We start from the raw sequence: 55011 nt of genomic DNA, 5'->3' as shown, positions 1-55011 counted from the left end.
GATCTCTGTTAAACATTTCTTGTGTCTTCTCAATCCATACCTCTATTCTATTTCCACGATTCTGGATCATCTTTACTATCATTACTCTGAATTCTTTTTCAGGTAGATTGCCTATTTCCTCTTCATTTATTTGGCCTTGTAAGTTTTTACCTTGCTCCTTCATCTGTGACATATTTTTTTGCTGTCACTTTTTTTTTTTTTTAATGAGTGGGATTTTGTTCCTCTGTTATTGATTGTTTGGCCTGAGGCTTCCAACACTGGAGTTTGTAAGCTGTTGGGTAGAGCTGGGTCTTGGTGCTGAGGTGAGGACCTCTGTGAGACTGCACTCTGATGAATATTCCACGGGGTCTGAGCTTCTCTGTTAGTCCAGTGGTTTGTACTCAGAGCTCCCACTGCAGGAGCTTCGGCCTGACCCCCGGCTCGTGAACAAAGATCCCACCTTTGTGGTTCTTTTGTGAATAAGGACACTCCAAACCTAAAAGGTCATTATTTTCTGCTGGGTTCTGCCTCCACTGGGTTCCACCTCTGCTGGGTTCTGCTGGAGCAAACTATCTTTTAATAGTTTTGGTGAATTTAGCATATGACTTCAATTTTGGTGAATTTAGCATATGACTTCAATTCCTCTCCATTCCCCAAACACAGACTCACTCCCTCTGCTCATCTCTAGAGAAGTCTGCAGACCTTTTGTGCTGCCCATCAGGTCTGGCCCCACCCCCTGTCCCTTTGGACTCACCACACCACACATGGGCCCATGCTCCAGGAACCTAGGGTGGCCTGCTCTCTGCTCCTTTTGTTTTAATTTGCATCAGATGTCAGAGGATGGTGCTTTTGGTTGCCCTACAACTCTCTTGGGGGGTGCTTCCTTGTCTAATTTCATTTAATCTTTACAATAAGCCCACAAGTTTAGAAATCACTTGATTGCAAGTGACCACAATCTCATGCACACTATCTGAAGCCAAAAGCAGAGGGGTTTCCTAGGAGACAAAGTGACAGAGATAGCCTCCCCATGCTTGGAGTAGCAGAATGATGTCTCAGACCTAAAGGTACCCTCTCTGTACCTTCAGAGCTGCCTGAAGCACCATCTCTACTGCTCAGAGCAGCTGTCACATCCTCCTGGTTCCACGTGTTCCCTTTACTTGCTCATGACCCCAGCAGGACAGTCCCTAAAATGCAGCCTTCACTCCAGGAGTTCCCTAACCTTCTGGTTCTGACCATCTCGGTCCTGGTATCTCTGGTTCTTGATTTTGGTGTCTCTAATGTGTTCAGCCTAAATAAGGTCACACTTCCTCTGAATACATGTGCCCTGATCAAGTCGTCTGTGTCTGGAGTAGAGGGAGAAGTGTTTCATGTTAAGAATAGGGAATGTGTTAGTGACAGCTGAATTTTCTAAGGAATGAGAAGCACCAAGATGTAAGTGTGTAGGAGGAAAATATAAGTTCTGTTCAGCCAGTGAGGTAGATAGTGCATTTATTCTTAGTTTATAGGTACAGAAACAGACTTAGAAGGTTCAGTAGCCAACCCAAAGCCACTACACAATGGCTTAGCCTTCATAGAGACCAAGAATGTATGTGTATACGTGTGATTTAGGGAAATGGAGATTTAGGTGTGTTTAGTGTACAATACATATATATGATATATATCTATATATGTATTCTATCTCTAAGGCTTTCTTTGGTCTACCTGGATATGCAGATAGGCAGAAGGGCTCAGGGGCTGCAGAGAACTGAGTGCTCCATGCAAGTACAGGGAGAGAATTTCATGGATATGTTTCTTCTTGAAGGGAAAGTATGTTCAATGCATTTGACATTGGCAGATTGCACGTGGTTCTAGAAAGGAAAACAGGCTGGACAGCATAGTGAGTATGAGCCTGGGTTGGAAGCCTGATACTGCCCTGGGCCAGCTCTGTGACTTCAGAAAATAATACCTAATGTCTGTGTGCATCTATTGCCTCAAGTGAGCATGAGTAACATAATGCCTAGACCACAAAGATTGTTAATGCAGACTAAACAAAGTAATATTTGCAAGGTACTTAGAACCTTGCCCAGCACATAGTAAGCATCATAAGTGTATGCTGAAGAAAACCAGAGCAAAAGATATCTTTCCTTCTCTCTTTGTCTCAGGAGAGATTCATCTTCTCTTTCTGTCTCATTTAATGTTTGAAGTTCATCCTACAATCTTACAAATAACTTTTTAACCTGAATCTCTCTTCCTAGTCACAATAACCCTTTGATTTAACATTCTTACTGGGAACTATAATAGAAAACGTTTTTGCATTGGGATAGGTATATTATTTTTCGTGTACTACCTCTTTATTACATTTTGTTTCTATTATTCAGAAGTCAACATGAGTAGACTGAGAAAGAAAGTTCTTGTCTACTATCCAAAAGTAGCTTAGAACTGAATTGTGTTCCATGTCTAGTTAACATCTCAATAACTCAATAAACTTATTAAGCCACTCTTTTGTTTTTTTTGTTTTGTTTTGTTTTTAAACATCTTTATTGGAGTATAATTGTTTTCATTGTTGTGTTAGTTGCTGTTGTATAACAAAATGAATCAGCTATACTTATACATATATCCCCATATATCCTCCCTCTTGTGTCTCCCTCCCACCCTCCCTATCCCACCCGTCTATGTGGTCACAAAGCACGGAGCTGATCTCCCTGTGCTATGCAGCTGCTTCCCACTAGCTATCTATTTTACGTTTCGTAGTGTATATAAGTCCATGCCACTCTCTCATTTCGTCCCAGCTTACCCTTCCCACTCCCCGTGTCCTCAAGTCCATTCTCTACATCTGCGTCTTTATTCCTGTCCTGCTCCTAGGTTGTTCAGAACCATTTTTTTTTAAATTAGATTCCATATATATGTGTTAGCATACGGTATTTGTTTTTCTCCTTCTGACTTACTTCACTCTGTATGACAGACTCTAGGTCCATACACCTCACTATAAATAACTCAATTTCATTTCTTTTTATGGTTGAGTAATATTCCATTGTATATATGTGCCACATCTTCTTTATCCATTCATCTGTCGATGGACACTTAGGATGCTTCCATGTCCTGGCTATTGTAAATAGAGCTGCAGTGAACACTGTGGTACATGAATCTTTTTGAATTATGGTTTTCTCAGGGTTTATGCCCAGCAGTGGGATTGCTGAGTCGTATGGTAGTTCTACTTTTAGTTTTGTTTTTTTTTTAACATCTTTATCGGCGTATAATTGCTTTACAATGGTGTGTTAGTTTCTGCTTTATAACAAAGTGAATCAGTTATACATAAACATATGTTCCCATATCTCTTCCCTCTTGCATCTCCCTCCCTCCCACCCTCCCTATCCCACCCCTCTAGATGGTCACAAACCACCTAGCTGATCTCCCTGTGCTATGCGGCTACTTCCCACTAGCTATCTATTTTACGTTTGGTAGTGTATATATGTCCATGCCACTCTCTCACTTTGTCACAGCTTACCCTTCCCCCTCCCCATATCCTCATGTCCATGCTCTAGTAGGTCTGTGTCTTTACTCCCATCTTACCCCTAGGTTCTTCAAGACCTTTTTTTTTTTTCTCTTAGATTCCATATATATATGTTAGCATACGGTATTTGTTTTTCTCTTTCTGACTTACTTCACTCTGTATGACAGACTCTAGGTCCATCCACCTCACCACAAATAACTCAGTTATGTTTCTTTTTATGGCTGAATAATATTCCATTGTGTATATGTGCCACATCTTCTTTATCCATTCATCTGTTGATGGACACTTAGGTTGCTTCCATGTCCTGGCTATTGTAAATAGAGCTGCAATGAACATTTTGGTACATGACCCTTTTTGAATTGTGGTTTTCTCAGGGTATATGCCCAGTAGTGGGATTGCTGGGTCGTATGGTAGTTCTATTTGTAGTTTTTAAGGAACCTCCATACTGTTCTCCATAGTGGCTGTATCAATTTATATTCCCACCAACAGTGCAAGAGGGTTCCCTTTTCTCCACACCCCCTCCAGCATTTATTGTTTCTAGATTTTTTGATGATGGCCATTCTGACTGGTGTGAAATGATATCTCATTGTAGTTTTGATATGCATTTCTCTAATGATTAATGATGTTGAGCATTCTTTCATGTGTCTGTTGGCAATCTGTATATCTTCTTTGGAGAAATGTCTATTTAGGTCTTCTGCCCATTTTTGGATTGGGTTGTTTGTTTTTTTGTTATTGAGCTGCATGAGCTCTTTGTAAATTTTGGAGATTAATCCTTTGTCAGTTGCTTCATTTGCAAATATTTTCTCCCATTCTGAGGGTTGTCTTTTGGTCTTGTTTATGGTTTCCTTTGCTGTGCAAAAGCTTTTAAGTTTCATTAGGTCCCATTTGTTTATTTGTGTTTTTATTTCCATTTCTCTAGGGGCTGGGTCAAAAAGGATCTTGTTGTCGTTTATGTCATAGAGTGTTCTGCCTATGTTTTCCTCTAAGAGTTTGATAGTGTCTGGCCTTACATTTAGGTCTTTAATCCATTTTGAGTTTATTTTTGTGTATGGTGCTAGGGAGTGTTGGAATTTCATACTTTTACATGTACCTGTCCAGTTTTCCCAGCACCACTTATTGAAGAGGCTGTCTTTTCTCCACTGTATATGCTTGCCTCCTTTATCAAAGATAAGGTGACCATATGTGCGTGGGTTTATCTCTGGGCTTTCTATCCTGTGCCATTGATCTATGTTTCTGTTCTTGTGCCAGTACCATACTGTCTTGATTACTGTAGCTTTGTAGTATAGTCTGAAGTCAGGGAGCCTGATTCCTCCAGCTCCGTTTTTCGTTCTCAAGATTGCTTTGGCTATTCGGGGTCTTTTGTGTTTCCATACAAATTGTGAAATTTTTTGTTCTAGTTCTGTGAAAAATGCCAGTGGTAGTTTGATAGGGATTGCATTGAATCTGTAGATTGCTTTGGGTAGTAGAGTCATTTTCACAATGTTGATTCTTCCAATCCAAGAACATGGTATATCTCTCCATCTATTTGTATCATCTTTAATTTCTTTCAGCAGTGTCTTCTAATTTTCTGCATACAGGTCTTTTGTCTCCTTCGGTAGGTTTATTCCTAGATACTTTATTCTTTTTGTTGCAATGGTAAATGGGAGTGTTTTCTTAATTTCACTTTCAGATTTTTCATCACTAGTGTGTAAGAATGCCAGAGATTTCTGTGCATTAATTTTGTATCCTGCTACTTTACCAAATTCATTGATTAGCTCTTGTAGTTTTCTGGTAGCATCTTTAGGATTCTCTCTGTATAGTATCATGTCATCTGCAAGCAGGGACAGGTTTACTTCTTCTTTTCTGATTCGGATTTCTTTTTCTTCTCTGATTGCTGTGGCTAAAACTTCCAAAGCTATGTTGAATAATAGTGGTGAGAGTGGGCAAACTTGTCTTGTTCCTGATCTTAGTGGAAATGGTTTCAGTTTTTCACCATTGAGGACGATGTTGGCTGTGGGTTTGTCATATATGGCCTTTATTATGTTGAGAAAAGTTCCCTCTATGGCTACTTTCTGCAGGGTTTTTATCATAAATGGGTGTTGAATTTTGTCAAAAGCTTTCTCTGCATCTATTGAGATGATCATATGGTTTTTCTCCTTCAATTTTTTAGTATGGTGTATCACGGTGATTGATTTGTGTATATTGAGGAATCCTTGCATTCCTGAAATAAACCCCACTTGATCATGGTGTATGATCCTTTTAAAGTGCTGTTGGATTCTGTTTGCTAGTATTTTGCTGAGGATTTTGCATCTATGTTCATCACTGATATTGGCCTGTAGTTTTCTTTCTTTGTGACATCTTTGTCTGGTTTTGGTATGAGGGTGATGGTGGCCTCATAGAATGAGTTTGGGAGTGTTCCTCCCTATGTTATATTTTGGAAGAATTTGAGAAGGATAGGCGTTAACTCTTCTCTAAATGTCTGATAAAATTTGCCTGTGAAGCCATCTGGTCCTGGGCTTTTGTTTGTTGGAAGATTTTTAATCACAGTCTCAATTTCAGTGCCTGAGATTGGTCTGTTCATATTTTCTATTTCTTCCTGGTTCAGTCTCGGCAGGTTGTGCATTTCTAAGAATTTGTCCATTTCTTCCAGGTTGTCCATTTTATTGGCATAGAGTTGCTTGTAGTAATCTCTCATGATCCTTTGTATTTCTGCAGTGTCAGTGGTTACTTCTCCTTTTTCATTTCTAATTCTATTGATTTGAGTCTTCTCCCTTTTTCTCTTGATGCGTCTGGCTAATGGTTTATCAATTTTGTTTATCTTCTCAAAGAACCAGCTTTTTGTTTTCTTGATCTTTGCTATCATTTCCTTCATTTCTTTTTCATTTATTTCTGATCTGATCTTTATGATTTCTTTCCTTCTGCTAACTTGGGGTTTTTTTTTTTGTTCTTCTTTCTCTAATTGCTTTAGGTGCAAGGTTAGGTTGTTCATTTGAGATGTTTCCTGTTTCTTAAGGCAGGATTGTACTGCTGTAAACTTCCCATTAGAACTGCTTTTGCTGCATCCCATAGGTTTTGGGTCGTCGTGTCTCCATTGTCATTTGTTTCTAGGTATTTTTTGATTTCCTCTTTGATTTCTTCAGTGATCACTTCGTTATTAAGTAGTGTATTGTTTATCCTGCATTTGTTTGTATTTTTTACAGATATTTTCCTGTAATTGATATCTAGTCTCATAGCGTTGTGGTCAGAAAAGATACTTGATACGATTTCAATTTTCTTAAATTTACCAAGGTTTGATTCGTGACCCAAGATATGATCTATCCTGGAGAATGTTCCATGAGCACTTGAGAAAAATGTGTATTTTGTTGTTTTTGGATGGAATGTCCTATAAATATCAATTAAGTCCATCTTGTTTAATGTATGATTTAAAGCTTGTGTTTCCTTATTTATTTTCATTTTAGATGACCTTTCCATTGGTGAAAGTGGGGTGTTAAAGTCCCCTACTATGATTTTGTTACTGTCGATTTCCCGTTTTATGGCTGTTAGTATTTGCCTTATGTATTGAGGTGCTCCTATGTTGGGTGCATAAATATTTACAATTATTATATCTTCTTCTTGGATCAATCCCTTGATCATTATGTAGTGTCCTTCTTTGTCTCTTGTAATAATCTTTATTTTAACGTTTATTTTGTCTGATATGAGTATTGCTACTCCAGCTTTCTTCTGATTTCCATTTGCATGGAATATCTTTTTGCATCCCCTGACTTTCAGTCCGTATGTGTCCCTAGGTCTGAAGTGGGTCTCTTGTAGACAGCATATATACGGGTTTTGTTTTTGTATCCATTCAGCCAGTCTGTGTCTTTTGGTGGGAGCATTTAATCCATTTACATTTAAGGTAATTATCGATATGTATGTTCCTATTCCCATTTTCTTAATTGTTTTGGGTTTGTTATTGTAGGTGTTTTCCTTCTCTTGTGTTTCTTGCCTAGAGAAGTTCCTTTAGCATTTGTTGTAAAGCTGGTTTGGTGGTGCTGAACTCTCTCAGCTTTTGCTTGTCTGTAAAGGTTTTAATTTCTCCATCAAATCTGAATGAGATACTTGCTGGGTAATCTTGGTTGTAGGTTTTTCTCCTTCATCACTTTAAATATGTCCTGCCACTCCCTTCCGGCTTGCAGAGTTTCTGCTGAAAAATCAGCTGTTAACCTTATGGGGATTCCCTTGTGTGTTACTTGTTGTTTTTCCCTTGCTGCTTTTAATATGTTTTCTTTGTATTTAATTTTTGATAGTTTGATTAATATGTGTCTTGGCGTGTTTCTCCTTGGATTTATCCTGTTTGGGACTCTCTGTGCTTCCTGGACGTGATTAACTATTTCCTTTCCCATATTAGGGAAGTTTTCAACTATAATCTCTTCAAATATTTTCTCAGTGCCTTTCTTTTTCTCTTCTTCTTCTGGGACCCCTGTAATTCGAACGTTGGTGCGTTTAATGTTGTCCCAGAGGTCTCTGAGACTGTCCTCAGTTCTTTTCATTCTTTTTTCTTTATTCTGCTCTGCAGTAGCTATTTCCACTATTTTATCTTCCAGGTCACTTATTTGTTCTTCTGCCTCAGCTATTCTGCTATTGATCCCTTCTAGAGTATTTTTAATTTCATTTATTGTGTTGTTCATCATTGGTTGTTTCCTCTTTAGTCCTTCTAGGTCCTTGTTAAATGTTTCTTACATTTTCTGTATTCTATTTCCAAGATTTTGGATCATCTTTACTATCATTATTCTGAATTCTTTTTCAGGTAGCCTGCCTATGTCCTCTTCATTTGTTAGGTCTGGTGTGTTTTTACCTTGCTCCTTCATCTGCTGTGTGTTTTTCTGTCTTTTCATTTTGCTGATCTTACTGTGTTTGGGGTCTCCTTTTCACAGGTTGCAGGTTCCTAGTTCCCGTTGTTTTTGGTGTCTGTCCCCAGTGGCTAAGGTTGATTCAGTGGGTTGTGTAGGTTTCCTGGTGGAGGGGAGTAGTGCCTGTGTTCTGGTGGATGAGGCTGGATCTTGTCTTTCTGGTGGGCAGGTCCACATCTGGTGGTGTTTTGGGGTGTCTGTGGCCTTATTATGGTTTTAGACAGCCTCTCTGCTAATGGATGGGGCTGTGTTCCTGTCTTGCTAGTATTTTGGCATAGGGTGTCCAGCACTGTAGCTTGCTGGTCGTTGAGTGAAGCTGGGTCTTGGTGTTGAGATGGAGATCTCTGGGAGATTTTCGTCGTTTGTTATTACGTGGAGCTGGAAGGTCTCTTGTGGATCAGTGTCCTGAAGTTGGCTTTCCCACCTCAGTGGCACAGCCCTGACGCCTGGCTGGAGCACCAAGAGCCTGTCCTCCACACGGCTCAGAATAAAAGGGAGAAAAAATAGAAAGAAAGAAAGAAAGAGGGTAAAATAAAATAAAGTAAGATAAAATAAAATAAAGTTATTAAAATAAAAAAATATTATTAAAAAATTTTTTTAAAAGTAAAAAAAAAAAAACAACCAAAAAAACCCCCAAAAAACGGATGGACAGAACCCTAGGACAAATGGTTAAAGCAAAGCTATACAGACAAAATCTAACACGGAAGCATACACATACACACTCACAAAAAGAGGAAAAGGGGAGAAAATAATCTATCTTGCTCCCAAAGTCCACCACCTCAATTTGGGATGATTTGTTGTCTATTCAGGTATTCCACAGATGCAGGGTACATCAAGTTGACTGTGGAGATTTCATCCGCTTCTCCTGAGGCTGCTGGGAGAAATTTCCCTTTCTCTTCTTTGTTCGCACAGCTCCTGGGATTCAGCTTTGGATTTGGACCCGCCTCTGTGTGTAGTTCGCCTGAGGACGTCTGTTCTTTGCTCAGACCGGACAGGGTTAAAGGAGCAGCTGATTTGGTGGCTCTGGCTCACTCAGGCCCGGGGGGAGGGAGGGGTACAGATGCGGGCGAACCTGCAGCGGCAGAGGCCGGCGTGACGTTGCTCCAGCCTGAGGCGCGCCGTGCGTTCTCCCGGGGAAGTTGTCGCTGGATCACGGGACCCTGGCAGTGGCGGGCTGCACAGGCTCCTGGGAGGGGAGGTGGGGATAGTGACCTGTGCTCACACACAGGCTTCTTGGTGGCGGCAGCAGCAGCCTTAGCGTCTCATGCCCGTCTCTGGGGTCCGCGCTGATAGCTGCGGCTCGCGCCCGTCTCTGGAGCTCCTTTAAGCAGCGCTCTTAATCCCCTCTCCTCGCGCACCAGGAAACAAAGGGGCAAGTAAAAGTCTCTTGTCTCTTCGGCAGCTCCAGACTTTTCCCGGACTCCCTCCCGGCTAGCTGTGGTGCGCTAACCCCTTCAGGCTGTGTTCACGCTGCCAACCCCAGTCCTCTCCCTGGGATCCGACCGAAGCCCGAGCCTCAGCTCCCAGCCCCCGCCCGCCCCGGCGGGTGAGCAGACAAGCCTCTTGGGCTGGTGAGTGCTGGTCGGCACCGATCCTCTGTGCGGGAATCTCTCCGCTTTGCCCTCCGCACCCCTGTTGCTGTGCTCTCCTCCGTGGCTCTGAAGCTTCCCCCCTCCGCCACCCGCAGTCTCCGCCCGTGAAGGGGCTTCTAGTGTGTGGAAACCTTTCCTCCTTCACAGCTCCTTCCCACTGGTGCAGGTCCCGTCCCTATTCTTTTGTCTCTGTTTTTTCTTTTTTTCTTTTGCCCTACCCAGGTATGTGGGGAGTTTCTTGCCTTTGGGGAGGTCTGAGGTCTTCTGCCAGCGTTCAGTGGGTGTTCTATAGGAGCACTTCCACGTGTAGATGTATTTCTGATGTATCTGTGGGGAGGAAGGTGATCTCCGCATCTTACTCTTCCGCCATCTTCTCAAAAATCTCCAGTCTTTTGTTGATGGGCACTTGAGTTGCTTCTATGTCTTGGTTATTGTAAATAGTGCTGCTATGAACATTGGGGTGCATGTGTCTTTTTGAATTAGAATTTTCATTTTTTCTGGATATATACCTAGGAGTTGAATTGCTGGATCGTTTGTAGTTCTATTTTTAGTTTTTAAGGAAACTCCATATTCTTTTCTATAGTGGCTGCACCAATTTACATTCCCATCTACAGTGTACAATTCCCTTTTCTCCCCATCCTCTCTAGCATTTATTATTTATAGACTTTTTGATGATATCCATTATCTTTGGCCACTTCTTAAAAAGGCATCAGGTAATATATCCTTATGCTTCTTGGAGTAATGAGATTTCTCAGCCAATTTCCTGCACATAGGTGGTTGGGGCACAAGGATTGTTTTATGTCTCAAAATAAATGCTTTTTTATTTTTTTTTAGCGCAGGTTGATGACCTCTTTTAATAATATGACTCTGACAAAAATCTTACTCAATTTAACTTTCTTTCCAACTTGATTCCAGTCAGCTCCATGTGTCAACAGACATACCCGTGGTAACTAGAAATAAATTTCCTCCCATACACTTACCTTTCTCTCATCTTATGTCATTCAGAATATAATCAGGAGACAAAACCACACCATTAATTTAAACATATATATATATGTTGTTATGTAAGAAAAAGAGAGTTAAATACTGAAAGGGTAAAAGAGTGCTAGAGCAAGGAGTGTGGTGCACAAAAATAGGACTGTGCTGTAGTGATCAGATGGTGTCCTCCCCAGAGCATCTTACTTTCAATGAACTTATTCAGACAAATAATTGGTTATGGTTGCAGTGATTTCTTTTTGTGTTGGCTGAGGTAAACTGGCCAGATCATGCCCACACAAGTTATATTTAAAGGATGGAAATTAATTGGAATTGCGTACAGAAGACTTTAATTATTCCAGGAAGTAAAAAGCACTGTATTTGGGTATGTAAACATATTCACTCTTGATAGTTTTTTGTTTTGTTTATTGGAAAGAAATATTGGTGATATTTCTAGAATAATGGCATGTGGAGCTTATCAAATCCTCTTCCTGAAAAGCAATGATAAAACTGGACAAAATTATCAAAAGCAACAATTCCAGGACTCTAAAAACTGACTATGGTATCAGTAAATTGAGAAGTGCTTATTGAAGTAAAACAAAAATAACAAAAAAAACCCTACTAAACCTTGAGCAATAACAGTGGGAGTCTGTGGCATTATTGCCTGTGTCAGTTCTTACCAACACCCCCTTCCCTGGTTCCATGAGCAACAGTAGTTCTGCCTGGGTGGGGCAAGCTGTGAAAATCAGAAGTTTACTGCTGAAGAGGTCTGACTTGATTTGGAACAGAACTCTAGATACCCAATACCTTTGGTCATTGTCAGAAAGCAATTTTGGTGGAAACCAATGAGGAATGGCAACATTGCAGGTAGTATGAAGTCATGATGTTAGTTGAGGTTAACAGCAGACTGGCAGACTAACCAAAAATTTAACAGAAAAATCCCCAAAATGAGACCACTAGAGTGGGCCATAATAAACTCCCAAATGTCCTTGGTGGTCTGGATGTGTGAACACATGTGTAAGGTTGCATACGTGCTGGGAAAAAATTGGAGACAACCGTAGCTATCTACACATTCCTGGCTGAATGTAAGCTTATGTGCAGGCATGGGGGAGATAGGGTGGTGTCCAATAGAAAATAAAAGCTAGAAAGACTAGCAAAAGCTAGCAAACTTGAATTCTGAATACATTCTGCAACCCACATACAGATACATTGGGAAAGGATGGAAACCTTACTGATGGAAAGTGTTTTAGTGTAAACGTTTTCAATTGACTGCTAAGCTATGCTGACACAGGGTTAACGCCTAAAAAGATAGGGTTACCTAAAAATAAGAATTTTAAAAATTAAAAATCTGAACAGAGACATCAGCAGGGAGACAGATATCATATAATTAATTTAGGTATATTTTTGAAAAGAAGAAACAGCCACAAATCTGAGAGGTAGGAGGAGGCATATCAGAATACAGAATTGCTGTAATATTTTTTCTAAAATGCTTAATTTTCAACAAAAAACATTAGGAGACAAGAAATTGAAACCCATAAAATAGAAACTGCATGGGCTCTAGATAATGGATTTAGCAGACTAAAACTTGAAAACATCTATTATAAATATGTCTAAAAAAAAAGGGAAGGGAACCATGTTTAAAAAATTTAAGAAAAGTATGATGGTAATGACCCACTGAATAGAAAATATTAATAAAAGGATAGCAATTATTTTAAAAAAGAACCAAGTAGAAAGTCTGTAGTTGAAGGCTTCAAAAATGAAAATTTTTAAATTCACTAATTTCAACAGAAGATTCAAGATGACAGAAGGAAGAAGAAATGAACTTGAAGATAGATTAATAGGAATTATCCAATCTGAAAAATAGAAAGAGAAATAAATGAAGAAAAATGAACAGACTCTCAGAGAGTCATCAGACATATTAATATATGCATAATGGGAATCCCAGAAGGAAAGCAGAGGAAGAAATGGGTAAAAAAAATTTTAAGAAACAATAGCCAAAATTTTTTCAAATTTGATGAAAAATAATAATATAATAAAACCACAATGAGGCATCACCTCACACTGGTCAGAATGGCCATCATCAAAAAATCTACAAACAATAAATGCTGGAGAGGGTGTGGAGAAAAGGGAACCCTCTTGCACTGTGGGTGGGAATGTAAATTGATACAGCCACTATGGAGAACAGTATGGAGATTCCTTAAAAAACTAAAAATAGAACTACCACATGACCCAGCAATCCCACTACTGGGCACATACCCTAAGAAAACTGTAATTCAAAAAGAGACATGTACCACAATGTTCATTGTAGCACTATTTACAATAGCCAGGACATGGAAGCAACCTAATTGTCCATCGACAGGTGAATGCATAAAGAAGATGTGGCACATATACACAATGGAATATTACTCAGCTATAAAAAAGAAATGAAATTGAGTTATTTCTGAGAGGTGAATGGACCTAGAGTCTGTCATACAGAGTGAAGTAAGTCAGAAAGAGAAAAAAAATATTGTATGCTAACACATATATATGGAATCCAAAAAAAAAAATGGTTCTGATGAACTTACGAGCAGGACAGGAATAATGACACAGACATAGAGAATGGACTTGAGGACACGGGGTGGGAAGGGTACGCTGGGATGAAGTGAGAGAGTAGCACGGACATATATACACTACCAAATGTAAAATAGATAGCTAGTGGGAAGCAGCTGCATAGCACAGGGAGATCAGCTAGGTGTTTTGTGACCACCTAGAGGGGTGAAATAGGGAGAGTGAGAAGGAGGCACAAGAGGGAGGGGATATGGGGATATATGTATACATATAGCTGATTCAATTTTTTATATAGCAGAAACTAACAAAACATTGTAAAGCAATTATACTCCAATAAAGATGTTAAAAAAATTAATCTAAAATTCAAGAGACCCAACATACACCAAGTAGGATCAAAGAAATCTGTATCTGGACATATCAAATCAAAGATAAAGACCAGGAGAGAATCTTGAAAGCAGCAGGAGAAAAAAGACTTATCTTACATAAAGGAACAACATTCCAATTAATAGCTGGCTTCTCATTAGAAAAAAAAAAAAAATGGAGGACAGTGAGATAAAATGCTCAAAGTGCTAAAAGGAAAAATCTGTCAACCAAGAATTCCATACCCAGTCAAACTATCCTTCAGAATGAAGTTGAAATAAGGGTATTTTCAGATTAACAAAGACTGAGATAATTCATTGCTAGCAATCTTGCCTTATAAGAAATACTAAAGAAAGTCTTTCCATATGAAAGAAAAGGATATAGGATGTTAAATCAAATTTACAGGAGGAAATAAAGAGCAAGGAAATGGTAAATATAAGGGTAACTGTAAAAGACTGCATAAATATATTTCCCTATCCTCTACTAACTGAATTAAAAAGGTTAAAGAATGTGTAAAGTGTAAATTAAAATATTGTATTGATGATATAGCATAGAGATGTAATAAAAATGACAATAACAGCACAAAGGAGGGAAAGTTAATGGAACTATATTGGATGAGTTTCTCTATTACCAAACTTAATAATCTAAAGTAGATTCGGGTAAATTAAGATGCACAGTGTAATGATTATAGCAACTATGATGGTTAATCTTCATATCAATTTTACTGCACTACAGGGTGCCCAGATTAAACATTATTTCTGGGTGTGTCTGTGAGGGTGTTTCTGGATGAAATCAGCATTTGAATCGGTGGACTCAGTAGACTGCCCTCCCCAGGGTGGGTGAGCATCATCCAACCTGTTGAGGGCCTGAATAGAACAAAAGGCAGAAGAAGGAAGAATTTGCCTTTTTTTCTTTCTTATTTGCCTGGTTGAGTTGGGACATTGGTCTTCTTCTGCCCCTAGACTGGGATTTACACCATTGCCTCCCCTGGTTCTTAGACCTTCAGACTCAGGCTGAAATTATACCACCGGTTTTCCTGGGTCTCCAGCTTGCAGATGGCAGATCATGGGACTTCTCAGTCTCCATAATCATGTGAGTCAACCCCTCATAATAAAAATCAATCTCTCTCTCTCCCTCTTCTCTCCCTCTCTCCTGATTCCTATTGGTTCGGTTTCTCTGGAGAACCCCAACTAATACAGCAACCACTACGTAAGTAACTAAAAATACAGCTACCAAATCAACAAAGGAATTAGTAGGGCACAATAAAAAAATGTATATAGTGGAAAAGAAAGAAGTAGAGAAGTGAAAGTGTTACCGACCAGGGTTCTTGCCCTCCTTAATCAATAGAAAATGATAAGAGGCCAGACAAGAAATTCAAGCAAGGCTTTATTGGAGCCCCTGCTGCAGCAAGGGGGGAGCCAGAACAAACAACAGTTTCCCTTGTTAACCTGCTCCCTGAGGGGGGGGCGAGCTGGTTCCTTATATGGGGGTGAGGGTAAGGGTGTGTCCAGGGGTTGGGCCAGAGGGGTGGCTTAGGTGGTTTGCCCACCCCTTTGTGATGTTGTGTGCAGGGGGCAGGCACAGTACCCTGTTTTTGCTCCCAACCCCCTGTTTTTTCTCCTGGCTCTTCAGAAGTGGCATTTGGGCTTTTTTGGGCTTTTTGTATTTTTTGTCCATAATTTGTCCCAACTGAGCATGCACGCAGTTATTTTTAGTCCCTTATAGTTTCTTTGTATTTTTTGGCTTGAGGAAATGTTTGTCCAGATGCAAACACTGCAGCACTGCTGCAAAGGGTCCCAGGTCCCAGCCTGTCTCATTTCCCCCTGAGAGACTCTACACCCTTATTCTTAAGGGGTGAGGGGCCAAAGGTCTCTTCTTTTGAAACTTCTTCCTGCTGGACAGGGTCTGCAGACCCTAGCCTACCCTAGAGGTATAGAAATCCCTTGCTGACTGTTCCAACGACCTGTAGGGAGCTGGGCCACTCTCCACTGGAATGGGCTGAATTCCTTGAGCCCTCATGAGTCTTACTTCAAACTGTTAGAGCCTAGAAGACACAAACTTAACCAAAAAGTTAAACAGACAAGGGCTAGAAAGAACAACAATAGCCACTAAAGGGTCTGGAAAGGGAAGGAACCAGGTTAAGTTTGGGAGGGCTTCTTTCTTTCTTCTTCTTCTTTTTTAACTGTTGACCAGACAGTGGAGGCAATATCGCCCCTGTTGAAATTGTGAAGCCGCTCTGCCTGGGTGTATATTTCCTTAATATTAACTGTTACCTGTCCTGTCACATTGATCCATGTGTAACAGGAAGTATTAGTTAACCAAGTGCAGCAGGAAGTATTAGTTATCACACAAGCTCCATCTTGTTCTGCAAGACAAAAGCCAGACAATTGTCAAGAACCGCATCAGCCAAGGAAAAAAGAGAGGTTCCAAGTCTTGTTAAGGCTTCAAATAGGAGTCCAACCCACTACACCATTTTACTTACCTGTCGATGGTGCCTATCTTTTGAATAGGTATCTCAGATTTTCCACTGACTCAGAGGTGTATTGTTCTTCGGTTGTGACCTGTGGGGTTTCTGGAGGTAAAACTTTAGTCTGGACAAATATACGCAACTAGGTATATATCCCTTGAAGTTTGACAGCAGTAGGGGTGGCTAAAATTACTTTATAAGGGCCCTTTCATCTTGGCAATTGTTGGTCTTTGGGGCATCCCCCTTTCCATGTTTTAAGAAGACCTTAGTCCCCAGGGTTTATTTGTGAAGGAACTGCTCCTTCCTCTATTTCTTTAGTGGGAGCTGACAGTGCCTTGTGAGCATAATCCTGGATTGCCTTCTGAACTTGTTCTAGATTAATAATATATCTCAGGGTCTGGTTCACTTCCTCATCTGATAGAACATCAGTAGTAAGAAAAGGCCTCCCATAGGTCATTTCAAATGGGCTAAGCCTCAGACCACTCCTGGGGGCTACACAGACCCTGAAGAGTACAATAGGAAGCAAGTTGGTCCAGGGTTCATGAGTTTCTTGGCAGACCTTTGCTAAGGTTTTCTTTATTTTTTAAAAAATATTTATTTATTTACTTATTTGTTTATTTATTTATTTGGCCGTGCTGGGTCTTAGTTGCTGCCTATGGGATCTTTGCTGTGGCATGCAGGATCTTTAGTTTTGCGGCATGCGGGAATCTCTTAGATGTGGCATGCGGGATCTAGTTCCCCAACCAGGGATTGAACCCAGGCCTGCTGCATTGGGAGCAAGGAGTCTCAACCACTGGACCACCAGGGAAATGCCACTAAAGTTTTCTTTAAAGTATTGTTCATTTTCTCTACCTTCCCTGAAGACTGAGGGTGCCAAGAAGTGGCTTGTAGTTTATCCCTAGGGCCGTTGTGAGCCCCTGTGTGATTTTGGCTATAAAAGAGGGCCCGTTATCACTCTGGAGGGACTTTGGAAATCCAAACTGAGGAATTATTTCTTTTAAAAGGGACTTACACACTTCCATGGCCTTTTCAGATCGGGTGGGGAGGGCTTCAACCCATCCTGTGAAAGTATCAACAGACACCAGAAGGTATTTATATCCTGATCGTGAGGGCATTTGCGTGAAATCTAACTGCCAGTCTTCCCTCAGGCATGTCCCCCGGCATTGAATTGGCCTGAGTAACGAAGTGGGGAGTAGATAGGTCTGTGGGTTATTAGGGGCACATAAATTCCAGGCAAGCATTACTTGTTTTATTGTTCTTTTAAGCTCCTTCCTTGAAAAAGCCTTTTGCATCAAGTCCCATAGTGCACCCCTCCCATAGTGGGTGGCATCATGTAAGCTCTTAGTGAGTTTCCATTGTTGGGCCTCAGGGATTAGCACCCTATCCTCCTTTCTATACCAGCCTGTGCTTCCTTGCTCATAGCTCCATTTCTCAGAATTTTCTTGTTCCTGTGGGGAATAGTTGGGGAGCTAGGGAGTTCAGGGGGCCAATCACTAGGGCCATAACTTGTTCAGGTTCCTGCAATCGAGGTGTCTGTTTTGCAATTTGATCAGCCTTGCTGTTCCCTTGGCTAACAAAAGGCCCCTCCCTGTGATGGCCCCTACAGTGGACTACTGCTACCTAGGTCGGGAGCTGCACTGTTTCTAAAAGAGTCAAAATCAAATCTTTATGTTTTAGGGGGGAACTTCTAGCGATTACCATTCCTCTTTCTTTCCAAATGGCAGCATAAGCATGGAACACATGGAACCCATACTTAAAGTCAGTAAAAATATTTAATTTCTTATCCTTCCCTAATTGCAAACTCTCGTTAAGGCAATTGGTTCAGCCTTTTGGGCTGATGTCTGGGGTGGCAGGGCCTTGGCTTCTATGACTTCATCTAGGCTAACTATGGCATACACCACCTTTCAGTTTACCATTTCTACAAAACTGCTCCCATCAGTAAACCATTCGACCTCAGGGCTGTCTAGAGGCTCATCTAGAAGATCAGACCTACTGGAGTAAGTTTGTTCTATGGTCTCTATACACTGATGCAATAAGTCTCCACTCTTGACCACTGGAAGCAGAGTTTATGGGTTTGGGGTTTGGCACACCTTTAAGGTAATGTTGGGGGTGTCCATTAGGAGGGCCTGTTATTTTGTTAACCTTCCTCCAGTCAACCAATGTCCTTTGACTTCCAGCACAGATTGTACCTGATGAGAGGTTAACACATCTAAATGTTGTCCCAGGGTGAGCTTGGAAGACCCATTAACTAACAGGGCTGTGGCTGCTACTGCCCGCAGGCAGCTTGGCCATCCCAGGGCGACTGAGTCCAGTTGTTTTGAAAAGTAAGCCCCTGTTCTCTGATCTGGTCCCAGCTTTTGGGTCAGGACTCCTAGTGCTATCCCTGACTTCTCGTGAATGTATAGGGTAAAGGGTTGGTCCAAATTTGGAAGCTCCAGTGCTGGTGCTCTACTTAATTCAGTCCTTAGAGTCTCAAAGGCCCACTGGTGGTCCTTATTCCATTGAAGGGGTTCTCTTACTTCTCCCTTTAGAGCCTCATATAGGGGTTTTGCTATAAGGCCATAATTTGGAATCCGGACACAACAGAACACAGCCATCCTGAGAAAGCCTCGAAGTTGCCTCTTTGCGGTTGGAGATGGTAATGCACTAATTGCTGTATTTTGATCTATGGCCAGGGCTTGTGCCCCTGGGGTCAAAACAAATCCTAAATATTGAACCCACTGCTGTGAGATCTGAGCCTTTGTTGGAGAGACTTTATATCCCCTTTCTGCCAGAAAATTTAGGACCCTAATGGTATTTTGATCTGAATCTTGTTCGGTCTCACTACTTATCAATAAACCATCAACATATTGTAGCAGAGTTCCCCTCTCAAGGCTCAGTTCCCTCAGTTCCCTTGCTAACGTGTTTCCAAAAGATGGGGGCTGTCCCAAATCGCTGAGGAAGCACTGTTCACGTATATTGGGTAGCCTCCAGGGTGTCAGGGTCCCTCCATTCAAAGGCAAAAAGGTATTGAGACTCAGGATGTAGAGGAATACAGAAAAGTGCATCTTTGAGGTCCAAAACAGAGAAATACTGGGTGCTCCCTGGCACTTGGGTGAGGAAGGTGTATGTGTTTGGCACCAATGGGTGAATAGGGATGAGTGCCTCATTCACTGCTTGTAAGCCTTGCACAAACCAAAACTCCCCATTAGGCTTCTGAATGGGGAGGATCGGGGTGTTGCAAGGGGATTGGCAGGGCCTAATGAGTCTGTGTTTTAGGAACTTGCTGAGCAGCAGTTGGATTCCCCTCAGGGCCTCAGGCTTTAAAAGATCTTTTCCAGGGGTATTTTTCCCCAGGCTTTAACTTTATGTTTATTGGGGGAACAGGTTTTGCCCTTCCTGGCACTGAGGTATCCCAAACTGCAGGATCTACTTGTTCCCTAATTTCTTGGGGAATATTTTGATGACCAGCAGGTGGGTCATCTGGGGCTACTAACAGATGCATTCTCTGCTTGAATTCTCTACCTCCTAAGAATATACTAGCTCTTAACTTATTTAGCAAATCTCTTCTGAGGAGGAGGACAGGGCATTCTGGCATATACAAAAAGGAGTGAATAATAATAATGGGCCTGACTCTGTGGGCAAGGGGAGATGTAAATCACCTTACCTTTGGCTGTCTATCAACTCCTGTCACAGTACAGTCTCTGTTGGAGAGGGGGGCAGCTGGCCAAGTCAGAACAGAGCAGGTGGCTCCAGTGTCTACAAGACATTCAGTTCTCCTACCTGCCACATCGAGGTTGACCTGAGGCTCTGCTGGAGTGATGAGGATGGATCGAGTGGGATCTGGAGCTGGGAAGGCACTCAGGCCCCATCAGTTGGTGTGCAGGAATCTCTCATTGGAGAGAATTGTAAGGACCTGGGGCCAGTCAAGTTTGCCCCTTGGGTGTCTCACAGGAAAGCGCTCAGGACATTCCCCCTTCCAGTGCCCCGCCTTCCAACAAAAGGCATACTTGTTCGAGCCCAGGCAGCTTCTTGGCAGTCTGTCCAGGCTTCTTGGCCCTCCAGCGTCCCTTCGAGATGGTGGGTGGATCAGAGCAGCCAAAAGTTGTGTTTTCTGTTTTAGCCTCTTATCCTTATTGGACTCCTCCATTAAGTCGCGGTTGTTATAGACCTTGAAAGCCTCCTCTACCAAGGTTGACAGTGGGGTTTGGGGCCCACACTCAAGCTTTTGTAATTTTCTCCTGATAATCAGGAGTAGCCTGGGTGATAAAATTCATGGCCAATAGTGTCCTCCCTTCTGCGGACTCAGGGTCTGTACTGGTGTACTTCCTGAATGCCTCTGTCACTCGGCTCAGGAAGACTGTTGGGTTTTCATCTTTTTCCTTTGCAACTTCTCGGACCTTATCATAATTTACAGGCTTCACCATACACCTTTTCAGTCCTTCTGATAGACAAGTAATGTAATGTCTCATCCTAGCCTGGCCTACATGATCTTCATAGTCCCAGTGTGGGTCATGTTCTGGGACTGGATCCCCACCCACCTGAAAAATTTGGCGGTGTGGATTGGTGGCCAATAGGCCATCTGAGTGTTACCTGGCCTTTCTCAGTATACACTCCCTTGCACCTGGGGTGCAACAGTAGGCCAGAATAACCATGATGTCCTGCCAGGTGAGAGAGAATGTCAACCCCAGCCTGATAAATTCGTCCCTAATCTTGTCAGGGTTCTCTGAGAACCTGTCAAAACTCTCCTTACAAATTCCTAAGTCTCTCATTGAGAAGGGGACATGCACTCCAGCAGTGCTTCAGTTTCCATCAGCTGATTCCTGAAGGGGTAAAGGCCTTGTGGGGCAGAGGTGGGGACTAACTTTGAACCTGATCCTGGGCGACAGGAAGTTCCACTAGGAGTTACCCTGGAGGGACTAGTCTCTCCCTCCTGGGGCGACGGAGGATATAAAGGGACATAAGGAGGCAGAGATTGGGATTGGTCAGAGGGACCCGGAGAAGTAGGTGGCTCCGGAGGAGTAGGTGGCTCCGGGGAAGCAGGTGAAGCTTGGTTTCCCCCCTGAGAGTCGGAGAAAGTTAGAAGGGGATCATTTAAAATGTCGGGAGTGTTTCTGATTCCCCAGGCTTTTGATTACAGGAGACCCATAGAGCGGGGTTTTGGTAAAGGACCATGAAGGTTTATTTTGGGGGGTGGGGGCAGCCCCATGTGGTTTGTGGGATTTTAGTTCCCCGACCGGGGATCGAACACATGCCCTCAGCAGTGACAGCTCAGAATTTTAACCACTGGACCGCCAGGGAATTCCCAGGACCATGAAGGCTTGAACATAGGGAGCCTCAGTCCATTTTCCTGTCCTGCAACAGCAGAGATCCAATTGCAACACGGTATTATAGAGACCCATTTTCAGACCATTTTTCTCCATTCCCCGACTTATACAAGGGCCAGGCAATGTTACAATAGAGTTTAAATGTTTCCCTTTTCAGCCCGTCTATTTTGAAAGTTTCCAATTTTTAAGGATACTCTCCAGAGGTGTTTCTTCTGGCTTAGAAGAGGATCATCCCATGTTGAATAACATGCAACCGAGAAAAAGTGCTCCTAGAAATGAAGTCCAGTGTCCCAGAGACATTTACCAGGAGGCTTTTGTCCTATAACGTTTCCCTATGCCGGGGGTATTCCTCGAGTTTGAGCATCTATAAAACCTAGGATGTGGGCTGCTTGGAAGTGGCCACCCAATAGGTGATCTGTAACAAGGTATGGGCTGCCAAGGCCTTGAGTGAAAGGGGTCCTAGAGGTGCAAAAAAGGAACTCCTGGAGGAATTGGAGCTGGGTGCAATGGAAAATGCCATTGGGGTCAGGACCTAAGGGCCTACGTTGGGAGTATTCCCACAGGGGATTTTTTTTGGACATAGAATAAGGTGAGAGACTAGACAGCAGAAAAACCTAAAACCCTTTCCCCTCTCTGTTTGACAGCTATGATAAAACTGGGGAGAGCCTGGTGATTCCATCTGACACAGGCAACAATGAGTTTAGACAATGTTTCCCATGTAATTTAACACACCAAATGAACCCAATTAGTTTAGGATCTCTCTTTGGGAGGCTCCAGGGGCCCCATGAAGCATCCCAAAGTTAACTGGAAGTCAAAAGAATTTCAATTAGAATTTGATATTTGGGAAATCTGTCAAAAATTTCCAAAAGTTTTAAAACATCCAGTCAAATAGAATCATAAGCTGCTGTGAAACAATTATTCCTTGAGCTAAGGTGAAAAAAAAAAAAAAAAAAGGATTCCAAAAGTAAATGCAGATCACTTAAAGGCACAGAAACTCACACAATCTGTTATCAAAAGGAGCATTCGAGGAAATCTTTGTTCTCTTATGAGAGAAAGAAACCAAATCCAGTCTTATATCAGCCTACCCTTGATAAAATCCGGTTACCTAATTAAATTTAATCCAGCCTTAGAAAATTCCAACCACATAAAACATTCTCTTCTCAGTGTTCCTTTTCTGCAAATCTTCTGTAACTTTCTGTAGCCATATTTTGTCCCTTCTTTTTTCCATTCAGAAATAACCAGCTGTAGGACAAAATCACATTTTTCCATTTAACGAAATACATTTCCATTCCACATACCTTCTTTTCTGAAAGCACACATCCTACCTTCCTTATGTCACAACGAAATGTCTTTTACATTAGCATTCCCTGATTGGAATATCCCATAAACTCTTGGGAAGATCCCATGTATCTTCCCAAAGCACAATTTCTTTCCTTAATGTGATGTAAGATATGTGTCTAATAAACCCAAACATCCTTACTTTCCCTCTCACAAGAAAACAAAAGTAGGTAAATTTAGACCTGTTTAGCAATTGATGTTCCAATATTTCATCTTATTTGAAATGGCCTGGATACTCAATGGATTCCTATCCTTTAACTTAATTTAGTTTCAAGTTACCAAAATTTGGAGGGACTGTTCTAGATGGACATTTTGAAAACATGATTATTCCCAGTGAGTTTACTAAAAAGCTCTTATCCAGTCATATTTACTTAAAAGTTTAATCATATCAGGTTATTTTCCTTGCTAACAGATTTTATCACAGAAACAATACGCACTTATTGACTTCCAGTAACCCTAGGTACGATAGAAGTATTATACTTAATGTTGATAATACAGACAGGTCTGTATTAATTTAACCCACAAGCTTAAGCCACACAAGTTAATTTTTACAAAATCAGAGATCTCTTAGTTTTCCTGCTTGAATTTAAAAAGGTCTCTTTTTTTCCCCCTCAGTCTGGGGGACTACGGATGGATCAGGGAGTCCCTGAGAGTCCAGGCAGAATAGTTACATTGCAAAGGCAGAGGAGAGAGGTGCAAGCCCCTCTCTTCATTTTTTCTTCTTTAAAATCTCACTAAGTAACCCAAGGCTGGAGTCGAGTCTCAGACAATGTGGGATCCGTTTGTATTTCAGGGTTTAAGAGCTTCACCATGCCCACAATGTTAGCAGAGACTTGTAGGAGCAGTTGGAGAGACAAAACTCATAAAACAAAGATACCAATGACAAAAACTTAGACACAAACAAGAAGTTTTCAGGATAAAGGGGATGGGAGTGCAGGTATAAGGACCAAGGCAGAGGTAAAGGGAGGAGGGACAGAAAAGACTGTAAAAGAGAAAGAGAAAGAGAGAGATTGCCATTTCAACCTGACCCTGCAGCTGTCTCTTCAGGCACCAACCTGCAAGCTTTCAGAAAGGGCCACTGAAGGAGGGTGCCCCCCGTCCACTGCCCATCAGGGTGATCGAGCCTGGAAACCAGACAGTTGTATTTCATCTGTAGGAACCTAACCCACAGGTGGGACTCTCACCCATGCATACACCAGTTTATAGAAATCTGCTGTAGCACTGCAGCAAAGGGTCCCAGGTCCCAGCCTGTCTCAAAAGTGGGGGGAAAGATAAGAGACATACAGAAAACAAATACCAAAGTGGAAAATGTAATTCCAACCATATCAATAATCACATTGAATGTGAACAGATGAAACAAAGTTAAAGACAAAGATTGATAGACCATATTTGAAAAGCAAGGTCCTTAAAATATAGTCTCTAAGACGTGGAGGAAAGAAAGGTGGGAAGGAAGGAAGGAAGGAAAGAAGGGAAAAAGAAAAAAAAGAAGGTAGGAGAGAAAGAAGAAATTAAAGGCATCCAACTTTAAATGGCAGAATTAGAACTTTTATTACAGAGGACATGATCCTATGTGTTAGAAAACACCAATGATCCCACGAAAACAAAATACAACAAAACAAAACAGACTAGAATGAATAAACAAGTTTAAGAAGGTCACAGGAAACATTTCTTATAAAAATAAATTTCATTTCTATATACTAAGTACAAAAATATGAAAAGGAAATTAACAAAATGATTTCATTCACAGTAGCATGGAAAAGAATAAAATACTTAGAAATAAATTTAATAAAGAGCCGCAAGATCTGTACACTGAAAACTACAAAACATTGCTGAGAGAAATTAAAGATCTATATAAACAGAAACATTTCTTGTTCATAGATCAGGAGACTTCATATTATCACGAAAGCAATTCTCGGACTTCCCTGGTGGTGCAGTGGTTAAGAATCCTCCTGCCAATGCAGGGGACACAGGTTCGAGCTCTGGTCCAGGAAGATCCCACATGTCGCGGAGCAACTAAGCCCATGAGGCACAACTACAAGCCAGCGCTCTAAAGACGGTGAGCCACAGCTACTGAGCCGTGTGCCACAACTACTAAAGCCCACGTGCCTAGAGCCCACGCTCCACAACAAGAGAAGCCACCACAATGAGAAGCCTGCACGTTGCAACCAAGAGTAGCCCCCACTCACCACAACTAGAGAAAGCCCACACGCAGCAACGAAGACACAAAGCAACCAAAAATGGATAAATAAATAAATAAATAAATTTTTAAGTAAAAAAAAGAAAGCAATTCTCCTCAAATTGATCTATAAAAATTCAATGCAGTCCCTGTGAATATTCTAGCAGGCTCTTTTTGTGTAGAATTTGACAGCTGATCCTAAAATTCATATGGAAATGCAAAAGATGCAGAATAGCCTAAACAGTTTGGCAAAAGAATAAAGCTGGAGAACTTTCACCACCTGACGTCAAATTCTACTATAATACGTATTAATCTAGACAGTGGGTTTCAGGCACAAGGAAAGGAATACAGTTCAATGGCACAGAATTAAGAGTCCAGAAATAAAACAATTTTTATTATGAATTGATTTTCAACAGAGGTCCCAAGACAATTCAATACAAGAAAGACTAACCTTTCTTTTTTTAACCAAGGAAAGGTGCAGGGATAAATGGATATCCACAGGAAAAACCCAAAGCAAAGAAACAGAAACTTACATCACACTAGACAAAAATGAACTAAAACTTGATCACAGATCCACATGTAAGAAACAACCCCTAAAATTTCTCAAAGAAAACATAGAAGAAACTCTTCATGATCTATTAGATATAACATCAAAAACATGATCCATACAAGAAAAGATTAGTAAATCAAACTTCATCAAAATTAAAAACTTTTGCTCTTTGAGCACCACTGTTGAAAGAATGAGTAAACAAGCTACAGACTTGGAGAAAATCTTGCAAATCACATATCTGATAGAGAACGGGATCTTGCCGTTTGCAACAACATGGATGGACCGTGAGGGTATTATGTTAAGTGAAGTAAGTCAGACAAAGGCAAGTACTGTATGATTACACTTATATATGCAATCTAAAAAATAAAACAAATGAAGAAACCTAACAAAACAGAGACAGAGTTATAGATACAGAGAACAAACAGGTGCTTGCCAGACGGGAGAGTGTTGGGGGAAAGAAAGCAATAGGTGAGGGAGATGAAGAGGTACAAAATTTCAGTTGCAAAATAAATGAGTATGAAATGTACACTGTGGGGAATATAGTCAATAATTATGTGATATATTTGTATGGTGACATATCATAACTATACTTATCATTTTGAAATGTACAGAAATAACCAATCACTATGTTGTGTAACAGGAACTAACATAGCATTTCATTGTACATCAATTATACTTCAAAAACAAACAAATTCATAGGAAAGGAGATCGGATTTGTGGTTACCAGAGGCCGGAGACTGGGGGAGGGAGAACTGGTTAGCTGCAGTCAAAGGTACAAACTCCCAGTTATGCAATAAATAAGTACTAGGGATGTAATGGACAACATGATAAATATAATTAACACTGCTGTATGTTATACATGACAGTTGATAGAGTAAATCCTAAGAGTTCTCATCACAAGGAAAAAAATTTTTTTCCATTTCTTTAATTTTGTGTCTATGTGGGATGATGGATGTTCACTAAATTTATTCTGATGATCATTTCATGATGCATGGAAGTCGAATCATTATGCTATACACCTTAAGCTTAAAAAAATTTAAAAAAAGAAAGAATGGACCTCAGTTAATATTAATGTCTCAATATTGGCTCACTAGTTGTGATAAATGTGCCATAGTAATATAAGATCTTAATATTAGGGGAAAGTGGGTGAGGGGGACCTTGGAACTCCTTGTACTGTCTTTGCAACTTTTTCATAAATCTAAAACAAAAAGTTTATTTAAATATAAATAAACAAATAAATTTTAAAAAATGTACAGAAAATCATTGAATTGTCCCTTGTATAATAATAAGTGAACTTCATGGTATATAAATTATATCTTAGTAGAGTTGTTTAAAAGGTTATGAAGAAGGTCAGGGTGGAATGAGGGCTGGGCTGAGGCGGGGTCAGGGCAAGGTCAGGCAGGGCCAGGGTGGGGTCAGGCGGGAGTCAGCAACCCTGGCAATGGGCACGGAGGCGTGGATCGCCCAAGGCCGAGGCCAGCCTGTGGCCCTTCTCTGGCTGCTGCTGCTGCCCGTGGCCACCCTGGAGCTGCGAGGGTCCCCGGCCACGGCCACGGCCACGGCCGCCCCCGGCTGGGCTCCAGGTGCGGGCGGAGCGGTGGAGGGCAGCGCTCCGACTCCGGAAGCGCAGCGGTTGGCCCCGGGAGCCACAGGTGCGTTGGGGCCTCTGTTGAGGGCTGAAACGGCCTAAACTGCAGGGCCTGAGGGGGCCGGCTGTGACCAGGGCCTGGGTGCCCTGAGTCACTGAATTTCATCTTTTCTCTGCCCTGGCCAGCAACCAGGCAGCCCAGAGACCCCCTCAACACAGGTGGGTCACCGACTCCCCACTGTGGAGCCTCTGGGTGGGAAGTGCCTCTGTGGGACTGTGGGACCTCTGTGGGACTGTGGAAGTGGGGACATAGCAGGGTCTGACCCTGAGGCTGGGTGGCTGGGTGGAGGAAAGCACCAGGACTGATGAACGAGTGGCCCTGAGTCCAGGGCCGCGGGTCTCATTCCCCTCCGTGAGGCCCTGGGAGCGCAGGCCCTAGACCAAGATGCCCGCTCTCAGGGGGCCTGGGCACACCCCCTGCCCTCCCAGGTGTGAGTCCTAGAGCCAGGGCTGTCTTCATTAGCCCACTCCCTCTTCTTTTAGAAATGTAGAATCCTGAGTCAGAGAGGGGGAATGACTTTCCCCAGCTCACACAGCACCACAGACTGCAAATCTCCCTCCCTAAGACACCGGGGTGACATGGAGGAGGCACAGGCCCTTAGAAGCCATGATCTTGAGCAAGTAATGTTGGCAACTTCCGAGACCTTTAGTTCTTTGATCTACAAGAGTAGGCATTGAGGTGTGCTAGTTGAGGGAAATAAGGTGTGTGACGTGCCCAGCCCTTGGCAGCCTCACTCGGGGATGTCCTTCTCCCTGGAGATGCTGCTGTGAGCTGCTGTGGCTACCTTAGGTCCCCCCTTGCCCCATCCCACCAGACCTCTGGGTCCTCATCCCCACAGGGCTTGCTCTGTCCAATTCTCAGGGGCAGCCAGTGAAAGTAGAGTCCAGGTAGCGCTGTCATTTTGGCTAGGCCACTGGACGCTTGGCCTTGGTTTTCCCATCTATGAAGTGGACAGGGCCTTCCTGGTAGTGGCATTTGGGGTACTACTAGTGTCTCTATCGTAGGTGGCAGGGGAGTCTCCACAGTGTGCGGGAAACCCAAGGTGATGGGGAAGATCTACGGTGGCCAGGACGTGGTGGCTGGCCAGTGGCCATGGCAGGCCAGCTTGCAGTACCAGGGCTCACACGTCTGTGGAGCTGTCCTCATTAACTCTCACTGGGTCGTTTCCACTGCCCACTGCTTTCTGAAGTAAGTCCTCCTTCCAGGGTGCCAGCACAGGCACTGGCAGGGGAGGGGGATATGGGGGAAGAGGAGAAGAGGGGTGATGGGCATCCCACGTCAGCTCCTCTGGGCTTTTCTCTGGGGCAGTCTGTGGCCTTCAGATGCATGTCATTCCTGCCTTTGGCCTGTGTACCCTCCACCTGGACTGTCCTCCTTGCTCACCTGCTCAGATCCGCCTCATGCTCTGCCATCAGCCCCTGTGCCTGTCCTTCAACACAGATGTGCCTCAGGAGAGTGGCAGTGTCCGTCCTGGCTGCCATGCAGTGTGGACCAATCTCAGATCACAGCTTCTTCTTAACGTCCCCACATTTCCAGGTGTCAGATTCTAGGCAGGGACCTGGGACCGCATGTCTGGCCAGCAGCTGGGCAATTCTTCTTATTACTCCTGCACAGCTGTGTGCCCAGGAGTAGTCATGGCCGCTGGCGTGCGTTGTGGGGAGCCATGGTGCCAGGCTGCATAGGTGGGAATTGGGGCTCCCTGGGAGAGTGACATGGCTGCTCAGGAGTCTAATTCCCCTGGCCGTCCTGGGCCTGGCTCAGTGCCTGGGTCTGAACAGATGAGGAGGGGTCCCCAGGGAGCTGGGGCATCACAGCCCAGGTCTGGGAGCTGGAACTTTCGGAACTTAGAGTCCTATTGGCGCCTACTCCATACGATGATCCACGCAAGCCCCTCTGTGACATCAGGGGTGGCAAGTCCCCACCTCACCCTGTCTCCATCCTGTCACAAGAGAAGGCCCAACATGGGTGAGAAGGGCAGATGCATGGGCTGGGGGTTCCGGAGAAGGGCTATGCTGAGCGAGGGGCTTGCTGGAGGGGAAGGGTTTGGGCAAGGGGAGCATGAGTGGGTCTCCAGGTGGATGAGCCGTGCAAACAGTCAGGGAGGTGGGAAGTTTCAGCACCTGTGTTCAGGGAACAAGGCAAGGTTCTGTTTCCTGCACTCATTTGCTCATTTATTGAACAAATCTTTTGTGAGTCCTTATAACTAAGTGGAGAAGCAGCCCTTGGGCAGGAAGGTGTTTAAAGAAAGGAGAGGTCAGGAAGAGTGTGGGGCCAGAAGGTGGACTGTAGGGAGTCTTGGGAAGGGTAAAGTTAGAGCTGGGATTGAGCCAGAACTCCTCCTGTGTACAATCAAAGACCTTCATTTGATACGCCACCAAGGATCTTTCCAGCACAAGGATTCAATGCTCCTCTGATTCTAGTGTGTGATGGAGAAGCCGTGTGTCTGAGGTTGTAAGTAGGATAGCAATTAGCCCCAAGAAAGAAGGACTCCTGAACGCTAGAAATGGGGAGATAAAAGCTGTCTAGCATCATGTGGGGTAGAGGCCTGTGGGCAGTTAGATGAGGATGCAGGGAAAGAGCTAGCCCACACGCAGAGATGATGGTGACAATGTGCCCTTCTTCCTCCAGAAAATCTCACGCCCCGGAGAACTACCGGGTTCTGTTAGGAAGCACCCAGCTGCACCAGCACACCCAGCACACCCGAGAGATGTCACTGAGCCGGATTATCATGCACCCAGACTTTGAGAAGTTACATCCCTTCGGGAGTGACATAGCCATGTTGCAGCTGCTCTTTCCTGTGAATTTCACCTCCTACATCATCCCTGCCTGCCTCCCAGTCCCTGGCATGCAGCTACCCAGTAACTCATCCTGCTGGATAACTGGCTGGGGGATGCTCAACGAGGAAAGTGAGAGGGTGTAGGAGAGTCGGGTTGGCGGCAGATGAGGGTGGGGAGGAGGAAGGGGAGAAGGACAAAGGAGGGAAGAAGGGAGGTGTGGCTCCTCCTGAGGGGTCCCCAAGCAAAGAAGCACTGGACCTTGGCCCACTAAGCGTCATTTCTAGAGGAGTGGACCATTCTAGTTCTAGTTCTGAAAGTGTGTGATTGTAAAGCTTCAGTGTTCCCTAAGTGCAAAGGTTTACACTGAAAGTCTGGGAATCTTTGACTTTTGGAATCAAGATTCTGGGTTCTTGAAGTCTTTCTGGTTCTGGATTCCAAGCTTTTAATCAACCATGGATCTGAGATGACTTGATTCAACTCAAAGGTCATGCTTGGGGCCTGGTCCATTGCAGGCCACTGACAAACAAACACCCTGATTTCCCATTGCCACAAGAGGAGCTTGGGAAAAGTGGAAGGAAAACACACGTACGACTTCTGACCTCTGAGCCTGCCTGATGAAGTTAGAATGATTATGACTTAAGACTGTTTCACTCTCTGAACCTCACTTTGCTCTTCTCCCAACGCAGCTCAGCTATCTACTTTGGAAGCTTGTTAGGTGCACTGCATAACGCAGGAAAAAAATTATGTTTTTTAAGATTGAAAGAGGAGAAATGTAGGCAAAGACTTATGAGCCAGAGTCTTTATTAAAGAAAGGAGTATTTATGGTTGGGGGAAATGCTTGTGGTGCAAAATTAAGGGGAAAAAGAATATATATTTTAATTATTTGTAGGGTCATAATTTGGTACCGTGTTTCTCAACAGAGGTGCTACAGGCATTTTGAACAGACCCTGTCTTCATTGGGTGGGATGTGCCAGCATCCCTGGTCCTTGCCTACTAGTATGTCATGAACACTCCCTAATCATAGGACAAACAACCAGGTTCCCAGCATTCTCACACCACATACACAACACATACACACCACACATACACCACATTTCTCACACACACACACACACACACACACACACAGACTGTCCCTCCTTGAGGACAGAAACCCTGTCTTTCTTGTTTTAATATCCCAGCCTGTGGCCCGGGCAGGGCCAGGCACCTGGTAGGTACCCCACTGCTGCCACCCTGGTCCTATAGACCATAATTGCTTCCCTGTACCTCCAGACTGGTCTCTGAGATCCCACCCTGTGTGCTATACTTTAGTCTCCACATAGCTGTCTGAGTGTTTTCTTTAAAGCAGGAGTCATGCCAGTTCCCTGCTCATTACCCTCAGTGCCTTCTCATTTATACCTAGAAAAAAGTCATAACTCCCTTCCTTGGCTCTCAGGCCCTGTGTAATGTTGGCCCCAATTCCTCTCTGCTCATCTCCTACTACATCCCTCACCCACACCATCCCAGCCAGCAGGCCTCCTTCCTGCTTGAAAACGCCAAGGCCTTCGCCACCTCAGGGCCTTCACCTTGGCTGCCTCCCTGGCCTCACTTGCTCTCCCTGCTAACCTTGGCATGACTCACTTCTTTACATGTACAACTCAGCTGCTCCTCTGAGGAGTTTTACTTGATCATATGAGCTAAAACAGGCAACCTCTAATAGCATATGTCCCTGTTTTATTTCCTTTACACCACTTATTAGATCTAAAACAATTCTACTTATTTACTTCATTTACCCTGTTGATACAAAAAGCTCAGCTTCCCTGTACACCAGTGCTAAATAGAATCTTGGAGACAGAGTTTTGGGTGAAGTAGAAAAGGATAGCTTTATTACTTTGCCAGGCAAACGGGGACACAGTGGGCTCCTGCCTCGAAAAACTGTGTCTCTACTTGGAGAGGATAGTGAGAAGTTTCATAGTAATGGTTCAAAGAGGGCATGATCAGCTCTTGGACGTCCTGCTGATGAGGTGGGGGTGAGGTAAGTAAGAGTCAGCATCATCAACCTTCAGGTTCCAACTGGTCTGGGCTCTACATGCTTGTGGGCAGCATACCATTGTTAATCATTAACTTCTCCCACCTGGAGGGGGTTTCAGTATCTGCAAAACAGCTCAAAGAAATTGTTTTGTATATCCATTGTTGGGGAGCCAGGACCTTGCCCCAAGCCTGCACTGTGTTTCTCTTGACTGTTTCTCACTGGTCTCGCATCCCCTCCCTTCCCTGATTAACACCTGCTTGAATCTGCCCGTTGGAACTCAGAGAAGGTCATGGAGGCTGAATGAAGTCTATTTCCTGTAATCAAAGAAATGGGGGACACAGAAAGCCTTTGTGCCCAGGAGCCCCTCAGGGCCCTGCTCGGTATCCCTGTCTCCCCCAACTAAGAATGTTCCTGTGTATCATTAGTGTCTAAAAGATACTGAACACAAGGACAGAGGAGTAAATGAGTGATTGGATGAGAGGGTGGATGGGTGAAGGGTAGGTGGGAGGATGAGTGGGTGGAAGGAAAGATGGGTGGGTGGGTGAAAGGATGGTAGGCAGAGATAGTTGGAGTGAGTGGAGATGGATCAAAAGATGGGTAAATGGGCAAATGGATGGAAGTGTGAGGGGATGATTGGGACATGAGGAAAGAGGAAAGATAGGTAGATGGACAGAGGAATTGGTGGATGGATGGAAAGGTTAATGATAGACAAATGGAGAGCGGATGGGATGGTCTGTGAAAGGGTAGGTAGGTTGGTGAATGGTTGCTAAGCACCACTGAGTGGCATGTGTTGGTGGATTTGCCTTTTTCCTTTGTAGAATAGGAGAGGTGTGGTCTATTGCTATGAGGGAGGTGGAGGGAATAGGATGAGTTTGGAAAAGTTTGAGAAAAGGGGGAGGGCTTACTAGGCATAGGTAGAAGACTGAAACAGTGCTGAAGGCTCAACTGTGCTGAGAAAAGTCCATGTTGAAGTGGTGAACAGTAAGGCAGAGTAGCCTGTAGCTAAGCCACAGCACCCTTCACTGATTTCCTCCTTATCCTCACAGCGCCTCTGCCCGAACCCTTCCATCTCCAGGAGGGTAAGGTGGGCTTCATTGAGAACAAGTTTTGTAATATATTTTACGGACTTAGAAAAGGCAAGAACTTCTCCGTGCATGAGGACATGCTGTGTGCTGGGGACTTCTCGACAGGAAAGGCCATCTGCCAAGTGAGTAAGGTCATTTCTGTTCTTCCCTTGCCTGTTCTCGGGGCCTCAGTTTCCCTAGGGGAGGGGCTGTGTTGCCTCTACTGTCTTTGTGGAGACCCCTGGGACTTCCCATTTCCTCCCTCCACATGCCTTCCTGGGCTCAATTCCTTGGCAGTGTCCCCCAGGATAGCCCCTTCCTAAGCCCCTTGCACATAAGGGCATCTACTGGCAGCACCCTCAAACAGCATCTTTTTATGAGGCATACCTTAAAGTTTTTATTTAAGTATAACATACATACAAAAGAATCTATTCATGCTGTTTTCATAAGTTGGATGAACTTTCACATAGTTACGCAACAGATGACCAATACCCCAGAGGTCCCACTCACACCTCCTTCCTATCACCAACACCCAACAGAAACCGCCATCTTCACTTTTGACAACTTAGATTAGATTCTGAATGTTCCATAAATAGAATTTATTTCCAGTTGTCGATCTTTCGTGTCTTTATATTTGTGAGATTCATCCAAACTGTTAAATGTAGTTATAGTTTGTTGAGTCTCATTGCTCTACAGGACTCTATTGTGTGAATTGAATTCTATGATCAGTTCTACTCTTGATGGGTATTTTAGAGGTTTCCAAGTTTTTCATTTCATTTCACTTCCAAATATTTTATCTTCTATTTCACAGAAACCCTTGAGTAGAATTGTTGAATTAAAAGGTATGTGTATATTCAGCTTTGGCAGATATTTCCTAACAACATCTCCAAAGTGGTTGCACCATTTCCACTCATTCCAGCAGTGGATGCGAGTTTAATATTTATTTATTTTATTTATTTATTTTCCTTATTTTTTTTGGCTGTGTCGTGTCTTAGTTGCACCACAAGGGATCTTTGCTGAGATATGCGGGATCTTTCGTTACGGTGCGCGGTCTCCTCCGGTTTCTCTCTGGTTGTGGTTCTCAGGCTTCTCTCTAGTTGTCGTGTGTGGGTTTTCTCTCTCTAGCTGTTGTGCGTGGGGCTCCGGAGTGCATGGGCTCTGTAGTTGTGGCATGCAGGTTCTCTTGAGGCGCACGAGCTCATTAGTTGCGGCACGCTGGCTTAGTTGCCCCCGCAGCATTTGGGATCTTAGTTCCTCAACCAGGGATTGAACCCGCGTCCCCTGCATTGGAAGGCAGATTTTTTACCACTGGATCACCAGGGAAGTCCTGGATGAGAGTTTATATCCTCGCCAACACTTTGCACTTTCCATCTTTTCTCATTTTGATAGCTTATGGTGGTTTGCATGTCCCTGATGACAAGTTAAATGTACTTTCATATGTTTATTGTCATTGGATGTCTTCTCTAAAGTTTCCCTTCCAGATTTTCCCCCCTCTCACTTTTCTGTTGGGTTGTCTTCTTTTCCTTTAGGGGCTCTTTGTGTATTTTTACATATTACAGGTATGAGTCCACTGTTGGATATTTGAATTGTAAACATTTCTTTCCTCTCTCTGTAATGCCCAATTTTAGAGGTGGGCAAACAGGTCCGGAGAGGGAAAGTCGCTACCCTAAAATAAGGCAGCACAACCTGGTCCCCCGTATTCTGACTCCAAGCCTAACCTGACCTCCACCATATCCGCCTCAGGGCCCAGCCTCCCAAGCTGGCATCATGTGCGGAGCTCTTACATAGATGGCATTGTGGAGTGGAGGGGAGAGTATTAGGGTTCTGGAGTTAGAGACACTGCTCTGCCCTGAAGGTCTTTTCACTTTCTGAGCCCATGTCCTCATTTATACTGTAGGATTCTGAGGCCTCCTTCATGGGATTGTCGAAAGGATGGTGTAGTGGGTTGGATAGTGTCCCCTACATTTGTAACCACCTGGAGTCTCAGAAAGTGACCTGATTTGGAAATAGGTCTTTGCAGATGTGATTAGCTAAGAATCTCGAGATGAAACCATTTTGAGTTTAGAGTGGGCTGAGGGATAGACACAGAGGTACTTGATTTCAGACTTCTGGTTTCCAGAACTGTGAGAAGAGAAATTTCTGTTGTTTTTATAGTGACCCAGTTTGTGGTAATATGCTTTGGCACCCCAGGAAATGCACACAGGAGGGATGGGATGCGCCTGGTCCTTGAGAATGCCTCACGGACAGCCGTTTTCACGTCAGCCCAGGGGAGCTGCTGAGCCAGAGGGAAGAAGCTCGGCCACCTGCCCTCCTGGTAGGAGGTAGACCCAGCTTTCTTGGTTCCCAGTGCACAACCCATGGCTGGCTGGCTTGGGCCATTGTTCTCACAGAGTCAGCTGCACCTGCAGGTGAAATAAAGGGCTGAGTCCCCCGAGTCCCCATCTGGCTGTCACCGTAGACCTCCCTTCCAGCCTGCAGAGGTCATGGCCATGGAGTTCAGGGCCGGAGCCCTTTGCCTGCTTGCCTGCTGGACATCCATTCTGCCTCTTGACCCCACCCCCTCTCGTTTCTCCCCAGGCTGAGGACACCATTGAGCTGGACACCCAGGAGCCCCAGCACATGGCCCCTCCTGCCCCCCTTAGCCTTTCAGTCACCACAGCCTGTCTGAGAGGTTCCATCTAGATTCATCTTCTGTCACATGCCTGCTCTGGTCCCCAACCTCCAACCGGGGCTCTCTGCTCTCACTGAAGTGCCCTCCCCCAGCACAGGACACCCAGAAACAAGTCTGAGGAGAGACAGACCCCAGGAGCACTCAGTGCTCAGACTGTGGGGCAGGACAGACCTGGGTCCAGTCTTCAGTCTGTAATGTAGTGATTATGACCTTAGATAACCCGTGAAATGGGGTTGCTAACGGCCTCCACTTAATAAGGTCCTTATAGAAGATTCAGTACTGTGCCTGGCATTCAGTAGGTGCTTAACACCTGCTGGCTTTCAATCTCCTGGCCTGGTCTGCCTCCCTCTATCTGGATTGTACCTGTTCTTCTGGGCCTGTCTTAGACCTGTCCTCTCACCCAAGGTAGAATTCATTGCTCTGGCCCTGCCCAACACACACACACACACACACACACATACTGTTTGCTGCGTGTCTTCAGTAGTGCAAAGTGCAGCTCACTTTGCATGGGATACATTAGTGTTGGGCCTTCCTCTGCCTTCTGAGAACTCCCCAGGGGCTAGGAGGCTATTGGAGCCCTTCCCATCTCCCTCGGACTGGCCCAGAATCCATCATAATATAGACAACCACATGGCTCATCTGCATGAATCCCTGAGGCCTGGAGTGGACAGGGACCAGGCCTTCCCCTGGCCTTGAACAGCTTGGGGTGGGTACACTGTGGGGAGGGCCAAGGGCACCCCAGCTAGGGAGCACAGAGGGGAAGAGCTGAGGTGATGATGGCACATTCCCAATCTCCAAGAAGACCCCGTGTATGACTCTCTTGGGTCTGCGGTGACAAATCACCTCAAAGTGGGTGGCTAAAACAACAGAACTTTATTCTCTTACATTTCTGGAGGTCAAAAGTCTAAAGTCAAGGTGTTGGCCAGGCTGGTTCCTTCTGGAGACTCTAGGGGAGAATGTTTTCTTGCTTTTGCTAGCTTTTTCGAGGCCGCCAGCATTCCTTGGCTCATGGCCCCTTCCTCTGACCCCAAAGCACATTGCTCCTACCTCTGCTTCTGTCATCACATCTCCTCCTCTGACTCTGACCTCCTGCCTCCCTCTTTCCTCATGAGAATCTTTCTGATTACATTGGGTCCACCCAGATAATCCAGGATAGTCTTCCTATTTCAAGATGCTCAACTCCATCACAGCTGCAGAGTCCCTTTTGCCACGTAAGGTAACATAGCCAAAGGGTCCAGTGATGAGGATGGGCATTTTGAGGGTTATTTTTGGCCAGCTACACCATGTACCCTTCTCTCTCCTTCAAGCCGCCACTTCCCTCACCCCCTCCTTAGCTGGAGATCTTCTCATTTCACTGAGAACGCCAAAGCAATCAATCAGCCTAGAGCCCATTCATCTTGCCAGCCCCACCCTAGCATCTTCCATCTCTCCTGAGCCTCATGGCCCATCCCAGCCAGTCTGTCCTGGAGCTCTGGGTGCCCAAAGGCTCTCCTGCTGCACGTCTTCTGTCTCCCTCTTTCCTGGCTTCTGTGTAAACGTGCAACAGCACTCTCCCTCCTGCAATTTCCCAGTTTCTCTGTCTTCCTTCCCCAAAAGACTCACAGCAGCACTGAATCTAACCCACTCCACCCAGGAGTGTCGCCAATGTGCCACCAGAGCCACATGACCAACATCCCCAAGAGCCTGTCTTGCCAGAGCCACCTGTGGACCTGAGTCCTCCTCTCACTCAGCACTTCAGCAAGTCTCACTCCCATTTCCTGGGCACCAGGACTAGCCAGCTACTCTGCTGTGCACCTGGTCCCCTCCCCTCACACCTCTAAATGCTGGAGACCCCAGGGCTCCGTGCTCAGCCTGCTGCTTCCCCTCTGCAGTTCCTCCCTGGTTGGTGAGAAAGGCTCAGATTTGAAAGGTCCTGTTGCCTCCTTCAACATATTGCCCCAAATCTGACTGTTTCTTACTGCCCTGGCCCCTCCCCATCAGTAATCTCTCACCTGCTCTCCTGTAGCTACCTCCCAACTGATTCATTCTCCACACAGCACCAGAGTGATCCAGGTGCTAGACATAACCTAGACAGTTCTCCATGGGGGTCAATTCTAACCCCCCACCATAAGGCCCTGTGACCCCATGTCCCATCTATCCCCCTTGCTCCGCACACATCACTGCTCTTCCTCCCCCCCACCTGGCTCAACCCTCCTCTCCTCGTCTGCACTTACTGCTCCCCCTTCTCCTGCATCAGAAAGTTAGGTTGTTCCTTGCCTGGAGTCTCAGCACAGGAAAGCTTTGTGCCTCGACCCTATGAAGTGCCCTTCCCTTCCTGTCCTGTCCCTTCCATGGCTTGTTTCCACATGTCACATCTGACAATGGCAGGCTAATTGGCTTATTTACAAAAGCACCGCAAAAGAGGAGCCTTGTCATTTCACCGCTGTGCCCAAAGACGGAGGCTGCCCTGGATGCTTGATGTGCATGTTGGACAGGTGAGTGGAGGAGCAGCAAGCATGGCTATGGCCCCTGCTCCTCCACCCCCACCCCCAAGGATGGGACCTTCGCTTTGGCTGATGAGTGAGGGGATTTCCAAGCAGATTGTCCTGCCCTGACAGCATTTTAGGACTCCAGCAGCTTTCTGGGGACCCCCATCTTCTCCCCGAGCAAAACAGGCTGCCTCCACCACGCCTGGGTATGGGTATTTTCTGAAAATGTTCAACCAAGAAGTTGAGAGAAAAATTAAAGGCCTAACTAAATGAATGAAAAAGGAGGAGGACCCACGTGGGCACATGCTGCTGCAGTTCAGGGTATTGCAAGAGCTGGGGACTGACGCAGCTTTAGCTGGCCAGGCTTTACTCACAGAGCAGCTCTCTTGGGCCCTATGGTGCAGCTGTCCCTTCTCGGCCTTGGATAGTGCCCGTCCTGGACCACCAGGACCTCGCTGGGCACAGAGGTCCATATGTTGATAGGTTTAGATCAGTGATTGTCCTGAGGGTCAATCAGGAACTTCCTATAGCACGATTCCACTGCCTGCCTGCATGGCCTAATAGGGCTGCTCGGCAGTGGGACGCTGGTGTTGGGACTTTCACAGAGGTGCACCTGAGTGAGCCTGGATGGCAGAGACTCATAAGCCCCACCTTGCTACCTGGTCTTCTCAGACCTGGCTCAGTCACCCACATGAACTCCCATCTCTTTCCTAGGGCGATTCCGGGGGGCCCCTCGTCTGTGACTTCGCCAGTGCCTGGGTTCTGATGGGGCTGTCCAGCTGGGGCTTTGACTGCCGTCATCCCATTTACCCCAGCATCTTCACCAATGTCACCTACTTCACCGACTGGATCGTCGAGATCCAGAGACTCACACCTCTCCCTGAGCCCACGTCCGCTCGTCCTCAGACCCTGTTTCCATACCAGACTCTGCAGGCTGCGGGCTTGCCTGGGCCTGGCACAGCCTTTGTGCCTCCACAGAGCTGGCCCCTGCTGTTGTTCATGCTTGGGGCCGTATGGAAAGCCCTGCAGTGATCCCCCAAGCCCCTCTGCTCTTGTTCTCTGCCTCAGGGCCCAGTCTCCTCGCTGGAACCTTCTGCCTCTCCCCTCCCGCAGCCCCATCACCCTTCAGTGGTCCCTTCTTTGCTTTCCTATCCAACTGCTGCCACCCCACAAACCAAGCATGAAAAAAACATACAAACTAATGAAAGACTCATCTTGCTCCTGTCTTGGGGCCCTATTGCCCGCCGTGATCCTCAGCACTCACCCTTTCCCTTGAGGTCTGTTGTCTGACTCCGTGGTCAAGGAAACAGGACCGGGCAGGGAGACTATCCCAGGAGGAAAGCAGGAGTGAGGACACTGAAGGAGTCCAGCTGGGGAGAGAGAAAGGTGTCTTCACTTGCAGACACCACTCCTGCCATGGGGGTGCACAGGCCTTCAGAGGAAGGATATGTCAGCTCCAGCTGCCATAACAAATACCACAGGCAATGTGGCTTAAACAACAGGAATTTATCACTTCACAGTTCTGGAGCCCAGAAGTCTAAGGTCTCTCTCCTTGGCTGATAGATGGCCATCTTCTCCCTGTGTCCTCACATTGTCTTCCCTCTGTGTGTTTCTGTGTCCAGATTCTCCCTTCCTATAACGGCACCAATCATATTGGATTAGGGGCTACCCTAACGACCTCATGTTAACTCAATTATCTCTTTAAAAGCTCTACTCCAAATAAAGTCACATTCTGGGGACTTCTCTGGAGATCCGGGGTTTAAGACTCCACGTTTCTATTGCATTGGGCATGGGTTCCATCCCTGGTAGGGGAACTAAGATCCCACATGCCGCATGGTGCAACCAAAAAAAAAAAAATGTCACATTCTGAGGTACTGGGGTTAGGACTTCAACATATGAACTTTGGGGGGTACAATTCAGCCTTTAATAGGAAGTAAGACATTTTGCCAGGTGTCTATATACAGGGGAGTAAGGATCTTTCCCAAAGTAAAGAACCGTCACTCGTGGGATTTGGAGGAACAAGGACCAGCTCCCCACGGAGGTAGACGGAAGTTCCCAGAGTGCGGGACAATTGACTTGGACTGGAGTACATGACCCAGGCCATGAGGAAGGGGCTTCCAGCCTGCAGCATAGAGGGCTGTTGAATGTGGGGGGTCTAGCAGAGTAAGTGGGAAACAGAGAGAGGAGGCCTGATGCCAGGCTGAGGTGCAGGCTGGCAGTCCTCAGACCTCTGCTCCTAGAGTCGACTTCCAGCACCCTCCTCACCCACCCCCATGCTCCCGCTCTGCACAGTCTGAAGGGGCCCAACTCACTGCCCCCCAAGCCCACATGACACTGCTCTCTTCTGTGTAGGGGCCCAGGCCAGCCTGGCCCAAGATGTCCACAGACCTCCAGCAGTTGGAGCCTGGTGTCTCCTTTCTGCTTAGCTGACTCAGGACTTAGTGGCCTGGCAATAAGCCTTGAAGCAATGCTCTAGTCATCCTTCCTACCAATATGCCTGACACAGAGTCCTTGTGCAGCCATCGGGATCCCAGGAGGCCTCGCAATGCACCCGCCCCAGCCTTCCTAACCCATGGTAATCTGGTAAATTTCCCATTTAGCACATATCCAGTATGGACTAGATGCCATTCAAAGGGTTCAGTGGAAGTTCTTTCCAATCCTGGCATTGCCCAAATATCCTGAACCCTCACTGGCAGGTGAGCACAGATGGACTCACATGCACATGAACACTGGGATGCCACTGGCTGGAGCCAGGACCCTGCACAGGCACTCCCTTCCCAAGATGATCATGGGAGGCCTCAAGAAAGTGTCTTCCCAGCATCCACACCTGTCTAGGCATTGCCGCACTCCCTGCCTCTGGCCATCCCTCTGGCTGGAGCTCTACCACTGAGGTACCACCACACCTAGCAGAAGAGCCTTTGGGCACCCAGAGCTCCAGGACAGACTGGCTGGGATGGGCCATGAGGCTCAGGAGAGATGGAAGATGCTAGGGTGGGGCTGGCAAGATGAATGGGCTCTAGGCTGACTGATTGCTTTGGCGTTCTCAGTGAAATGAGAAGATCTCCAGCTGAGGAGGGGGTGAGGGAAGTGGCGGCTTGAAGGAGAGAGAAGGGTACATGGTGTAGCTGGCCAAAAATAACCCTCAAAGATGCCCATCCTCATCACTGGACCCTTTGGCTATGTTACCTTACGTGGCAAAAGGGACTCTGCAGCTGTGATGGAGTTGAGCATCTTGAAATAGGAAGACTATCCTGGATTATCTGGGTGGACCCAATGTAATCAGAAAGATTCTCATGAGGAAAGAGGGAGGCAGGAGGTCAGAGTCAGAGGAGGAGATGTGATGACAGAAGCAGAGGTAGGAGCAATGTGCTTTGGGGTCAGAGGAAGGGGCCATGAGCCAAGGAATGCTGGCGGCCTCGAAAAAGCTAGCAAAAGCAAGAAAACATTCTCCCCTAGAGTCTCCAGAAGGAACCAGCCTGGCCAACACCTTGACTTTAGACTTTTGACCTCCAGAAATGTAAGAGAGTAAAGTTCTGTTGTTTTAGCCACCCACTTTGAGGTGATTTGTCACCGCAGACCCAAGAGAGTCATACACGGGGTCTTCTTGGAGATTGGGAATGTGCCATCATCACCTCAGCTCTTCCCCTCTGTGCTCCCTAGCTGGGGTGCCCTTGGCCCTCCCCACAGTGTACCCACCCCAAGCTGTTCAAGGCCAGGGGAAGGCCTGGTCCCTGTCCACTCCAGGCCTCAGGGATTCATGCAGATGAGCCATGTGGTTGTCTATATTATGATGGATTCTGGGCCAGTCCGAGGGAGATGGGAAGGGCTCCAATAGCCTCCTAGCCCCTGGGGAGTTCTCAGAAGGCAGAGGAAGGCCCAACACTAAAGTATCCCATGCAAAGTGAGCTGCACTTTGCACTACTGAAGACAAGCAGCAAACAGTATGTGTGTGTGTGTGTGTGTGTGTGTGTGTGTGTGTGTGTGTGTGTGTGTTGGGCAGGGCCAGAGCAATGAATTCTACCTTGGGTGAGAGGACAGGTCTAAGACAGGCCCAGAAGAACAGGTACAATCCAGATAGAGGGAGGCAGACCAGGCCAGGAGATTGAAAGCCAGCAGGTGTTAAGCACCTACTGAATGCCAGGCACAGTACTGAATCTTCTATAAGGACCTTATTAAGTGGAGGCCGTTAGCAACCCCATTTCACGGGTTATCTAAGGTCATAATCACTACATTACAGACTGAAGACTGGACCCAGGTCTGTCCTGCCCCACAGTCTGAGCACTGAGTGCTCCTGGGGTCTGTCTCTCCTCAGACTTGTTTCTGGGTGTCCTGTGCTGGGGGAGGGCACTTCAGTGAGAGCAGAGAGCCCCGGTTGGAGGTTGGGGACCAGAGCAGGCATGTGACAGAAGATGAATCTAGATGGAACCTCTCAGACAGGCTGTGGTGACTGAAAGGCTAAGGGGGGCAGGAGGGGCCATGTGCTGGGGCTCCTGGGTGTCCAGCTCAATGGTGTCCTCAGCCTGGGGAGAAACGAGAGGGGGTGGGGTCAAGAGGCAGAATGGATGTCCAGCAGGCAAGCAGGCAAAGGGCTCCGGCCCTGAACTCCATGGCCATGACCTCTGCAGGCTGGAAGGGAGGTCTACGGTGACAGCCAGATGGGGACTCGGGGGACTCAGCCCTTTATTTCACCTGCAGGTGCAGCTGACTCTGTGAGAACAATGGCCCAAGCCAGCCAGCCATGGGTTGTGCACTGGGAACCAAGAAAGCTGGGTCTACCTCCTACCAGGAGGGCAGGTGGCCGAGCTTCTTCCCTCTGGCTCAGCAGCTCCCCTGGGCTGACGTGAAAACGGCTGTCCGTGAGGCATTCTCAAGGACCAGGCGCATCCCATCCCTCCTGTGTGCATTTCCTGGGGTGCCAAAGCATATTACCACAAACTGGGTCACTATAAAAACAACAGAAATTTCTCTTCTCACAGTTCTGGAAACCAGAAGTCTGAAATCAAGTACCTCTGTGTCTATCCCTCAGCCCACTCTAAACTCAAAATGGTTTCATCTCGAGATTCTTAGCTAATCACATCTGCAAAGACCTATTTCCAAATCAGGTCACTTTCTGAGACTCCAGGTGGTTACAAATGTAGGGGACACTATCCAACCCACTACACCATCCTTTCGACAATCCCATGAAGGAGGCCTCAGAATCCTACAGTATAAATGAGGACATGGGCTCAGAAAGTGAAAAGACCTTCAGGGCAGAGCAGTGTCTCTAACTCCAGAACCCTAATACTCTCCCCTCCACTCCACAATGCCATCTATGTAAGAGCTCCGCACATGATGCCAGCTTGGGAGGCTGGGCCCTGAGGCGGATATGGTGGAGGTCAGGTTAGGCTTGGAGTCAGAATACGGGGGACCAGGTTGTGCTGCCTTATTTTAGGGTAGCGACTTTCCCTCTCCGGACCTGTTTGCCCACCTCTAAAATTGGGCATTACAGAGAGAGGAAAGAAATGTTTACAATTCAAATATCCAACAGTGGACTCATACCTGTAATATGTAAAAATACACAAAGAGCCCCTAAAGGAAAAGAAGACAACCCAACAGAAAAGTGAGAGGGGGGAAAATCTGGAAGGGAAACTTTAGAGAAGACATCCAATGACAATAAACATATGAAAGTACATTTAACTTGTCATCAGGGACATGCAAACCACCATAAGCTATCAAAATGAGAAAAGATGGAAAGTGCAAAGTGTTGGCGAGGATATAAACTCTCATCCAGGACTTCCCTGGTGATCCAGTGGTAAAAAATCTGCCTTCCAATGCAGGGGACGCGGGTTCAATCCCTGGTTGAGGAACTAAGATCCCAAATGCTGCGGGGGCAACTAAGCCAGCGTGCCGCAACTAATGAGCTCGTGCGCCTCAAGAGAACCTGCATGCCACAACTACAGAGCCCATGCACTCCGGAGCCCCACGCACAACAGCTAGAGAGAGAAAACCCACACACGACAACTAGAGAGAAGCCTGAGAACCACAACCAGAGAGAAACCGGAGGAGACCGCGCACCGTAACGAAAGATCCCGCATGTCTCAGCAAAGATCCCTTGTGGTGCAACTAAGACACGACACAGCCAAAAAAAATAAGGAAAATAAATAAATAAAATAAATAAATATTAAACTCGCATCCACTGCTGGAATGAGTGGAAATGGTGCAACCACTTTGGAGATGTTGTTAGGAAATATCTGCCAAAGCTGAATATACACATACCTTTTAATTCAACAATTCTACTCAAGGGTTTCTGTGAAATAGAAGATAAAATATTTGGAAGTGAAATGAAATGAAAAACTTGGAAACCTCTAAAATACCCATCAAGAGTAGAACTGATCATAGAATTCAATTCACACAATAGAGTCCTGTAGAGCAATGAGACTCAACAAACTATAACTACATTTAACAGTTTGGATGAATCTCACAAATATAAAGACACGAAAGATCGACAACTGGAAATAAATTCTATTTATGGAACATTCAGAATCTAATCTAAGTTGTCAAAAGTGAAGATGGCGGTTTCTGTTGGGTGTTGGTGATAGGAAGGAGGTGTGAGTGGGACCTCTGGGGTATTGGTCATCTGTTGCGTAACTATGTGAAAGTTCATCCAACTTATGAAAACAGCATGAATAGATTCTTTTGTATGTATGTTATACTTAAATAAAAACTTTAAGGTATGCCTCATAAAAAGATGCTGTTTGAGGGTGCTGCCAGTAGATGCCCTTATGTGCAAGGGGCTTAGGAAGGGGCTATCCTGGGGGACACTGCCAAGGAATTGAGCCCAGGAAGGCATGTGGAGGGAGGAAATGGGAAGTCCCAGGGGTCTCCACAAAGACAGTAGAGGCAACACAGCCCCTCCCCTAGGGAAACTGAGGCCCCGAGAACAGGCAAGGGAAGAACAGAAATGACCTTACTCACTTGGCAGATGGCCTTTCCTGTCGAGAAGTCCCCAGCACACAGCATGTCCTCATGCACGGAGAAGTTCTTGCCTTTTCTAAGTCCGTAAAATATATTACAAAACTTGTTCTCAATGAAGCCCACCTTACCCTCCTGGAGATGGAAGGGTTCGGGCAGAGGCGCTGTGAGGATAAGGAGGAAATCAGTGAAGGGTGCTGTGGCTTAGCTACAGGCTACTCTGCCTTACTGTTCACCACTTCAACATGGACTTTTCTCAGCACAGTTGAGCCTTCAGCACTGTTTCAGTCTTCTACCTATGCCTAGTAAGCCCTCCCCCTTTTCTCAAACTTTTCCAAACTCATCCTATTCCCTCCACCTCCCTCATAGCAATAGACCACACCTCTCCTATTCTACAAAGGAAAAAGGCAAATCCCACCAACACATGCCACTCAGTGGTGCTTAGCAACCATTCACCAACCTACCTACCCTTTCACAGACCATCCCATCCGCTCTCCATTTGTCTATCATTAACCTTTCCATCCATCCACCAATTCCTCTGTCCATCTACCTATCTTTCCTCTTTCCTCATGTCCCATTCATCCCCTCACACTTCCATCCATTTGCCCATTTACCCATCTTTTGATCCATCTCCACTCACTCCAACTATCTCTGCCTACCATCCTTTCACCCACCCACCCATCTTTCCTTCCACCCACTCATCCTCCCACCTACCCTTCACCCATCCACCCTCTCATCCAATCACTCATTTACTCCTCTGTCCTTGTGTTCAGTATCTTTTAGACACTAATGATACACAGGAACATTCTTAGTTGGGGGAGACAGGGATACCGAGCAGGGCCCTGAGGGGCTCCTGGGCACAAAGGCTTTCTGTGTCCCCCATTTCTTTGATTACAGGAAATAGACTTCATTCAGCCTCCATGACCTTCTCTGAGTTCCAACGGGCAGATTCAAGCAGGTGTTAATCAGGGAAGGGAGGGGATGCGAGACCAGTGAGAAACAGTCAAGAGAAACACAGTGCAGGCTTGGGGCAAGGTCCTGGCTCCCCAACAATGGATATACAAAACAATTTCTTTGAGCTGTTTTGCAGATACTGAAACCCCCTCCAGGTGGGAGAAGTTAATGATTAACAATGGTATGCTGCCCACAAGCATGTAGAGCCCAGACCAGTTGGAACCTGAAGGTTGATGATGCTGACTCTTACTTACCTCACCCCCACCTCATCAGCAGGACGTCCAAGAGCTGATCATGCCCTCTTTGAACCATTACTATGAAACTTCTCACTATCCTCTCCAAGTAGAGACACAGTTTTTCGAGGCAGGAGCCCACTGTGTCCCCGTTTGCCTGGCAAAGTAATAAAGCTATCCTTTTCTACTTCACCCAAAACTCTGTCTCCAAGATTCTATTTAGCACTGGTGTACAGGGAAGCTGAGCTTTTTGTATCAACAGGGTAAATGAAGTAAATAAGTAGAATTGTTTTAGATCTAATAAGTGGTGTAAAGGAAATAAAACAGGGACATATGCTATTAGAGGTTGCCTGTTTTAGCTCATATGATCAAGTAAAACTCCTCAGAGGAGCAGCTGAGTTGTACATGTAAAGAAGTGAGTCATGCCAAGGTTAGCAGGGAGAGCAAGTGAGGCCAGGGAGGCAGCCAAGGTGAAGGCCCTGAGGTGGCGAAGGCCTTGGCGTTTTCAAGCAGGAAGGAGGCCTGCTGGCTGGGATGGTGTGGGTGAGGGATGTAGTAGGAGATGAGCAGAGAGGAATTGGGGCCAACATTACACAGGGCCTGAGAGCCAAGGAAGGGAGTTATGACTTTTTTCTAGGTATAAATGAGAAGGCACTGAGGGTAATGAGCAGGGAACTGGCATGACTCCTGCTTTAAAGAAAACACTCAGACAGCTATGTGGAGACTAAAGTATAGCACACAGGGTGGGATCTCAGAGACCAGTCTGGAGGTACAGGGAAGCAATTATGGTCTATAGGACCAGGGTGGCAGCAGTGGGGTACCTACCAGGTGCCTGGCCCTGCCCGGGCCACAGGCTGGGATATTAAAACAAGAAAGACAGGGTTTCTGTCCTCAAGGAGGGACAGTCTGTGTGTGTGTGTGTGTGTGTGTGTGTGTGAGAAATGTGGTGTATGTGTGGTGTGTATGTGTTGTGTATGTGGTGTGAGAATGCTGGGAACCTGGTTGTTTGTCCTATGATTAGGGAGTGTTCATGACATACTAGTAGGCAAGGACCAGGGATGCTGGCACATCCCACCCAATGAAGACAGGGTCTGTTCAAAATGCCTGTAGCACCTCTGTTGAGAAACACGGTACCAAATTATGACCCTACAAATAATTAAAATATATATTCTTTTTCCCCTTAATTTTGCACCACAAGCATTTCCCCCAACCATAAATACTCCTTTCTTTAATAAAGACTCTGGCTCATAAGTCTTTGCCTACATTTCTCCTCTTTCAATCTTAAAAAACATAATTTTTTTCCTGCGTTATGCAGTGCACCTAACAAGCTTCCAAAGTAGATAGCTGAGCTGCGTTGGGAGAAGAGCAAAGTGAGGTTCAGAGAGTGAAACAGTCTTAAGTCATAATCATTCTAACTTCATCAGGCAGGCTCAGAGGTCAGAAGTCGTACGTGTGTTTTCCTTCCACTTTTCCCAAGCTCCTCTTGTGGCAATGGGAAATCAGGGTGTTTGTTTGTCAGTGGCCTGCAATGGACCAGGCCCCAAGCATGACCTTTGAGTTGAATCAAGTCATCTCAGATCCATGGTTGATTAAAAGCTTGGAATCCAGAACCAGAAAGACTTCAAGAACCCAGAATCTTGATTCCAAAAGTCAAAGATTCCCAGACTTTCAGTGTAAACCTTTGCACTTAGGGAACACTGAAGCTTTACAATCACACACTTTCAGAACTAGAACTAGAATGGTCCACTCCTCTAGAAATGACGCTTAGTGGGCCAAGGTCCAGTGCTTCTTTGCTTGGGGACCCCTCAGGAGGAGCCACACCTCCCTTCTTCCCTCCTTTGTCCTTCTCCCCTTCCTCCTCCCCACCCTCATCTGCCGCCAACCCGACTCTCCTACACCCTCTCACTTTCCTCGTTGAGCATCCCCCAGCCAGTTATCCAGCAGGATGAGTTACTGGGTAGCTGCATGCCAGGGACTGGGAGGCAGGCAGGGATGATGTAGGAGGTGAAATTCACAGGAAAGAGCAGCTGCAACATGGCTATGTCACTCCCGAAGGGATGTAACTTCTCAAAGTCTGGGTGCATGATAATCCGGCTCAGTGACATCTCTCGGGTGTGCTGGGTGTGCTGGTGCAGCTGGGTGCTTCCTAACAGAACCCGGTAGTTCTCCGGGGCGTGAGATTTTCTGGAGGAAGAAGGGCACATTGTCACCATCATCTCTGCGTGTGGGCTAGCTCTTTCCCTGCATCCTCATCTAACTGCCCACAGGCCTCTACCCCACATGATGCTAGACAGCTTTTATCTCCCCATTTCTAGCGTTCAGGAGTCCTTCTTTCTTGGGGCTAATTGCTATCCTACTTACAACCTCAGACACACGGCTTCTCCATCACACACTAGAATCAGAGGAGCATTGAATCCTTGTGCTGGAAAGATCCTTGGTGGCGTATCAAATGAAGGTCTTTGATTGTACACAGGAGGAGTTCTGGCTCAATCCCAGCTCTAACTTTACCCTTCCCAAGACTCCCTACAGTCCACCTTCTGGCCCCACACTCTTCCTGACCTCTCCTTTCTTTAAACACCTTCCTGCCCAAGGGCTGCTTCTCCACTTAGTTATAAGGACTCACAAAAGATTTGTTCAATAAATGAGCAAATGAGTGCAGGAAACAGAACCTTGCCTTGTTCCCTGAACACAGGTGCTGAAACTTCCCACCTCCCTGACTGTTTGCACGGCTCATCCACCTGGAGACCCACTCATGCTCCCCTTGCCCAAACCCTTCCCCTCCAGCAAGCCCCTCGCTCAGCATAGCCCTTCTCCGGAACCCCCAGCCCATGCATCTGCCCTTCTCACCCATGTTGGGCCTTCTCTTGTGACAGGATGGAGACAGGGTGAGGTGGGGACTTGCCACCCCTGATGTCACAGAGGGGCTTGCGTGGATCGTCGTATGGAGTAGGCGCCAATAGGACTCTAAGTTCCGAAAGTTCCAGCTCCCAGACCTGGGCTGTGATGCCCCAGCTCCCTGGGGACCCCTCCTCATCTGTTCAGACCCAGGCACTGAGCCAGGCCCAGGACGGCCAGGGGAATTAGACTCCTGAGCAGCCATGTCACTCTCCCAGGGAGCCCCAATTCCCACCTATGCAGCCTGGCACCATGGCTCCCCACAACGCACGCCAGCGGCCATGACTACTCCTGGGCACACAGCTGTGCAGGAGTAATAAGAAGAATTGCCCAGCTGCTGGCCAGACATGCGGTCCCAGGTCCCTGCCTAGAATCTGACACCTGGAAATGTGGGGACGTTAAGAAGAAGCTGTGATCTGAGATTGGTCCACACTGCATGGCAGCCAGGACGGACACTGCCACTCTCCTGAGGCACATCTGTGTTGAAGGACAGGCACAGGGGCTGATGGCAGAGCATGAGGCGGATCTGAGCAGGTGAGCAAGGAGGACAGTCCAGGTGGAGGGTACACAGGCCAAAGGCAGGAATGACATGCATCTGAAGGCCACAGACTGCCCCAGAGAAAAGCCCAGAGGAGCTGACGTGGGATGCCCATCACCCCTCTTCTCCTCTTCCCCCATATCCCCCTCCCCTGCCAGTGCCTGTGCTGGCACCCTGGAAGGAGGACTTACTTCAGAAAGCAGTGGGCAGTGGAAACGACCCAGTGAGAGTTAATGAGGACAGCTCCACAGACGTGTGAGCCCTGGTACTGCAAGCTGGCCTGCCATGGCCACTGGCCAGCCACCACGTCCTGGCCACCGTAGATCTTCCCCATCACCTTGGGTTTCCCGCACACTGTGGAGACTCCCCTGCCACCTACGATAGAGACACTAGTAGTACCCCAAATGCCACTACCAGGAAGGCCCTGTCCACTTCATAGATGGGAAAACCAAGGCCAAGCGTCCAGTGGCCTAGCCAAAATGACAGCGCTACCTGGACTCTACTTTCACTGGCTGCCCCTGAGAATTGGACAGAGCAAGCCCTGTGGGGATGAGGACCCAGAGGTCTGGTGGGATGGGGCAAGGGGGGACCTAAGGTAGCCACAGCAGCTCACAGCAGCATCTCCAGGGAGAAGGACATCCCCGAGTGAGGCTGCCAAGGGCTGGGCACGTCACACACCTTATTTCCCTCAACTAGCACACCTCAATGCCTACTCTTGTAGATCAAAGAACTAAAGGTCTCGGAAGTTGCCAACATTACTTGCTCAAGATCATGGCTTCTAAGGGCCTGTGCCTCCTCCATGTCACCCCGGTGTCTTAGGGAGGGAGATTTGCAGTCTGTGGTGCTGTGTGAGCTGGGGAAAGTCATTCCCCCTCTCTGACTCAGGATTCTACATTTCTAAAAGAAGAGGGAGTGGGCTAATGAAGACAGCCCTGGCTCTAGGACTCACACCTGGGAGGGCAGGGGGTGTGCCCAGGCCCCCTGAGAGCGGGCATCTTGGTCTAGGGCCTGCGCTCCCAGGGCCTCACGGAGGGGAATGAGACCCGCGGCCCTGGACTCAGGGCCACTCGTTCATCAGTCCTGGTGCTTTCCTCCACCCAGCCACCCAGCCTCAGGGTCAGACCCTGCTATGTCCCCACTTCCACAGTCCCACAGAGGTCCCACAGTCCCACAGAGGCACTTCCCACCCAGAGGCTCCACAGTGGGGAGTCGGTGACCCACCTGTGTTGAGGGGGTCTCTGGGCTGCCTGGTTGCTGGCCAGGGCAGAGAAAAGATGAAATTCAGTGACTCAGGGCACCCAGGCCCTGGTCACAGCCGGCCCCCTCAGGCCCTGCAGTTTAGGCCGTTTCAGCCCTCAACAGAGGCCCCAACGCACCTGTGGCTCCCGGGGCCAACCGCTGCGCTTCCGGAGTCGGAGCGCTGCCCTCCACCGCTCCGCCCGCACCTGGAGCCCAGCCGGGGGCGGCCGTGGCCGTGGCCGTGGCCGGGGACCCTCGCAGCTCCAGGGTGGCCACGGGCAGCAGCAGCAGCCAGAGAAGGGCCACAGGCTGGCCTCGGCCTTGGGCGATCCACGCCTCCGTGCCCATTGCCAGGGTTGCTGACTCCCGCCTGACCCCACCCTGGCCCTGCCTGACCTTGCCCTGACCCCGCCTCAGCCCAGCCCTCATTCCACCCTGACCTTCTTCATAACCTTTTAAACAACTCTACTAAGATATAATTTATATACCATGAAGTTCACTTATTATTATACAAGGGACAATTCAATGATTTTCTGTACATTTTTTAAAATTTATTTGTTTATTTATATTTAAATAAACTTTTTGTTTTAGATTTATGAAAAAGTTGCAAAGACAGTACAAGGAGTTCCAAGGTCCCCCTCACCCACTTTCCCCTAATATTAAGATCTTATATTACTATGGCACATTTATCACAACTAGTGAGCCAATATTGAGACATTAATATTAACTGAGGTCCATTCTTTCTTTTTTTAAATTTTTTTAAGCTTAAGGTGTATAGCATAATGATTCGACTTCCATGCATCATGAAATGATCATCAGAATAAATTTAGTGAACATCCATCATCCCACATAGACACAAAATTAAAGAAATGGAAAAAAATTTTTTTCCTTGTGATGAGAACTCTTAGGATTTACTCTATCAACTGTCATGTATAACATACAGCAGTGTTAATTATATTTATCATGTTGTCCATTACATCCCTAGTACTTATTTATTGCATAACTGGGAGTTTGTACCTTTGACTGCAGCTAACCAGTTCTCCCTCCCCCAGTCTCCGGCCTCTGGTAACCACAAATCCGATCTCCTTTCCTATGAATTTGTTTGTTTTTGAAGTATAATTGATGTACAATGAAATGCTATGTTAGTTCCTGTTACACAACATAGTGATTGGTTATTTCTGTACATTTCAAAATGATAAGTATAGTTATGATATGTCACCATACAAATATATCACATAATTATTGACTATATTCCCCACAGTGTACATTTCATACTCATTTATTTTGCAACTGAAATTTTGTACCTCTTCATCTCCCTCACCTATTGCTTTCTTTCCCCCAACACTCTCCCGTCTGGCAAGCACCTGTTTGTTCTCTGTATCTATAACTCTGTCTCTGTTTTGTTAGGTTTCTTCATTTGTTTTATTTTTTAGATTGCATATATAAGTGTAATCATACAGTACTTGCCTTTGTCTGACTTACTTCACTTAACATAATACCCTCACGGTCCATCCATGTTGTTGCAAACGGCAAGATCCCGTTCTCTATCAGATATGTGATTTGCAAGATTTTCTCCAAGTCTGTAGCTTGTTTACTCATTCTTTCAACAGTGGTGCTCAAAGAGCAAAAGTTTTTAATTTTGATGAAGTTTGATTTACTAATCTTTTCTTGTATGGATCATGTTTTTGATGTTATATCTAATAGATCATGAAGAGTTTCTTCTATGTTTTCTTTGAGAAATTTTAGGGGTTGTTTCTTACATGTGGATCTGTGATCAAGTTTTAGTTCATTTTTGTCTAGTGTGATGTAAGTTTCTGTTTCTTTGCTTTGGGTTTTTCCTGTGGATATCCATTTATCCCTGCACCTTTCCTTGGTTAAAAAAAGAAAGGTTAGTCTTTCTTGTATTGAATTGTCTTGGGACCTCTGTTGAAAATCAATTCATAATAAAAATTGTTTTATTTCTGGACTCTTAATTCTGTGCCATTGAACTGTATTCCTTTCCTTGTGCCTGAAACCCACTGTCTAGATTAATACGTATTATAGTAGAATTTGACGTCAGGTGGTGAAAGTTCTCCAGCTTTATTCTTTTGCCAAACTGTTTAGGCTATTCTGCATCTTTTGCATTTCCATATGAATTTTAGGATCAGCTGTCAAATTCTACACAAAAAGAGCCTGCTAGAATATTCACAGGGACTGCATTGAATTTTTATAGATCAATTTGAGGAGAATTGCTTTCTTTTTTTTACTTAAAAATTTATTTATTTATTTATTTATCCATTTTTGGTTGCTTTGTGTCTTCGTTGCTGCGTGTGGGCTTTCTCTAGTTGTGGTGAGTGGGGGCTACTCTTGGTTGCAACGTGCAGGCTTCTCATTGTGGTGGCTTCTCTTGTTGTGGAGCGTGGGCTCTAGGCACGTGGGCTTTAGTAGTTGTGGCACACGGCTCAGTAGCTGTGGCTCACCGTCTTTAGAGCGCTGGCTTGTAGTTGTGCCTCATGGGCTTAGTTGCTCCGCGACATGTGGGATCTTCCTGGACCAGAGCTCGAACCTGTGTCCCCTGCATTGGCAGGAGGATTCTTAACCACTGCACCACCAGGGAAGTCCGAGAATTGCTTTCGTGATAATATGAAGTCTCCTGATCTATGAACAAGAAATGTTTCTGTTTATATAGATCTTTAATTTCTCTCAGCAATGTTTTGTAGTTTTCAGTGTACAGATCTTGCGGCTCTTTATTAAATTTATTTCTAAGTATTTTATTCTTTTCCATGCTACTGTGAATGAAATCATTTTGTTAATTTCCTTTTCATATTTTTGTACTTAGTATATAGAAATGAAATTTATTTTTATAAGAAATGTTTCCTGTGACCTTCTTAAACTTGTTTATTCATTCTAGTCTGTTTTGTTTTGTTGTATTTTGTTTTCGTGGGATCATTGGTGTTTTCTAACACATAGGATCATGTCCTCTGTAATAAAAGTTCTAATTCTGCCATTTAAAGTTGGATGCCTTTAATTTCTTCTTTCTCTCCTACCTTCTTTTTTTTCTTTTTCCCTTCTTTCCTTCCTTCCTTCCTTCCCACCTTTCTTTCCTCCACGTCTTAGAGACTATATTTTAAGGACCTTGCTTTTCAAATATGGTCTATCAATCTTTGTCTTTAACTTTGTTTCATCTGTTCACATTCAATGTGATTATTGATATGGTTGGAATTACATTTTCCACTTTGGTATTTGTTTTCTGTATGTCTCTTATCTTTCCCCCCACTTTTGAGACAGGCTGGGACCTGGGACCCTTTGCTGCAGTGCTACAGCAGATTTCTATAAACTGGTGTATGCATGGGTGAGAGTCCCACCTGTGGGTTAGGTTCCTACAGATGAAATACAACTGTCTGGTTTCCAGGCTCGATCACCCTGATGGGCAGTGGACGGGGGGCACCCTCCTTCAGTGGCCCTTTCTGAAAGCTTGCAGGTTGGTGCCTGAAGAGACAGCTGCAGGGTCAGGTTGAAATGGCAATCTCTCTCTTTCTCTTTCTCTTTTACAGTCTTTTCTGTCCCTCCTCCCTTTACCTCTGCCTTGGTCCTTATACCTGCACTCCCATCCCCTTTATCCTGAAAACTTCTTGTTTGTGTCTAAGTTTTTGTCATTGGTATCTTTGTTTTATGAGTTTTGTCTCTCCAACTGCTCCTACAAGTCTCTGCTAACATTGTGGGCATGGTGAAGCTCTTAAACCCTGAAATACAAACGGATCCCACATTGTCTGAGACTCGACTCCAGCCTTGGGTTACTTAGTGAGATTTTAAAGAAGAAAAAATGAAGAGAGGGGCTTGCACCTCTCTCCTCTGCCTTTGCAATGTAACTATTCTGCCTGGACTCTCAGGGACTCCCTGATCCATCCGTAGTCCCCCAGACTGAGGGGGAAAAAAA

General features: G+C 45.6%; 2 protein-coding genes across 2 annotated transcripts; one reads left to right on the top strand and one right to left on the bottom strand.

Moving 5' to 3' along the window:
* The first annotated feature begins 27005 nt into the window (after nucleotides 1-27005).
* Nucleotides 27006-39317, top strand: LOC137770987 (putative serine protease 47). The gene is made up of 5 exons (XM_068554013.1): nucleotides 27006-27297; nucleotides 28299-28482; nucleotides 29923-30200; nucleotides 33129-33289; nucleotides 39000-39317. Exons 1-5 carry the CDS (start codon nucleotides 27006-27008, stop codon nucleotides 39315-39317), a joined length of 1233 nt encoding a protein of 410 aa, XP_068410114.1.
* A 3383-nt stretch (nucleotides 39318-42700) lies between these two features.
* Nucleotides 42701-51524, bottom strand: LOC137770986 (serine protease 40-like). Its single transcript, XM_068554012.1, has 5 exons — nucleotides 51233-51524; nucleotides 50048-50231; nucleotides 48330-48607; nucleotides 45240-45400; nucleotides 42701-42805 (listed from the first exon to the last, which is right to left on the bottom strand). Exons 1-5 carry the CDS (start codon nucleotides 51522-51524, stop codon nucleotides 42701-42703), a joined length of 1020 nt encoding a protein of 339 aa, XP_068410113.1.
* Between the last annotated feature and the right edge of the window lie 3487 nt (nucleotides 51525-55011).

The sequence above is a fragment of the Eschrichtius robustus genome, chromosome 10, assembly GCF_028021215.1.
Source record: "Eschrichtius robustus isolate mEscRob2 chromosome 10, mEscRob2.pri, whole genome shotgun sequence".
Lineage (NCBI taxonomy): Eukaryota > Metazoa > Chordata > Mammalia > Artiodactyla > Eschrichtiidae > Eschrichtius > Eschrichtius robustus.
This window is presented reverse-complemented; position numbering and strand designations above follow the sequence as displayed.

What these genes read in the sequence shown, in the direction of transcription:
- LOC137770987 (XM_068554013.1), top strand. Translation starts at nt 27,006, where the DNA reads ATGAGGGCTGGGCTGAGGCGGGGTCAGGGCAAGGTCAGGCAGGGCCAG. An exon ending in GTTGGCCCCGGGAGCCACAG is followed by an intron (nt 27,298 to 28,298) that starts GTGCGTTGGGGC and finishes TCTCTATCGTAG; the next exon opens with GTGGCAGGGGAGTCTCCACA. An exon ending in GGGGATGCTCAACGAGGAAA is followed by an intron (nt 30,201 to 33,128) that starts GTGAGAGGGTGT and finishes TTATCCTCACAG; the next exon opens with CGCCTCTGCCCGAACCCTTC.
- LOC137770986 (XM_068554012.1), bottom strand. Translation starts at nt 51,524, where the DNA reads ATGAGGGCTGGGCTGAGGCGGGGTCAGGGCAAGGTCAGGCAGGGCCAG. An exon ending in GTTGGCCCCGGGAGCCACAG is followed by an intron (nt 50,232 to 51,232) that starts GTGCGTTGGGGC and finishes TCTCTATCGTAG; the next exon opens with GTGGCAGGGGAGTCTCCACA. An exon ending in ACTGCCCACTGCTTTCTGAA is followed by an intron (nt 48,608 to 50,047) that starts GTAAGTCCTCCT and finishes TTCTTCCTCCAG; the next exon opens with AAAATCTCACGCCCCGGAGA.